The sequence below is a fragment of the Amblyomma americanum genome, chromosome 3 (genome assembly GCF_052857255.1).
Source record: "Amblyomma americanum isolate KBUSLIRL-KWMA chromosome 3, ASM5285725v1, whole genome shotgun sequence".
Classification (NCBI taxonomy): domain Eukaryota; kingdom Metazoa; phylum Arthropoda; class Arachnida; order Ixodida; family Ixodidae; genus Amblyomma; species Amblyomma americanum.
Genome location: NC_135499.1, coordinates 123,262,079 through 123,334,167, shown reverse-complemented (window position 1 = coordinate 123,334,167; position 72,089 = coordinate 123,262,079). Strand labels below are relative to the sequence as shown.

Sequence of the window (72,089 nt, the reverse complement as noted above, 5' to 3'; positions counted from 1 at the left end):
ACATGAGTTAGTTTCTTCGAAATCGAAAAATCAAAATTATGATTTCTACTTCTCGCAACCCCCACCCGCCCCCTTTCGCAAGAGTTGTAAAGTTCTCTTTGAATCTTAAAAAATTTAATGCTTTTACAAGTAATCACGAAAAAAAACGATCGAATCAAACACTCCTTTGTCGACCAAAGGTGTTCGCGCTGCCAATCGTTCCTGGTAGCCTGCTGGGATACTGAACAAGACTCAGCGCGCAGCCCTGCTGAGATGCTGAACGATAACCTGAGCTCCCAAACGAACATGAACGAAAGACTAGAGGCGATTGAGGCAAAATTTCAAGAAGTCTTCGAATTTGGAACCAAATACCTAGGATACGAAACTAAGATTATCAGAATCGAAACACATTTACAAAGAAAACAGAGCTTGTGAACGGTGAAGACGTTCGGTTGCGAATATCTCGTTCGAGTATCTAACGAAACACCAGATTCGCCTGGCTATGATTTTACTGACGGCACGTCTCAAAATACGTTGCGTGCAACAGTGACTTTTGTTTAATATATGCGATGAGGGGCAAGCAACCAAAGAAACGCCGACCAGTCATGCCCAAGTAACAGACCACCGTGAAATGTCAGCGTGCTAATAGACTGAAATAGAGTAATATTTAAGGCTAGTAATGTCGGAAAAGTGAGCGGGCAAAAACGTGATTCTTGCTTTCCACTGAACATGAGGGAACGGGAAAGAAAAGGAAAGGGAGAGGTGGAATGCAAATGTTAGAGGATGATGAGGACAGCGATTACGCCCTAAGAAATTCCTCAAAGGCGAAGGGGAAAATCATTTAGTTCTAGAAAGGTTTAAGCGCCCACAACGCAGATCAGAAAATACCTTTGGAAACGTACTAGCGATGCAATATGAGCAGGCAGCACATGTAGTGAGGGTTGTTTACGACATAATTGGAATGGCTGAGGGTTCTATTCAATGGCAAGTACACAAAAATAAAAGGCGCTTTTATGACGCGTACGTGACAGTCCTGAACACTTTTAATGATGCAGCAGTTACACTTACCTTCGATGCCTGAACATGAAAGCTTGTAGCATAATGATCAAAGGAGCTTACCCGAAATCATGATAATAGCAGACAACCCCCATGTGCTGATAATATGCTGAAACCTCCGTAAACATTGTTTTAGCGATTAGAAAAAAATCGTCCTCGGTTTCCATGTTTTTGCGTGTCGCCTCTATGGAAAAACAGCCACGGCTGTTGGTTTCAAACCCGCGACCTTGGGGTCAACAATTGAACGCCAAAACCACAAATAAGACAAAACCGTAAGGATATTACGCGAGGGCTGCAAATACTGTATCTCTGTGGAATTGGGCGATAAAATCACTGTGGAGAAATGAAGCAACCATTTTCTTGCAATACACTCCATATTTATTTCCAAGCATTTCAAACTGGCTCCTGTGCTGCCCAATGCCGACATGAATGCTGGGACTTGCATTCCTGCAGGTACCAGTACCGTCGTCACGTGTTGGCCATCGCGGAAGCAGGACTGGCTGTCCTTCACCGGAGACTGGCAATGACCGCCAGCGGTGACCACCACGGCAAAGAAACGGAACCGGTTCACCTGTATATTGGGGTGTACCTGCTTGGCTGCGCGATGTCATGTGCGGCTCTCGCAGGAGAACTCTTCACGAAGTCACGTCTCAGCGAACGCCTTCTAATGCTGCGTCGGAAGCTGCTTAAAACACCGTAAAGAAATGATCGCTGCATGTGCTAAATGCGCAGCAAATAACATTGATGGCAAAGCATTGTTTTTCTAATGAACAACTCTGCAAGCCTGGGCTGTTAGCGTGATGATAGCTTCAGCAACTTGGAACCCCATCTTGGAGAGGTCATGTTATTAGTGCTGTTTGAAGCGCTTAGAGTGGTACTATTTATTATTTTAGGTTACAACACTTTCTGTTGTAACGCAATGCTAAACGCTTAAATGTTTTATTTTCGAGCGCAGTAGCAACGCAACATCTTAAGGCAATTGCCATTTCACACTGGACTCAGAGACAATCCGCAAGTTAACGCTTTTGTTTGAATGCGCAAAGATTGTTTATTTAATGCTGATTGAAAGTCGAGTAAACCTATCTGAGGTGGAAGTGCCAGCACAATTTCCAATGTGTGTAGATGCAAAACAATATGCTTATGAAAAGAAAAGGACCCACGAAAACAAGAAAGACGAGGACAAAGGAACGAAGCGGACACGACCTCATCTCCTCCTCTCCTTCGGTGCAAACTTCAAAGGGCATGCCATTAGGCAGGTGTGTCAGCTTCTTCACGGGTATATTATTGAAACCGAGAGATTTTTGTGTCAACTTCTCGATACCTTTACTGTCCTTCTGAACATTATTTTCTTTCTGATAAATTATTTAGAATTTTTTTATTCAACGCGCACCGCTTTGTTTCCTCAATTTTCATCCCGATTTCCTCAAGTACTCTCAAAATTCATGATTTTTATTTTCTCAGATTCCTCTTTATCAGCCGCTTGAGATAAACCTGAATGAGTTTTTTTCCTGTCTGAATCGGCACCAAACCCTGGCCAATCCCCCCCGCGGGTATGTGCCATCGTTTTTGAGGCAACAACAACAACAGCGCTACAAACAACTCCAATTTTTATTGGAACAGCTCTGCTTTTACACGTTACCTGTTCTTAACAATAAAACGATGTCACTATGTGAGCTTACCGTAACGCCTTGGTTATCTCGTACACCTAAGGCATGAAATTGGGTGAATTAGTGTGCAATTGTGTCTAAGATACCTAATATCTTGCCGACACACGTGTTCCCGGAGCTTTCAATTTCGATGATAGAAATTATGCTCCTTCCAAGCTTGGTTGGACATGTTTTCAGAACTGTACTGCTTTCAATCGCTGGGCTGCAGTCACGCCGTTAACGAATATGCTCAATAATTATGCTCCCCGCCTTCGCTTCCACGTCTCTGGCACGCATCCTTCGCCTCTCATTACGGAGGCAGTGCAATACCGGGCCAACCGGTGGCGGATGTGAAGCAACCTTCAAGCACTCAGCCGCATTTCCAAAAGTAAGTCCAATTGGGACCCGCATCAGATGCTCATGCATTCGTTCCGCTATATATACTCCGACAAGAACGGGCACCCATCTGGGGACAGTTGTGTACCGTACTTGGTAGGCAAATAAAACCCTATGGACTGTGGTATAGAAATAAAACCACAATTAAATGATAGTTACACATTGTTTACATGCAATTACTAATTGAAGCATTACCATATCGCGTCGGAAGCCGAATGCTAGGCCCTCCTTGACCCCCAAACGAAGCAACCTCCGTTTGGGACGTATCTTGAGGGGTTGTAACTGGACAACGGGCGCGTTATTCTTCGCTTTCTTCGTCTAGTAAACCAAACAGCTAACGCTCGTTACATCATCGTTTTCCAGACGGTGGTGGCCTTTATTTAGTTACCTTGCCGAGAAATGCTCACAAACCTGCCTGACGAAACACTTAACCAGATTTCATAGGTTCCTAATACCCCTGTTACACGGGCACTTGCAACGGCCGTTAGCGCAAACGGCAGTTGAACGCCGTAACGGCCCTGGGAACGGAACGGTGGTGCCTGCGCTCACACGGCACTCATCATGTACGGTCGGTTCACTTCCGTTTCGACGATTTATCACGTACGTGGCTCTTGCAATTTTTTTACCTCGCCAACTCAAAAAAAAAAATGTTTCTCTAATTATTTTCTGCGCTTCATGCTTTAGAGTTTTTTTTTGAACTATTTGCAAGAGTTGTTTGCAAAACTACACAGCGTACCCACACTCCTCGCTTGCGAGTTGTCGAACAGCGCCGTCATCCTTGCGTACACGGGCGCATTGTGTTCCTGCGTTCGCAGTTCGGCAAGGTGGTCCTGCCTGAAGTTGATAAGTAAATGCGTCAGTGGCGCTGTCCAAGCAAATCGTTTTTGCGCCGGCGCGCTCGCCTGCAGCGGGGACACGTTGCTGCTGGGGGCTGCCATCTTGCCTATTTCACGACGAAACGGACGGAAACGGCGGCGGAACGGAAACCGGCGACCTCCGTTGATGTCAATCGCCGTTGGATTTCCAACGGCGCTCGCGCTGCCGTGTAACTCCGCCCAACGGCCGTTAAGGCCAACTGCCGTTTTCCTTAACGGCCGTTAAAGTGCCCGTGTAACAGGGGTATTACTCTCGAGTTTGTTTGTAGGGCAGGTCACCCAATTAATTTAGCGTTGACTACCTTCACCGACAAGATTAAAACTACTCTCGGCCCTGGCTATTATCCTGGAATGTATTTAGTGACTTTATTATTCGAAAAAATAACTTGAATGTGTTGCCATCGTGAGCCAGCGATTTCTATTTAATCAAATTTTTCATTTACACAGGCAACAAAGCTTGAGCATGTCTTGTGTAGCTTCAAAGAGTAGGCTTACTAACAAATGAGAACCATAAGGGTCAATGCTGGCCCTCTATTATTCTTTAATTGTAATAATAACCTTGTAACAGTCTGAAAATGCCTTCCCGTTTCTTTAATATAACAACTCAACTATACTTTGCACTGACATAATAAATAATGATCTAATTTTTACAACTGAGTGCTCACATAAACAGTACGTTAGTTGGGTAATTTGCAATTGGTTGAAATTATTTGAGGCTTTGATCGGGCATTAGGATGCTTTTGTATGTTACAGTAATTAGTTTATTTCAATGTACTATGCTTGCAAATAGTACAGAGATGGTGTCAATCTTGACATACATTGAAAATTTACTAAACACATTTTGCACTTAAAATGAAAACGCTCTTACAACATAAAAGTGCTCATTCGACACAATAAAAAAATCTATTTGAAAAATGACCTTATATTTGCACCTTAACAAATTTGGCTTAGAAGTAAATTCCAACTAAAAACACTCTGCACGAACTACGGCGAACACACGGCTACCTTTACAGCACTGACGCTGTGCAAAAGCTTTCCAACAGCCACTACAGTGGTTGTGTATATTAAGCGAAAGGATAAGAAATGCATGTCCTGAAGCTTGTCAAGGCTCGTCCGACAAAAGAATTCATTATAAAAGTTCCTGTGCTGCCTCTTGTTTTTCCCTTTTTTTATCCTACCGATAAGTACAGTTGCTATTGTAGTTTGCAATGAATGCTTTCTGGTTTATGTTTTGTGTTGATCTATGTACGCTATGGGTATAGATTATGCACAACATTTTAAACCGTATAACTCCTTTCTCACATCTCTCTCTATTTGTATGTTTATTCTTTTGTTTTGCACAAAATGTGATTCGGGCAATAAATAACCACTAACGCATATTACTGCTGTAGATATGTTCTTTCATTTGGTGTTCTGCAAGTCTTCATGAGCAGGAGGTCTGTTGCAGCCATCAGGTATGGAACCTCCTGTGACACTTTCCCTTGTCTTAACACGTTTCATTACAGTAATAAAAGCGTTGTTGTTTTGTGATTGATTCTGGTTCAGTTTTATGCAACAGTGAATATTATACAAACGGAACGAGAGCACGAGGTATAGGAGGTGGGGAATTAACAGTGGCCCTATCTATAGACGCTGTATAAGTTGAATGACGGAGGGGAGATTTTGCGAGAAAACTTCCCGCCCTATATACGCAATGCCTCACGACCTCGCGCGTACCAGAATCTTGGGAGAAAGCTGTACATTTTCTTTTCAGACAAAAAAGGGGACGCAAAGGATGACAAACTACAGACGTACCAGTTTACTCTCCGTTGCTTACAAAATATTCTCTGAGGTAATCAATGAAATAAATAGACCATTCTTGGACTTCAGAGTGCGAAAGGGTGGCGACAACCGCGTCGTCTTCTACGTCGTCTGACATATTTGTGCCCACTCTTCATCGCGCTTCGAGAGCGCGAACCAGGGCCGAACGCGCTTCCTTGAAAGTGAGCTGTTTTGCTCATGAAGCGACACGTATCAATATAAATAGAGAGTGGATTACTTAAATGATAAAATCTCATACTTTTGGCGAAGTGGGAAACTTCTGTCACTGCCTATTATAAGGCAGTTATTCTTCTGGAACATGTACTCACGCACACACAAAAACGATGTTACAGTGCGGTATTTGGAATGTAATTGCGACATCCAATACTATAGCATATTTTGCCTAACCTGTTCATTTAAAGTCGGCATTTGATCGGGCCTTAAAAATAAAAATTGTTGTTACACGACACGAAAGGCACAGGAGCTGTCGCTCTCTTTTAGGAGGACACCTCAGCCGCATCGTTGGCGAAGCAGTAGACTTCGGAGAGAGAGAAGTGCCGTAGTGAAGGACATAGAAATAGTTTCGACCAACTGAGGATATTTAACCCTGGCTGACATCGCACAGCACAAAGCAGCATTTTGCGTTTTGCCTTCATCGAAATATTGCCGCCGCAGTCGGGTTCAAAGCAGGGCACTCCGGTTTAATAGTCGAGCGCCTTAACCTCTGAGCCACTGCAACGGGACGGCTTTGAACAGCATTTTCTTAAGCTGCCAAAAAGTTTGGTGGAAGCGCAGCCGTTAAGAATTCGCAATCAAAGAATAATTGCAGCCTATTGAGCTTACTTGGGCAAAAAGTACGCGCCGCGTTAACTGAATATTTATTTTTTCAACGCAGCAAACCACTTATGTGAAAATCACTAAAAGAATGCGCAAAAATATACTGTAGTGAAAAAAAAAAAGGTTTGCGACGCCATTCCATCAATTTATTACAACCATGTGTGAAATATATGCAAATGCTCTAGAAAAAAGTAATAGAAAGTATACATAAGCTTTATGCCGCTAAAAAAGTTGTGGTGTCGCTGTAAGTTCACTCCAGCACAGGTTTTGCTTCCGCTCCCTGAAGTGTACGTTGGCTAAGCATTTTAAACACGATGCTCGATTCCACGATATGTGCTAGCATAAACGATCGTACCCTGTACCATGTGCGAAATACAAATGAATGCCTACAAAAACCTAACGCCCTTTTAAGCACACACGATGGGTATTAATTTAAAATAGTACACGTAACTATGAGGCAAGCAGCAAGGAAACGAAAAGAGGAATCTTGTACGTACACTGCATAGGCCTAAGGTGTTGGCCGGCAGCCATTTGTCACGTTTCACCTTTAGAGCCCGCAAGAGCCTTTTTTTTTTGATCTCTCGGAATTGAAAAATTCTCCAGCCATTTCGAGCAGGAGGAAAAGAAGGAGGAGAAAAGGCACGGAGGTTAACCAGACAAATAGCCGGTTTGCTACCCTGCACGGGGGGAAAGGGGTGAGGGGAGAAAAAAATGAAGAAGAAAAGACAGTTTCAGGAAATTAAAGTCACTATGCAAAGTCACAGCGTTCAGTAAAGTCAGCCTATCATGCATGCCAGAAGTCCTCAGAAAGCGGAGCAGTGCCTTGGAGGCCTTCACCGCCGACGACCGCCGCGGCCAGTGGCCGAGAATCTCCGTTTCCGTCAGTGGGCGGAGGTCTAGATGCTCCAGTGAGAGCGATTTGTGGACGCAGGCACGCAACACCCAGAGATGTCTTCCCCGTCTTGCGGCCAAGAAAATTTGTTATCGAGGGAAAGCAGGCCGCCGCATGTGCAAATGACGTAGGCGGGACAGGGAGTGGGCACAAACATGGCGCACGCCCTCGTCGAGGCGGCACACTGACCTTTTCAAAGATGTCTTCACCCTCCACGAAGCGGCAGTGGGGGGCGCGCGCGTCGATACTCCCCAATGGGTATCTCAGCGGTATATGCAAAGTTAAAGCATGCTCACTATGCGACCTCATCGTTCGGGGAGAAAGCTACGCAACTCTCGTCAGCGGTCAGCTGGACCACGAATTGCCGGCAATAATTTCCCCTCTCGCTTTGTCTCTCGTTCTTTCCTGCCCGCGCTTGTTTCGCGAATTAAACCGATCTGCTTTCAATCGCCGCGCTATCAGCAAGCGTGGTTGTCAGTTTTTCGTTCGGGCTGCTCCTAGCGGGTGCCTACAAATTGGTGATGCGGTCGTGAACTACACCTGCCTGCCACAACCTCACATTCCGTCCTGCCGGCCTCGCCATGGCACTGGATCCCAACAGTAGAACTTGCCAGCCCACGTTCGCTCTTTACCTGTTTAACGCAATGAAGCCAGCCTTGTTGTTCTACCAGGCCCTTCCGGCAGACGCGATTATTGTCGTTCAGCTACCACCTTCTGAGGAGCTTTCTACACCATCGTCAAAAGTGCTGTCCTCCGTCACTTTGACGGATCCCGGGCGCGGACCTTGTCTACATTTGCTACCGCCGCGCCTCTGGGTCCTCCAAACGTGCGCCAGCAACAGCGTTCATCAACACAACACCCTTCAAATGGGGTCCCGGACACAGGGGTTGAGCATTACGCGAAAGACACATTAACGGCTCATGCAGACGTTGAGGTCCAACTTAAGCGTGCTCAGACTTCTCCACTTCAGGATTGGGGGGGGGGGGGAGAGGGGGGCGGCAAGGCTCATGAAAGCCCTCCAAGCTGACCTACTGCACAGAGTGCCGAAATATAAAAGGCAATCCTAAAGAAATTGAGCAATTTATTTTAAATGTATTTTTCTTTCACATTACCCGATTTATATACAAAACATTCTTAAGCAAATCAACTATGTGCAGAAATCATCAATAACGGAAAGCATGTTATTTACATGCACCTATTTGTACAAGAAAAAATCTCCCGACATTTTTCGCGTAACACAGTAAGAGATAGGAGAAGAGAACAAAAAAAAAGTGTACACGACCCATGGTTCCATAATAAATAAAAACTGTGAGAAGATGCTCATCGAAGAGAAGGGTGAGCGCAGCCTTAGTTCCTGCGTAATACTACACAAAGCACCGAGGAAACAGCTGAAGAAAACGGGCTTATGCAAAGCATGCCCAACTAGCACGTGCGAAAAAAATCGCAAAACTGCAATCCACATGAGGGTTCTTCGAAACGATTCCCATGGCAGCTCGAAATCTATAGTAGCCAGCACAGAACAGGTACGCTGGTTGAAATCTTGCCTGGTTTCGTTTTTCTATGCAGACTGCTTAGAATTCCAGTCTGCGCTTATCGGACCTAAAATCTTCAGTTCTTGAATTAAATTCGGTTGGTGCTGCGATCTGCTGCTCACTAAAAGGCAAAAGCAGTCAGCGAAGTCATTCATAGGAATTGCTTGACCTTGATCTGCTTTTACGATTAAAGCTTTGAAAAAAGCTTGTCCCACTAGCTGCTGGTCACGTCAAAGGTAACAGAGCAAAACCCGTTCAAAAACGTAGAGTCCTTTGTACTCAGATTTGCCCAAGCCGCACTCTTGTAACCAGTCTTACCACTAATACTATAATCATGAGATTTCACTTGCTCTGCTGTTTGTTTCAACTGGGGCGGCTTACTTAGCAGATATGCTATCAGAATAAACGAAAATATATTGTTGTGCAGTTCAGAAGTCGCCGGAAACGTGACCAAGTTCTAGAAAAATCAAGGAAGAAACGCATCACTAATGAAAGTCTAGGATTGTTTGACAGCAGTGCTGACGGTACAGATAGCTCTGCAAGCGGCCATCCAGTGTTCGTCAACGAACACTTGTGTCCAAGCCTAAAAAAGCTGCTGTCATCGGCCATTGCACGTAAGAAAGCATGTGAATGGCGGTTCGTGTGGACACGCAATGGCAAAATATTGGCACGGAAAACTGAGGGTAGCGAGGTTGTTCACATTGAGTCTGTGGACGACCTTACTAAGATCTCCTGAATGGTTTTGTTAATGAAGCGGTGCGAATTGCAGCTACCATAAAATGTTCAGTCTTTCTGATGTCTTATACCAGCAGTTTGTTGAACCTAGAACAGCTAAACTGTGCTCATCTGCAAAATGCACAGTATCCTTTATTCACCTTGACATCCGTTCTCTGGCAAAAAAACACGATGAATTTGCTCTTTTCATTGATCAGTTTTCTTTCCGATTTGATGTTATCATGCTAACTGAAACTTGGTGCACAACGAGCAACTGTGCGCCTTTGTTACCCGGTTATAATAATTTTTTTATCAATCGAACCGACATGCGTGGTGGCGGCGTTGGCATGTACATTTCTGACAGTTTATCAAGTGAGAAGGTGTCCCAGTTTACCGATATCACCAAACATTATGAAGCACTTTGTTTGCAACAAGAGAGCACTCTTTTCGCTGTCGTATACCGACCTCCTTCAGGCGATGTTAAAAGATTCATGGACTTTGTGGATAACCTACTCGAATATGCATCCTTCGAACGATTGCGGCTAGTTCTTGGTGGAGATTTTAATATTAATGTTACTGCAGGTAATACCTCTTCTACTGAACTGAACAACAAACTTGCAGCCTGTGGGTTTCAAAACGTAATTAAAACACCAACGCGTGTCACATCAACAACTTCATCGGTTTTGGACCTATTGATTACGAACAGCAACACACCAGTAACCGCAGCCGGAACCGTCAATTGCAGCCTCAGTGATCATTGTCCTGTTTTTATGGCTTATTCAGACGTCGCTGTGCGTCGCAAACCTTCTCGTTCAAAGTTCATTTTTCAATCTATAAATGACACCAGTATCGATGATTTTAGGAATAAAATTATTAGCACTGACTGGTCTGAGGTTTTTGCAGAAAGTACTGCAGATAAAGCATACGACACTTTTATGACTATTTTTTCTGCCCATTACAAGGCATGCTTCAAACTTAAATCTGTTAAGCAGCGTCGATCGATAAGAAAACCTTGGATCGGCATCGAGCAGGTAAAAATGATTGAAGATAAAAATAAGCTTTTCGCCCTGTTCTTAAAAACGCGTAAGCCTTCCATATTAGCAGAGTTCAAGAAACTACGCAATCGAATCACATCAGAACTAAGGAAAGCCAAAGTGCAGTACTTTCAGCAGCTGATTCAGGATGCCTCGACATCTTGTCCTGATCGGATCTGGAAGATTGTGAACGACGCACTCGGCCTGCGTACAGCTGCGCCTAATCAGTTTCAGATGACTGTCCAAGGTCAACTGCTTACTGAGGGTGCTCTAGCAGAGCATTTCAACACCCACTACATAACTGTCATGACTAACAATGCTGCTCCTTCTGTAACGTCTTGCGTCCTTGACGACAACCTCTTGAACACTGTTTTTATGGTGCCAACTAATACAGCTGAGGTTTACAACATATTTATGTCACTAAAGAACAGTAAAAGCCTTGACATAGATAATATCCAGGTCCGACCGGTCAAATACGTCCTCGACGTCATCTGTCCAGCCCTCGTACACATTTATAACCTTGCTTTGGAGACTGTTTTTTTTCCACTAAACATGAAACGCGCAAAAGTTTCAGTTATATATAAAGGCGGCGACAAAAATGATGCTGCCAACTACCGACCAGTGTCAGTTCTCCCAGTGTTTTCAAAAGGTCTTGAAAAAGTTATTCTGTCTCGTCTCGACCCCTTTTTTACCAAGCATAAACTTCTTTCTGAATGTCAGCATGGGTTCAGAAAAGGGTGCTCTACCGAGTCCGCCCTTTTGATTCAAAAGGAATTGATACTCAAAAACATGGATGCGAATAAACTGACGCTTGGGGTGTTTGTAGATTATAGCAAAGCTTTCGACTGCCTCAACCATACTGTTCTCCTTAATAAACTGTATCACTATGGCATTCGGGGCGTACCCCACTCACTATTAAAGTCGTACCTTGCAACACGCATGCAATCTGTAGTTATCGATGGCAGTCTGTCGTCCTTTAAAGAAATACCATGCGGCGTCCCTCAAGGCAGCGTTTTGGGACCGTTTTTGTTCAATATCTATGTTAACGATGTGGTTCGTATTGATAAGCATGTCAAGTTTGTTTTGTATGCTGATGATACCAGCTTGTTTTTCACATCAGATAATAGTTCTCACCTACTGCATACCGCTAATGAAACTCTCTGCAAATTGCTTGATTGGTCGAGCAAAAACTGTTTAAGAATAAATCCTAAAAAATCAAAAGCCATTCTGTTTGCTTCAAAAAACAAACCAGTAAGTTTGATTGGCGAGCTCCGCTTGGGCAGCTCTACAATCGATATAGTCAAAGAGCACAAGGTTTTAGGAGTGGTACTAAAGCACCGTATGACTTGGGATGCGCATATACAGCAACTGGTGAAAAAACTCTCTTCCGCTGTTGGCTTAATACGTCGATCTCGAGATATTTTTCCAACTAACATTAAACTTCAAGTTTTTCACTCCGTCTTTCGGTCCCACATTAACTACTGCACGTTAATTTGGGCCACGACTACTAAAAAAAACATAACTATACTACATAGGCTCGAAAAGAAAGCTGTTCGTTGCATCGCTAATGTTTCATACTTTCACAACACTCATGACCTCTTTACTCAGTTCAAGTTGGTCAGTATACAACAGATTTACGATTACCGTCTACTATACCTGCTGTACTTCTCTAGTGTATCTTACCAGCAGTTCCTGAAGGAGCTGTGTACTCTTACTTTGCAAACTCGCACATATCGAACCAGGTCGTCGGAGGAATGGTTTGTACCGCGGCCACGCATTAATTATCTTCTGCAAACATTAACGTACAACGTACCATTTCTATTAAACAAGATTAAAACGCAATTTTCTGGTTCCATTGCCCTAACGCGCACCGCATTGCGCAGCATGTTTGTTTCTGGGCAATTTTCAAGACTGTTTTATGATTTTGAGTGGTAATTGTGAAATTGGGCATACAGAGTGAGTGTGTGTGTGTGTTTGCCTTCTCATCGGGATCTCACATGTCAAACCCTTTATGGTACTAATTTTTATTCGTTTGTTCCGTAGTTTGATTGTAGTGCACATTGTTCTTTTGTGGCGTAGTTAAGTTGATGAATGAAGTCTGTGTATTCCATTACAATATTCACTTGCATTTTAACTATTGTACTCAGTAAGTAGGACAATGTATGTAGTCTGTTGCACATTTCATTTGTATTTGAATTATTGAAGTGCATATGAAGTCGCTGCTGCCAAAATGGTTCCCTGACCTAGTCAAGCTGTCCTCACAGCTTTTTGTCACGGAAGCCATCAACATTGTATCAATGTTGAAAATAAATTTTTTGATTTGATTTGATTTGATTAATATGCAAACTTCTTTGTCGCTTGTAGAATGCTGCAGAATGCTATCTTAAGGCAAGGCTGCGGCCAATAGCCTTTTATCATAAACCCTGCTTAGATATTTGAACAACAAGTCAGGCATAGGATAAAATACAGTGTCGGCAAGCTATTCCTCAGTTGACAGAGCAAAACATTGGTTAGCGAAAGTGGAGTCCACGTCATTAACCAATTTCCTCTTTTCTACGTCAGGTATATCGACATCATGTGTCCGGCGTTTCGAGAGATGTCCTTAAACATCTTGAAAAAACAATTTCCTCCTCCCTTATTTTTTCGATCGGATCAAGCGGAGTTTTTATCTCCAGAAAAGCAAGTATGTGGTTTATTTCCGGGTCGTATGAGATTTTGCTGAGCTTAATGATGATCTATGAAAGAGGATATGCAATTATCAGGCACAATATTCTGGGTCGCGTCTCCGGGTCGTGCATGCTTTTCATAACCTCCGTTACGATTATCCTGTGGCAAGAGTAGATGTCTATGAAGGTTTCACAGCGTGTGCTCTGCAAGCCCGTTTGCCGACAGAACTGAGCGCTTTACATGCATTCCCAAAGCATTGGGAATTACTTATGAAGACTGCGTCGGTCACTGCACTAGACTCAATAAAGTTGTACGAAATCCACTGAGTGTCACAGAAGTTAAAGTGGACCCAGATTTCTGATCGAGAATAACAAGCAGCAAGAAGCACGAAGCTTTAGCAGTATGCACAGCGGACGCTTACTTGTCGTTAATCTTTCCCGTTTGTTTGCACAGCTCGAAAACGTTGACCGAGACATGGCGGCCGCACCGTCGAAGCAAGCAGAGCTTACTGACTCAAGGCTACTAAGCACAAGCTCCACGAGGAAAAATATTGAGCTGCTGTCAACAGCTATAAGTCTTTTGAGCGAATCGAGGACTTCTATTTGTTGTTCTTTTTTTCACGAGTGACAACAGTCAGCTGTTCGTAGTGACCGCAGTCATTCGTGTTTTAGGCGGAAAAGTCGCTAAGCAACGGTAACCTGGTTTATTGTATGCGGACGTTATAGTACTATTAGCGGATACCAAGGAAGGTTTGCAAACTGGTTAATTGGTGTGGAGGTGACGGAGACGCTCTAGGTTTCAGTTTTAGCACAACTGAGTAAGGTGTGATGACTTTCGATGATACAACTGCTCAGGTGCTTACAATACAAGACCATGAAATACCCAGAGTGGTCGAATACAAATACTCGGAGTATGGGTAAACGAAGGGCATATATACAAGGAAAAGCACGAACAGTTTATTATGGGAAAAGGGCGAAGAGATACCGGGATAATGAAACATATGCCATTATGGGGGTACAACAAATATGAAGAACTGAGAGGTATTTGGAAAGGAATGTTGGTGCCGAGGCTTACTGTCAGGAATGCGTTCTGTGCTTAAGGGCAGGAGTTCAGTCTGGATTAGAAGGAAGTCAGACAGCCGTCGTAAGGTAAGCACTAGGTCCGCACGGCAAAACCCCAAACGAGGATGTATAGAGGCATATGGGCTGGGTGTCGTTCGAAACACAGGAAGCTCAGAGTAAAATATGAAGGACGCCTGAGGAAATTGGATGATAACAGGTGGGCAGCTAAGGTATTTAAATACTTTTACAGAAAGAGCGTTGACTCACAACGGCAGAAAAGAACTAAGAAACTAAACTGTAAGTATGCCGGGCACTAGGACGGAGAAAGAATGAGTATTAAACGACAGGTTAAAAACGTGGAAGGTAAAAATTGGATTAATTCAATGGAAACGAAGCATAGCGTAGAACTGTATCGATACTGGAAATGGCAGATCAGGAAGGAAGCGTTTTATGATAACTAAAGAGGCCGTGCCCTCCTCTTTGAAGCTAGGTCAGGGTAACTTGGAACGCGCTGCTACAAACAGAAATTTAACGAAGATGACACATGTGCTGTGTGTGGTAAATCAGTAGAAACAATTGACCACTTCATACTAAACTGTGATGACATCCATCCGGATGTCGATGCAGGCACAGTACTCTTCCCGAGGCCCTAGGGCTTAGGCGTAACAATGGTCAGGTAAATAAATCTGGGGTGGAAGTTGGCAAAAAGCGACTGGAAGATTGGTGACTCAAAAGCAGAAAACTGACAGAAGGTTAGAAGTGTAGGCAACGTATTTAGAAAAACTGGCGAATCTAAATAAAATTTACAGCACAGTTAAACGTAAACAAAGAAAAATGCCGACCATGGCAAAAACTGCCACCACCCCGTATCAAAGGAGATAGTCGTACATACATACATACATACATACATACATACATACATACATACATACATACATACATACATACATACATACATACATACATACATACTTTCATACATACATACATACATACACACATACATACATACATACATACATACATACATACATACATACATACATACATACATACATACATACATACATACATACATACATACATACATACATACATACATACATACATACATACATACATACATGCATAGGCTACGTCCATCCATGCATCCATCCGTCCGTCCTTCCTTCCGTCCATCCGGCCCGCAACGAGGCACCCTGGGTCTTGTCTATTCGCCGAGCAGCGGCCGTCGTATTCAACTTTTGCCTTAAAAGGGCTCTGAAACATCTTCCGAGGAGAGGACATCAGCTTGCTCAATCACTGCCTTATGTTATCATGAACACCTGAGCCAAATAATACACCGCTACAAGCAGGAGAGGACCCACAATCACGCGCGAAAGTTGGCGAGCTCTTCTCGGCGACTTCTTCGTGCTCGCATTCTTTTCCGTCGCTCGCGTCTACGTATACAAGTTGAGCGATGGCTATTGGTCAGATTCTTTCAAACGTCAGGCAGCTACCATGGCCGCGGCCAATAAGCCGCGTAGCTCCGGCGGGTCAGGAAGCTCTCCCCCGAATGTGGGGCCGGCGGAAAAGCGCTGACCTTCCAGTGTGCAAAAAATGACGAAAGCAGACGGAAAGGCGTGAAGACGAAGCTGAAATTCAAATTTTGACTACAGATAACTCTGTTTCTAGAAAGTGCATTAAAAAATTCTTCCTGGGCAATATTCGAGAAGCAGCGTGCTTTAACATCCCAGGCATACCGCAACTTTATTAGAGCCCCTTTCAGAGCTGCTTTAATGCAGGTATTGCGGGATGGCCCGGTACCGCGGCGTGTGCGTGTGCTTTGTCAAGTGCGGCAAGGCATAGAAGGATTGAAACTGCTGTCGACACCGAATCCTTTTGGCTACTTCGTGTCTTACTTGCTGGGACTGCAAGAATGGACGCAACAGCTGCGAAGACGCGAAGCTGTGATCCTTCCGAGCTCGTTATCGGAATACATACATTGCAGGGCATTTTTCGTTTATCCGCACAAATGCGGACAGCATGGTTAACTATTACGCCTCTTCAAGATGAACTGTGGGCCTTAACGGGCGCGCTCCCACACTGAGACCAAAGAACCTACATACAAGCTTACATTCAAACGTCATTTGAGCAGTGTAATCAGCCAACGCAGTGGTCATGTGAGGCTCACCGTGCACACAGAACCTTCAACTCCGGCGACCAGGGTTATTTGGCGTGCAGGCGAAATTTCGTGCAGGCGAAATGCGGAAAAGCCCTGAACGAATACTACCTGCGAAGCCGGGAATCAGCCAGGTGCTTTCGTGCCCTGCCGCGGAACTTCGCCGCTAAACCCGTGAGCGGCGGAAGAGAAAGGAAACCATCAGTTCGACGCCTTTGTGGCGTCGTTTGCGGTGTTTTGAGTGGCTAGTGCAGTGGACGTTTAGCTATGCGACGCAAAAATGATTTGCGAAAATGGTCCTGAGGTTCCTCCCTTCAAGCTCATCATTTACGCCCACACAGACGATGCTTGCTGAGTTGCTGAAGGACTGCGGTACTTCTGCGATAGTAAATACGTTAATAATGTCCTGCTACAAAATGCTCCGCCCACTATTCGAAAGTCGTGCAAATTATGCACCTGAATATTTGTTATTGATGTTGACGACATATTTCCTGCCTTTCATATTGCCGCGTGTTGTGGCAACAAAACATAGCGGGTGAAAACTGCTGGAAACCATAAGGTCGCGGACCGAAATTATTTGCAGCGTCACCGTGCCGTCTCCCGTCTAGCGTGAACGTAGGAGGTTCTTCGGAAATTAAAGAGGTATACACATCGACTCCGGAGGGTCCAGACTGCCATTAGAAGCAGAAATTGTTTTGTTTGTTGACATCGTGACCTCCATACTTTTAAACCCCAGATACTTCAGTGCTCAGAGCGCTCGACTTCTGTGCCATAGGACACAGGTTCAATCCCTGCGACGGCGACCGCGTTTAGATGGAGTCGAAATGCAAAGGACGCCCGTGTGTGCTATGCGATGTCAGCGGTCATCAAGAATCCCAGGTGGTCTGAATTCATCCGGAGCCCTTCATCATGGACTCTGTCATATACGCCATGAGTGCTGCTTGTAGGGGCGCCACTGAAATCCCTCTCACGGCCGATTCCGAAAACAGCGGTGGGGTCCGCTGGTCGCGCTCCCCCGTGTGGGCCCGCGTTTGTCGGCCTCGTTGCCGGCTTGTCGTGGCCACAGTGGTTTAAGTGAGGGGCTCAAATTTCATCTCGGTGTTTTCTAGTGAAAGATATTTCTATAGCTGCTGAAACAGAGGTAGAGCTGGACCGGCTCTGATCCATGATGTGTTGCAGAACGATTATGACTATGAGTATTGACTTTAATAGGTGATAGTACATTACGTTTCATCATCCATGACATCCATGCTGGCTTACATGCGTTGTGACAGCGTACACCAGCGTTATGATATCATCCAAATTTCGTGCGATTGATGGCGGCGGAATGATTATGTGCTAATGGGACACATGCAATGCTTTAGCATTAAAATGAGGTCGTGTTGGTGTGCTACGCGTTACTTCGATCAGCTGTGGCTGTTTAATAGGCTCAAAAGTCTCATTCTAATCCTGTTTTCGTGCGTCGGCTACACGGGCAACAAAACTTCTCTATCTGGGGAACTGGTGCCGTGGTACCTTGGACACCTCACTTCTTTTGTACTGGTATTGATTAATTGGCGGCCTTGAACGACACTCGAAAACAGCCCACAGTTTCGATCCCCTGTGTTCGTGCTAGTGTAGCTTCTTGTTGCTATGGCGCTCACTGCTTCGCTAGGTTGATCGACAGAGTGCCTGGCAGCGAGCCTTTGAACAGATCCTGATCTTGTAAAATATGCACGCTGAAAAGTGAAATGGATTGCTGAGCGGAGCATGCAAAAATCTGGCCAACCATAGTGGCGTGTTTTGGGGATTCAGGTGCGGTTGGCCGCATATGGAGTTCATTCCATCAAAGTCTTCATTACCTGATCAAGAAGCTTTCAGAAACAGCATTTGTAGTGCGTGAGGAGTGGCTTCATTATAATAAGAGAAACGTATGCTGTTTCAGTAGAGGTAGCTGAACAGCTGAAGTTCTCTCGATTTGAAGTGTGCTGAAACTTATCGGCAGCGGTAAGAGCTTGTTTGAGAAGCGCAGCTACTTTTCAAGCACGAGAACGAAATGGCATTCCACAGTCCAAGATTGGATGCGGAAAGAAAAGTCTACCTTTCACTAGCTATGATTTTTTCCCTGTTTCGATGAGAAGGAGGCGGACGCTGGAACTCAAAATACCACATCCTTTGAATTGACCTCCGAAGGTCTCTCTCTCTCTCTCTCTCTCTCTCTCTCTCTCTCTCTCTCTCTCTCTCTCTCTCTCTCTCTCTCTCTCTCTCTCTCTCTCTCTCTCTCTCTCTCTTTCTCTTCTCTCTCTCTCTCTCTCTCTCTCACACACACACACACACACACACACACACACACACACGCACACACGCACACGCGCACACACACACACACACACACACACACACACACACACACACACACACACACACACACACACACACACACACACACACACACACACACACACACACACACACACACACACACACACACACACACACACACACACTGGCACTCGCATCGCGGAGAGTAGACGCACGTGAAATTCATGTCTTGAACACACACATTGGTACACGCATATTGAAGTAGGGGCTGCATGGAAACACAAATGTGCGCTCTTACGCATGTCAGACCGTAAACCGTGTAAACCGTGTAGGCAGTTCACAGGCGGTCACAAACGGGCATCCAGGCCTGTTTCACATAAAAAAACTTGAGCACGGCTTTCGTCACAGACCACCAATCAACACGTTTCACCCTGGCGCCTAGAAGAGTTTCTTCAGAGAGAGGGCGAGAGTCCAGTTGCCTCATGGTCGCTTCCAGCGTTCTCCTCTGATCAGAGTAGTTCGGGCACTCGCAAAGAATGTGTCTAATAGTCTCAGGAGTGTGTCACTGTACACGATTTGGGCTAGTTTCTATTTTGAGCTTGTGAAGGTATTGTTTGGTGTAGGCGAAGCCAAGCCGTAACCGGTGGAATAAAGTTCCTTGTCGACGTATTGCAGTGTACGGCAAGTGAAGGTGAAATCGTGAGCCGGCCTCAAGGTTTGAGATGCGGTCTTGTTGATGGCTCACATCATTCCAGTGCAACTGCATTGCGGCTTGCATTAAATCAGCCAGCAAGGCTCCAATGTCCGATCTGGAAAAGGCTATTTAAACGAAAGCGCCATCATCATGTGCTAGCCGAGCCTCGGCATCAGCACGCCCATTTCCCGCTATGATTGCTCGGTATCTACTGAAGCTTTGTGATATGGCCGCGGTTAAAAGCCTCAGCTAACAAAAGCACAATCTGCTGAACCAGCTGCTCGCCTGTACTCGGTTTACCGTAAGTTTGTATGACCTGTAATGCCGATCTGAAGTCGCAGAATATAGGTGCGCTGACTTGTCACCAATATAACGGACGGCCCCTCGTATGGCTGCCAATTCGGTTGCCGCAGATGACGTTTTATGCATTAGCCTGAAACGGTGACACAAGGCATTTCCTGGAACTATCGCCACTGCAGCTGAAGAGGTGGTTGTCACGGATCCGTCCACACACACAAAAAAAAAACGCTTGGAGTCACCATATGTAGATGCAATGTGAGACAGCGCCAGCGGTTTCAGATCTACTGTTGGGATGTGCGTCTTCTTTGTTATCCCTGGAATGGATGTACGTATATACGGTTTCAGTACAGCCCATAGTGGCACCTTCACAATCTGGCGTGGCTTGTAGTTTTTAGGCGCCGCATTGCGCTGCATCCAGAGGGCTTTGGAAAAGGCTGAATCTGGACGCACATCACTAATATTATTCAGGGGGTGATAACGATGCCTGGACAGATGTCGCAAATGCACACGAAGTGGCTGCTTTTGAAAATAAATTCGTGCTGGGCAGGTGCGGGCCTCGTAAAATGTGCCCCATGTCGAAATTTCAGGTGCCTTCAGCGTGGCGGCGCCGTGGCGGTGGCGGCGCCGCCACTAGGGTGCCTCGATGCCAGCGCCGACGGGGTGGAGACAACTTCAGCGGCGCCGCCATATTGAATCACACGGGATCAGCGGCACTAGCGTTTGTAACGGCGCCGTTCATGTCGTCGCCGCGCTTCAAAGTGCTTTAATTTGAACGGCCTTTTGCAGCGAGAGCTACACTGGGCCACCAGTCGAGCATTTCGCGGTACATGGGAAAGGCCAGTTGTGATTCAATATGGCGGCGTCGCTTAAGTTGTCTCCACCCGGCGCTGGCATCGAGGCACTCTAGCCTCCACCCTGTTGCTGCGCCGCCACGCTGTCACGTGGTTGGTCATGTGGTGCGGAGCAGCTGACGCCGGTGTGTCGCCGTGGCTGATCACGTGGTTGGCCACCTGTTTGGTCACGTGACCAGACACATGGTGCGGACCAGCTGCTGCTGCCGGCGGCGCCGCGAGATGGCGAAACCGAGCTGCCACAGCTGTGCACATGCGCCGTGTCAAGTGGGACGAAAATGAAGAAAGAACGCCCAGCAAAACGGAGCGGCGAAAGACTGACTTTGCAATTCAACTGAGCGAGTTCCACTCGGCCAGCTGTAGCTATCGCGTCACTCCAGGTTTAACCAGAGCTGAACCAGCGCCAATTTTTTAGTTTCTTTTTCTTTTGTTTTTTTCTTTTCGGCCTCTACATGATATTATCTTGTTATGTTCTGTTTGGTAATCATTTGACGTTGGTGAAATTCCTTTTTTCCCTGCTGTTAATGTGTAAGTAGATGTCTTTTTTATGTGAGGTAGGGCCTGTCAAGCCACAAAACCATGGCTTTTTCTCGGCTTCCTCTCAGAGTTAGTTGTACAGCGTTTATTCTCGCATATGTTTTTCGCATGTGAAATTTTGCGACTATGCTGGAATAAAGAAACTCACGCTCAACGCAAACTCCAATTGTACAGTGCCAGTCGGGTGCAGCGTGCAGGCAGGCAATTAAGTTTACGTCCACGTTGGTGACGGCCCACCTAGTGTGGCGAGGCCACGCATACGCAGACGGCACTGCTAGGTTACAGCCTTCAAGTTACAGCAACCGTAAGGATGCAAACATCGGACATAGATACAAGGCTGGGCGCTCCAAGACCGAAAAATCTAGATTTCCTCGATGCCCGCTTTGTAGTTGGAGAAACCCTTTTTACCATCCTGCACAGCCGCTTTCCCGTTGCAACGGCACGTTGGGTCCCAGTCACCGGTCACGTAATGAGCGCTACGCGTGTGGTGTGGTTTCTTTGCGGTGCACTGGTGTCTCGAATAATGTGACTGAATTGGAAAGAGGCAACAGATGCTTTGTTTTCCGTGGAAGTAATGTTCTGGCTTTTTCGAGTGTGTTTTATGTCTTATGCAGTTGCTGCGACTACATGGCGATCGAAGGTCCTAAGCGGCGCAGGTCGACTCCCGACCACCGGCTGTTCAGTGGCTCCTGGTAGGCAGCCGACTAGAGCGGCAAAACAAGCAAGTCAGCTGATCGGGCCGTGAGCACATGGCAGGCTGCTTGGGTTCAGCAGCATATATAATTCAGTATATCACTTCCGGAACACGTTAGGAAGGTTGTCAGGACGACATAATGATTCATTTTTTAAATTTGCCAGCACAGCGACTATGTATACTCCAGGGTATGCAATAAAATTCACATTGGAGGGATGAAATACCGCGTCATTGAATCGAGAAATAACAGAATTAGAAAACAATTGCAAATGTACTGAATGAAATGGCGCAATGCAACCATGATCGGTTACTGAAGAACCATCGACATAAATTTTAGGCACTGGTTTGTTTTTTACCGCTTACTTAATTCCAAATCTTTATTGGTTCTGTCACATATAATAGGGAGTCTAAAACAAAATTATGAAGAAAAGAGGTGTGAAGAAGATGACGTGAAATAACCGAAGGCTAAAGAAGATGAAGAACAAGCATTTGGTGAGGTGGAGAGAGATGATTGGCGGGGAAGAGAAGAAGGAGAAGACGATAACAAGGCTTACTTGAACTAACGCCAAGGCTATAAAAAGGCGAGGGAGAGCCAGGCACGGGGAGAAAGAACAGAGAAGCGGACGGGTCAGGGACGCTTCGGCTGGAAGAGAGCGACGCCGGCTACTGTTCCGGTGATCTCGCGTTCTACGGCTTCGCTTAGTGGACTTCCTGCCGTTCCTGAGCCCGTTCCGGGGAGTTAACTGAGGACGCTGCCGCCTGCTACGGCCAGGGGTGTCTCCAGCGCTGTTGTAATCCATCCGGGTGGTGCCCCCAACGCCAACAACACCGGCATCACCTCCACGGGCGCGTGGACCGGAGCTTGTACGACGCAGCCAGCGACGCCGCCAGCGACGCCAGCCGCAGCACGTCGAACGCCATCTCGACGCTGGCTACTGGACCCAAAGAACGCCGCAGCCGCACCGAACCAACCGTGAGCACGAACGCCGACCGCTAAGAGTAGAACGGTAGTAGTAGACGCTGGTAGCAGTGTTCTCGGGTCTTGTGTATTTATAGTCTTTGACTTTCGTGTTAGTTCGTTTTGTGTAGTAGTGTGTGTGTCACGTAGGGTGCATTAAATGTGCGTCTGTGTGGGTACACCTGTCGCCGGGTCCATTCTTTCGGTCCGAGTGTTCTCCGGGGAGATCCATGACAGGTTCCTTTACAATTAAGCTTGGCATCACAGTGTTAAAGTAATGCTCTTTCAAAGTGTGTACTGCACATGCAAGGTTTTCTTTCAAATCCCTTAGATGATTAGATGAGAGGATTGGAAGCCTCGTTTCTTTAACCTTTTCATCTTTTGCTTCAGCTGTATTATTTCACGCGCCATCCACGGCGTCTATGAACTAGTTAACACTTGCTCGGAACAAATTTGCCTACGCAATAGAGGCACATACCTCTAAAACGGCTCAAAAATGTGTTCACATACTTATCTGTAATATTAGTAAGCATGTTTCCAAATGTTCTGTTATGGATGCATCGTCTTCACGTGATCGAGTAGTCTTTGAAAGAACGCTTCACAGGGTAATCAGATCGGATGAAAGCGACAATGGGTAAGCAAACAGTGACAATCAGATGATCAGAGATGCCTTTCACAACTTCAGCAGTACATCCACGTAAAACTCCAGGCAAAAATACCAAATACAACACAGATTTGCATGTTCTCTGCACTCGTATTGGTTCCAAAAAACTTGCATTAGGTCATGTGTTAACATGATGTAAAGTATGCTGTTTAAATGATTGCTGCTTTAGGGAAGTTCGACCAAGATACCTCACAATGTTTGCTGCTGTAGCGGATGTCTCCACGTAATAAATTTTTTTGCATGTGATACCATTTCAAGCCCACTAATCTCTGCAATGCTTCGGCGATTGAGTGTATCTTAAAAATAAATAAATAAATAAACAAATAAATAAATAAATAGCGCTCCCAGTTAACACCTGGCAAATTAAGGTCACATGTAGAAGTTTTGTTTCTCTCAAATTGAGACGAGTGTTTTTCGAGCTTTGCTATACGCTGAGGTGCGGCATCAGGAGGTCTGTAAATGTTTATAGCCCCAGCACGAGACATTTATGCATAAACATTCTAGGACAGTAATGACTTCGAGGAGAACAGCCTCTGTGTTGCCTTTAAGAGGGACGACCGCGCCACTTCCTCTGGAAGGCCGATCCTTGCGGAAAACCTTAAAAGTTGGAAAACATCCACATCACCTATTTTATACAGCAGTCAGGTCTCAGTTATGACGGCTAAGTGTGCGTCTTGCTCTAGGAAGAATGTCTCAGGCGGTTCTGTTTTGTTGATTACGCTACCAGCGTTTATGTTGATAATAAGCAACTGCTTGTTGCGTTCTTTAGGACGCTCAGGCTCCTGGGGGTGTTGGTTCACTATCTTGATGGGCGTGTTTTTGTTTCATCCCAGAAGAACAACTTTTAGTTTATCATGCAGCAGGAATACTTTCTGACCAAGCCGTTTCTAGTTTTTCCCGCTTTCCCACAAAAGCTTCTATTTCTTTACCCTCGCTTGCGAGCGGTCATTTTGAACAGACATGCCGGTTCTGTTAAGCTTGCTTCAGTTTTCAAATATCAACTTCTTTTCGCTAAAATTTTTTAAGAAAGATGGTGACCAGTCGTTCGCAGCCTTGTCGGCCAAGCCTGTGAATACGGCCAATAGATTCGCATAGTACATTCAGCTTATCCCTCATTACCTCTCTAAGAACTTCTTCCTTGAGGAGCTCTTCAATCTCTGCGGGGTGCTCAGAAACACCATGGATAATAATGTTTGACCATCTGTTTCTGTCCTCCAGGCCAGTTAGTTTCTGTGTCTGGAAGCCAATAACATGTTCTATATGCTTTCTGTAGTTTGCACCTGATCATCTTGAGCCGAAGAAGGTTCAGAGGCCATTGTCAATGTCAGTGAACATCTGTAGGAGGCTAGTTATCATTTTTTGACGTTAGAGAGTTGAATTCTCATTTCTGCCATGTCGTTTTTGATTGCCTTTGACCATCAAGCAACTGTCCAAAAATTTATTTCTGCGAGGTACCTGGATTCGTATTAATCTCTCCGCAGAGAAGCAACTTGCAGAAAAGAAGCCATTCATTAGCAAGGTCAAGACACTTCCAAGGTCCAGAGACTTCCAGGCACGAAAATAATGACACGACAGCCGCTTCGTAATGAACTGCTTTGAGAACTGACCTGCAGAACACAGAACAGAGTCGTGGTTAGCGTCATGGCCCAGCGGCGTCCGCCGGGCCCACAGAAGGCGAATCAGTGAGGTGTTTCTTTTATAGCGGTCTCTCTGGTGTAGTCACACCGCGAGTGCCGTTTGGGGTCGCTAAGATATGACCACGCTAGAATCTTGCTGACGGAATAATCTGGAAGAAGCTGATAACGCGGCGACGATACCGTTCTTTTCCCAGCACGTGCGGTCTTGCGTTGCTGTAGGTGCGCCAAACTGGAAAATTGGCCAGCAGAACGCAGAAGAGAGTCCTGGTTATTGTCATGGCCAAGCCTCGTGCGACATGCTCCTAAAGTTTCATGAACATAAAGCGGTATTGATGTACTCCGGTATTGTTAACAGTGTAGCTTCCTGGCTGAATGTGAAATGAAGAGTTTCACCTAAGCTCATGACGTCGCCCTGTTTTGTTCTGACAAAATAGAACATGCTTGAGGCTTTACATGTGACTGGACAGTTATGCGAGATAGCAGGCGCGGCTTTTAATTGAGATAAGTCCAAATAATTTTGGGGGCGTCATAGGGGTACGAGGCGAATATTTTTTGGTGGCATAAGCTGGGACTGTGGCACCCTTCAATATCTAGGGGTTCCTCTGCTCCAGTCCTGGAACAGCGCGGCCCACTGGGATACACAAACCTTGCATGTCTATGAAATAGCAAACACGGACTTGGACGGGTCAGGAACTCCCAGTATTTGCTCGAGCACAAGTCTGCCAAATCTCATGGCTAGAAAAGCTTGCTAACTGCCTGTTATTCCTGCATTGTGTAACGAAGAAGGTGCATGTATAATGCACGATTATTCGCAACCTTCGTGTGGCGCTTTCAATGAGGGCCCATGCGTCCGGACAATTTGTTTCTTCCTTTCGAATCTGCTGGAGTAAGTCTTGTTCATTTGTTAGGGCGTAAATTCGTTTCGAGTTTTTTCTTTTTAAAATCAACAAACCACTCTTTTTTAGTAGCTGTGCTGCTTAGCCATCCCAGAGCTAATTTGCCTTACCTATTCACACCGACTGGATAAGCTCGTGAAGGGACTATGCGGGGGTTGGTTAAGCAAGTTGTCAACTTTTCAATTTCCTCGCTAAGCGCTTTTTAACGCGATCTTTAACTGCCACCTTCGCAGGTGGCAGTTAAAGACTGGTCGCCCGGGAAGAGCAACCTGGGTCGCAGAAGGCCCAAAACTGGTAACCCTTGCCGCCACAGTGCAGTGGCACGTCGCTTAACGCCTGCACCACTGCACCAAGAGGGGTATGAGGACTCCCAAGGGTCTATGAATGTGAAGTAGAAAATGACCTTCTGCATATATGGAACTTAACGCTTTACGTCATGCCCTTAAGGTGAAGCTTGCGAGTACCCTCCAATTTTTAGATTACCTGTATATCCTCTCCAGAAGGCAGATGACTCAGGTTCTTGCTGAGTGGCTGTTACCTATACATTTGTATCCGAAGCCTTACGTTGGGTTTCCTGACTCCACTGTTTTAAAGCCTGTTAAGGGAATGCGCATTCAGTCTGCTGCAAAAATGTTATTTTTTAAATTGCCCACGTCAGCTTTGCCTGTCAGGACATGGCTTCGCGCTAATGATATGGTTCTGCCATGGACGGTAAACAGCCGCCTATAAAATCCGCCTAATATCATTGATTGTTGCTTTTGTTCTGAACCATGATGCTTTGTTTTGGGACGTATTGCAACAAAGGCTTAAGGAGAACAGAAATTGCACCGTACAGTACTGAACTTTTTTTCCTGCTGAGGAAAGGAGTGTTGTGCCTTGTGATTTCTTGGTGTGCAGATCGACATGCCGAATCACCATGAACATCGAAGTTTCTTCTCCGAGAGCAGTTATTTATTTAGGACGCTCAATGTGCCGCACGGCATAAAACGTGATGCCATGAATTAACGTTATTACGTTAATAGGTTACAAAAAGGCATGGAGTCCAGTAAGGTGTAAAAAGTCACATAATCCTCGGGCATAAATGTTTTTCGTTATCCACAAGTTGAAATTGGACTCATTGTTTGAGGACAGACCTGTCTCTTGCAGAACGCGAGCGCGCACCAGCGAAGTTCCTGGGCAAGTCCACAATAGGTGGTGAACAGTTGTGTCAGAAGCGGGTGTGTCGGAGTGAGGGCATTTTTCTGGCGCAGGAATCTTCTCACTTTGCCACTGGTGGCGAACTGCAGGCGTAACGGCCACTCCGACATGCAGCCGCCTCAGAGAGACCTCCTCCATCCGTGATAGGTTGGGTGGAAGGGGGTGAGTACACGGGGGAATAAGAACACGTGTACGCCGCCTGAGGGAGGCTGTAGATGTTAAATGTGTCAGAAGTCGATCTGGTGGCAAAAAAGCAGGAGGTGTTTGCGGTACGTCCGCTAAACGAGATGACATGTCAGATGCGATGCTATCGACATCTGTGCGTGCTTGAAGCCAGTGCATGAGTATAGGGACCGGGTAAGATTTGCAAGCAGCATGTATGTGAGCAGTTGGCTTTTGTGTGCGGTGTGTGTGGTGTTTTGAAGAACTTCCCAGCAAGTTGCAATATCTAGTTGCATGCGTGCGCGGCTCCGAATTTCGACGTTTGTGTTGGTAATGAAGTGCGGGGGCATGGCAGGATCGCGTTCTGCAGCGCGGCAATTTGAGACACGATGATGCTGGGATATTTAATTTCTCGGGGGATTTTCCACGCAAAACAAGAAAAAGATGGGGTGATGGCGGAGTGGTCTGAAGCAGCGGAAAGCGGGTCGGTTCTGTTAGCGCCAAAGCAGTTCCGAATGCAGCTCGGGGTCATAAGTAATTTTTTTTTATCGTAGGTTGTACGCCGACAGACGGACGGCGCGATTTCATTTGTATGAGTGTTCTACATATTAAAACATTAAAAATTCGGTAGATTCATTTTAGATTATGTGTCAGAATGAGAGAGCATTAAAGTGCTAGGTTATGCTACGTTGCAGAATGAATATAGAGACGTTTACATGAAGGGGTTGAGTTGAGGAGTTGAGTTGAGAACCGGTTACTGGGTTCGTGTAAAAACCGCGGAGTCGGGTCCGGGACTCTAGGGAGCGAGTCCAGTCAACTGCGCTGCAGGGGGCGGGTTGACTAGCTGGACCACAACGGCAGATAGCGTGTAAACCGGATCGAGTCGAAGAGTCGGGGTAGTGTGAGGGGAGATGATTAAGGCGAACCTTTTCTTCGCTCGCGCCGTCACTCCTCCGAGAGAGCGGTGCCGTGCTGCGATCTTGGGGGCTGCCACTACCCTCTCCCGCTGCGCTGCTCGGCGCTTGGTGTCGCTGCATTTGAACCGGCCTCGACTCGCTGAAACAGAGTTCATGCAAACACGCAGTCGTAGAGTTGAGATGATCTTGCTCAGCTCGATCCCCTGACTCGACTCCCGCTTTCGGGTTCATAAAAAAACGAGGCTTATGAGTAACGAGTCACGACTAGTACTGCAATGCATTACTATGGCGATTTTAACAGACTGTATACAATTAATTACTCCAATTACTTTACCTGTAAACTCCTGAGGCGTAACTGTAGTTACTTTTTACAGATTATGTACACCTTCAGTTACGGTACTTGTAAATTTCTGAATCAAGATACGTTGCAGTATTACTAGGAGTAATGAGTTATGAGTGTGACTACGAAGCATGACTTTCATTGGCCATAGTACATTACGTTTAATCATTCATGACTATACGTTTAATCATTCATGACTATACTTATTTTACATGTGTTGTGACATCGTACACCGGCGTAATGACATTGTCGGAGCTAAGGCGAGGAAGAACCAGCTCCGACAGCATCGAGGTTCGAAATGTTTTATTTCTTCGCTTGCGCTGCAGCGGCCTAGCCCAACTTCCTCTTTCATGTCCGGCGCCGCATATGCCATGGCCCGCGAGCCAAACGCGGCGCGAGGGGCGCTACAGGGCTACCCCCCGTAGAGCGGAAGCCACAGGATGCGCCCACCGGATGCGCTTGGAGGAAGTTGCGGACAGTGGTGGCACAGTCGAAGCGAGAGCGAGTGGAGAGCCGATGGGCAGAGGAGTGGTAATGTAGGCTGGTTTGAAGCAGTCAGAAGCCACGGCGTCTTCACGGCCGTTGACGTTAACGTGAAGGTCACTTGTGAACGACGGAGGACGTGGAACGGTCCATCGTAGGCCGGCGTGAGAAGTGGACGGACGTGGTCGCGGCGGATGAAGGCATGGGTGCAGTGAAGGCAGGTTCGCGCCCAGTTGTGGACGTCGGCATCAATGCTTGGCCAAAGGAAACGAGATGTGACCAGCTTCTACGCCGCACGAATACCAGGGTGGCTCATGCGGTGCAGTTTGCCAAAAACGGTGCGACGGAAAGCCAAAGGTACGGAGGGGCACGAGACGCCAGTGGATGTCTCGCACGTAATGAATTCAGAGGAAAACGGCAGTGGACATTCGGCGAAGGACAGGGACGTGGATGAGGAGCGAAGACGATGTAGCTCTGGATCGTTGCGCTGTGCAGCCGCTAGCTCCTACATGTCCAGAGTTGATTCGGACGCCATGGCTCTAACACGGGTAAGCGCATCAGCAACAGCAGCATTCTCTGGGCCATGGACGTGACAGAGATCCACTATAAACTCGGAGATAAAACACAGGTGGCGGATCTCACGTGCTGTGTAGGTGCTGCGGTTCTTTTCGGGCAAACATCAAGGGCTTATAGTCCGTTATGACGTGAAAGTTCCGGCCCTCCAGGAAGTGGCGAAAATGCTTGGTGGCGAGGTACACAGCGAGCAGTTCTCGACCGAAGGGGCTGTATTTAGTGTCAGATGACTTCAGCTTTTGTGAGAAAAAACTGAGAGGCTGCCAACTAGAGACGTGCTGCCCGAGAACTGCGCCGACGGCAGTGCTCGAGGCATCGGTGGCGAGGCGCAGGGGAGCGTCAGGGACGGAATGTATGAGCAAAGTGGTATCTGCGATCGCCTTCTTGGTAGCAAGAAATGCAGATGCAGCGTCATCAGTTCATTCAAACGGCGCAGCAGAATCTTTTTTGGTAGCAAAAAGATCGGTCAGAGCGTTCAGGAAACAGGTGCACTTTGTGAGGAAGCGGCGATGAAAGTTCAGGAGGCCCAAGAATTCTGTTAGCTTTTTAAGTGACGCGGGGGCTGCTAGATCTTGAATGTCTTTGACTTTGCTGTCGAGAGGCCGAATACCTTGTGGAGTGACAATGTGGCCTAGGAACTCTATTGTAGCTAGGCCAAAAGGCAGGTGTTCGGGTTGATGACAAGCCCATAGTCATCAAGCCGATGGAAGAGGGCGTGCAGATAAGCTTCATGCTCAGAACGGGATGAACTTGCGACGAGGAGATCATCGATGTAAGCGAACACGAAGTCGAGGCCTCGCGTAACCTCGTTGATAGTTCGCTGAAAAGTCTGTGCGACGTTGCGCAAGAAAAAAGGCACCCGCACCTACTCAAAGACGCCGAGCGGTGTGGTAATGACCGTCTTCGGAATATCAGTGGGCACCACGGGAATGTGATGTTAAGCCTTCACTACGTCAATTTAGAGAAGATAGGTGCACCCAGTCAGATTTGATGAGAAGTCCTGTATTTGAGGAAGTAGATAGCGGTCTGGTAAAGTGTGAGCATTAAGGGCGCGGTAATATCCATATGGTCTCCAGTCGCCCGGATCATTCTTTGCAACTATGTGAAGTGGCGACGCCAGTTGCTGGAGGAAGGGCGTACTATGCTGAGTTCAAGTATGTGTTGGAACTCACTGCGAATGATAGCGAGGCGTTCTCCAGACACGCAGCGAGGGCGAGCAAACACCGGAGGTCCCGAAATCACGATGTGGTGGGTGATCGAGTGCTTCACCGGTGACTCTCTGGTGTGCGCTTTTGTGAGGTTGGGAAAATAAGCGAGAACTTTCGCATACGACGAAACAGGGACGAGAGCGCGAAACCCCGTCGTCGCAGCGGTGGAGAGTACGCCGTTGACGAAGAGGTGCTTGCTGAGATCAACGAGGCGATGACCTTGCATGTCGACTGCTAGATTGAAGAAACTGAGGAAGTCCGCGCCGAGAACAGCTTGCGAGACATCAGCCATAATGAAGATCCAGCGAAACGTGCGGCGAAATCCCAGGTTAATCGTAAGGGACCGTTGGGCGTGAGTGCGAATGGAGGAGTTGGAGTGGGGAGATCTTGTTGTTGCGACCGCGATCTGCCCAAGAGGCCGCTATGACTCTGACCTTTGCTCCCGTGTCGACCAGGAAGCGAGCGCCAGTGATCTTGTCCGAAACATAAAACAAGCGGCATGCCCGTCCACCTGCACCACTTGGCGCCGTCAGTGGCCGGTCGCAGCGTTTCCCGACCAGGAGCACGGGTGGGTGCACTTGCGAGCAGAGCTGCCGAGGGTACGGTGGTACCAGCATACATGTGTCGGGCCGCACGTCAGATGGTTGGGGCTCTGAACAACGCGAAGGTGGCGGTGAGCAGTGGCGTGACCGGAAATTCGGCGACGAACGGCGTGTTAAGGGCGCGAGCACATCGAGCCACCTGACAAGAGCATCAAGTCAACATTCGATGCTGGCATACTGGGAGTGTGCGGTAGTAGTTGGAGGCGGTCTGGTCACAGAGCTGACGTTGGGGAGCCGTGAGTACTGCAACACGGTCTGGAGTTCAGCGAGCTTGTCGAATGAAACATCACCCGCAGCTGCGAGGATGGGGACCATGTGTTGCGGAAGACGCTGAAGGAACAACTCACGCAGACGGGGGTCGTGCTGAGCACCAGAGTCTCCAAGAAGCTGGCGCATGCGACGGAGGAGCTGCGAAGGGCGGTTGTCACCAAGTTCTGTAGCGCTGAGGAGCTGCTGGAGTTTTCTGCGCTAGGGGGTCGATGATAGCCGCCTTCAACGTGTCGAAGGGTCTAGCCGTGTACGGCGAGTTGATGACGTCCACTAACTCTCCAGCGACGTAAGGAGGCAGGGAGGACACGAGGTGGAGGGTCGCCTGGCTGGTTATACGTCGCAGCTGGAAATGCGTCTCAACCTACAGGGCCCGGGCGCAGGGGCTTTTGGGCCAATATAGCGGTAGGCTGACAGGCTGGAACGCGGTCACCAAAGCCCCGAGAGACTCAGCGTTCTGGGGCGTGTCGCCGCCGGTAGGAAGGGCGGAAGAGCCAGCGGAATCCATGGAGGAGGAAGGGGTTGCGTGTTCGAAGCTGGATCACCAAATCTGTCGGAGCTAAGGTGAGGAAGAACCTGTCGGAGCTAAGGCGAGGAAGAACCAGCTCCGACAGCGCTGAGGTTCAAACTGCCTTTTTTTTTATTGCGCTGCTCGCGCTGCAGCGGCCTAGCCCAACTTCCTCTTTCTTGCCCGGTGCCGCTTGCCATGGCCTGCGAGCTCAGCTCGGCGCGAGGGGCGCTGCAACATCATCCGAATTTCGCGCATTGGAAGGCGGTGGACGGATTTTGTGCTAATGGGACACTTAATGTTTTCGCATGAAAATGAGGTCATGCTCGAGCGCTATCCGGTTAATTTTGATCAGCTCGTGCTCTTTAATGCGTACTAAAATATCATTTCGATGCTATTTTTCAATTCCGGCTCATTTAAAATCAGGACGCCATGCCCTGAAGTGAAAATGCTGTATTGTGCTTGCCAACCAAAAAAAAAAAGCACTCATGGGGCCGCAGCAGTGGTCAACAAAGAAAACTTCTATATTCGTGGAAGTGATATCGTGTACCTTCGTTACATTGTCCTTTTTGTATTCGCTGTGATTGATTCGTGGCCTCGAGCGACAATGGAAAAAAGCCCACCGTTTCCATACCCTATGTTCGTTTTAATGTGGCTCGTGGTTGCTATGGCGCGCACTGCGTCGCTAGGTTGATCGATAGCGTGCCTGACACCGAACACTGCAACAGATCCCAAGCTTGTGAAATATGCGTGCCAGAAACGAAAAATGGATTGCGGAGCTGAAAATGCACAAAGCTGGCAGAACATAGTAGCATGTTTCGGGGAGTCGGGAAGTAGGTTGGAAGTGGTATTCATTCCGGCAAAGTCTTCTTCCTTAACGGATCAAGTAGTCTTCAGAAACAGCACTTGCAGTTCATGAGGAGTGCCGTGATTATGACGGGAAGATTACCGTATGCCTTTTCTAGCAGAGGTAGCTGCACAGCTGAACTTATCTCGGCTTGAAGTGTACTAAATCTTATCAGCAGCAGTAAGAACCGGTTTCAGAAGAGCAGCCATTTTTAAAGCAGGAGCACAAACTAACATTTCATAGTCCAGGATTGAATGAAGGAACAATATTCTACCTTTCAGTAGGCAAAATTTTTCCTTGTTTCGAAAGAAAGTAGGATGAAACAGTAGGACGCTGAAAGCTACAGTAAGTTATCCTGTGAATCCGTCTTCCCAAAAGCGCTCGTTAGGACATTATAAAATCTGCCGCAAATATCCCATAGACGACACCCTAGGTGAAATAATAACATTAAGGAGAAACAAGACTTCTGAAGCCGCCAAGAAGAGGGCGACTTTCTGTCATGGAACGCAGGTGCAGAAACCGGTGAGTGAAAAGTAGCTGTTAGGACTAATAGGTCCAACTCAAACACTACTAGAGCTCAGATCTGACAGCTTGCAATCCCTCAGGGAATATACGGTGCTGTTCATCGAACGCCGGTCACCAGTTTAGCCAAAAATGCATCTGAGTAGCAAAAACAGGCTAAGTTTCTTAACATTGCAACCATATGTCCTCTTCTATGCTGCTGTTGTGACCGGGGTGAAAACGCAGGACTCCATGTTGTCCATAATGGCAGCGTCAAAATCGTATAGTTCACGACCAGTAATGTTGTACTCATCGCTCGACACCAATCAGCTTCGCCAAAGCGTAAAAAAGCTTCCCATTGCACTGAAATTTGTCTCTACTTCCGTAGATCAGATGCAGTGCGAGTTTTTAGGCTACACACGAGGAAGGAGCTGCGGTACGTCCCGCGAAAACATACCTGAATTTTCTGCTATGGAAAGAGCAGTATTTATGCCCCTTTCGTGGCGTAGGCTGCCATTTACCATTAGGTCTGTACTTGAACGCTTAGTAGAAAGCCAAGCGCGCCACTTTTTGTTCGTTCCAGCAGAGTCGCATGGAGACGCGTTGAGTGAGTTTCCCCTAGGACTCTGCCAAGTGGTCAGTGTGGGCGCCGATGACGTCAACGCACCTCAGGACCGCTTTCGCCAATGTGAGACTCGTAAAACGGTCCTTCCGTCGCAAGTGTTCGTTCGCGAGAAATCGGAGGGAACATTCCCCAGAGGGCACAAGTACACAGTAATGACGTCCACTACTGATGGCGCGTACGCTGACATTAAGACAAAGCCAGAAGCTTTGGCATTGATAGACGCTTACAGGACATTGAACAACACCATTGACACGGCTGAAGGCGGAGGCTGGAGAGAAGTAAGCAGAAAGCTCGTTGACTTCATTGCTCTTCCAGTCGGAGTCGATTACCTGCAGAGAGGGGAATTATTCTTATATGCGCACTATGCTCCTGCTCCACTGTGCTTTTACACTTCTCTTCGTAGGGCTGACAGGTTCACCTTCATGGACTCTTGGACTTCGCTCCTCTATTTCACACTTTCCCTGACAGCAGTCGGATTCTTGTTTGCGCTGTATTTGAAAATTCGCTCGCGTTTGCTATTCAGTAATCTGCATAGCCCCAGTAGTTTGGGCCTTTTAGTATTTTTCACCTACACATTTCTTAAGCAAGGCTTACCTACATCATTAAATAGCAGTCCCTGTTTTCAAGGTCTAGCTCCCGCTGCCTGGGTTCTTGGAATGATGGTACTGGGAAATTATGTCCAGTCCAGTATAACCGCCGTACGCAGCACACAAACAACATTTAAAAACATTAACTCTTTCTCAGAAATGAATCATCAGATTGAAAGTGGTACATTATGCCCGTGTCTTAGCAAAGAATGGCGTAACTTCTATTCAAATTATCTCAGGCCAGGCGCTTTGAGGAATCTGGCCTTGATCCACAAATGGCAGGGATTCTGCGGCAAAGGATACATTGTCCAGATTGACATCTCCCAGTGCTATCAGAAAACCAGTGAAGGTAGGCACGTGGCCCTCTCAGTATGCACTGACAACGAAGTGGCAGTCGCTTCGCAGTGGGGCCTCGTCCCCGGTGAGCACCACTTGACGATGTTGCAAGCAACTGCAATGCACAGTCTCAACCCACTTAGGTAAGTAAAGTTATCTTTGCTGCGACATTCATTGTTTCACTTTTAAAATGTATTGCCGCCTAGCTTTTAACAATTTTCGACTCCTTCTAGAGCAAAACTAAGAACAAATATTAGCCGAAGCAAAAAACTGCTTTGGGGAGATATTTCCGAGAAATACAAGCGTTTTTTTCCGCGGAAAAGAATTTTGTTACCTAGAATGTTATAAGGTTCTCTTTTCCTCCCCTCTGCCCCACTCCAGCCTCAACGCATAGAATGTTGCATCTTCTTTTTTGCGTATGAATTCCACACTTCTCTCGTAAAATAGAGGGAAACGAAAAATAAAAAGTTTGACTCGCCTTTAATTGCGTTTCACGTTTCACCGACAGTTGATTGCAGTATTTTATTAAATACATATGTTCCCACAATACTATTACAATAAAGGAGTAGAGCTATGTAAAACTAAGCTACGAAAACAGAGAGGTTAAACTGGGCTCCCAAAAACGGTTCGCACAAGAGCCTGGTGACACTTTGGAGCTGTCATTACGGCCAGCACTTTTTTTTTTGTAAGAACCGTTGGAAACCATTATGCTGACTCACTGAATTAACCAGCTGACGTTTCGCCGGTAAAGACCGCCCTATCGATGTCATAACTTTCGCACTGTTATGAAGCCTTGAGATTGACGCTGTGCTTTTATTGCTTTCGCTGCTGAAGTTGCTGCGCACGACAGCTTCTCTCAGGTCATATCTCCACCTAACGAAGACAGATACACTTCCTATTCTCGTATCTCAAAAGCACTCGCAATGCTTCACAGCACTGCGTACGCGCTGTGGCCGCACTATATGGTTCGCTTCGATAGAAACAGTACTGAGCGTGAAAATGAAACAGCAATAGAAACCGGTAAAGAATTAACTTGAAGGGGTGCAGTTACCGGCGTGAGCGCCATTAGTAGCTGCATGTCAGTGTTTTTGTAATTTTTGGGTTAGCCCCGCATTTTTTCAGGTAAAGACGAAACACTTGCGATCTCAAGGCAGTTATATTTAAATTTAACTTGGCTAGACATTCACCTTCAATGTCGTGTTAACAATACGAAAGTTTTAGTAAAGCCCTTCTAATTTGCATCTGAGAGCGACACGCTGCCAGTGAAGATAGAAAACTTTTTCTAAGACATCTTGTTTGAACAACTAAAGGAATTTTACAAACCCCAAAGGTTGAGTATTTCTAAAACAACAGTTGCGTGTAGCGCCACCACATGGACTCAACCGCCTGCCTTCTTCGTTTCCTGGTGGTGCCGCGAGTTTCCTTTTCGTGAGGCCGTTGCACGTTCGTGAAGTTTTGGCCAGGGTTCGGTGTAGCTTTGCTAACTCTGGTGATGAAAGGTTGCCGTCGCGATATTTGTAGTCATGTCTTTCACCTCTCTGGGAGGAGGCTCGGCAGCTTGGTTCGCCAGCCTGCCGGTCGAAAACTTGCCTTTGATTTCATTTCAAAACAATGGTGGCGCTTCAATTCCGGTGGCGCTTGTACCGATAGGAGATGGAATGATGAAAATGAAGAATCCGAAAACAATACAGGAGCAAATTAAAAGTTTAACGAGTCACTATCTCGACATTTCTGTGGTGTGACCTCTCGGGAGGCGTGGCATTGTTTGTAAATATGCAAACATTGAGTGTGTGTAGAATCTCCTCCAGTGTAATACCTTCACTTCCCTGCCGGTTAAAGCCTTCATTACTGAGCAGCTCGCGTACACTAAAGGCATTGCACGTGGGGTGGACCCGTCATCTTCCACCCAAGAAATTTTGGAGGTATTCCACGATAGCGGATCGAGAGTTATCTTTGTATACCGCTGCTCTCGCGAAGTAGCTGAAGTTCGTGTTGCTACGGAGTCCGTTATAACAACTTTTGCTGGTCGCACATGCCCCTCGGTGTTGAAAATTTAGCCAATTGTCTATCGTGTGGACCCGCTAGATCCTCTTCCCTTGCAATGTAGCAACCGTTGGCGATTTGGACACACTGGTAGAGCGTGTAAGTCGGCGACCAGATGCCGGGTGTGTGGTGAAGGCCAATCTTCCGACAGCTGCACCGCTGAACAACCAAGGTGTTGTTCATGCAGTAACGTCCATAGCGACGATGTTGGCGCTTGTGAAAAACGGTCACAGGGGCAAAGTTTATTGTAAATAATTGAGCAGAATCGCTGCTCCCGAGCAGACGCTTAGGCACTCCTTAACCGCAAAAGCACCCTTACGCCAGCCTTGAGTGTTCCTCTGCTCCTGACTTTGAGGCCACATTGTCTGCCTGAATAGTGTCCACTGTCGAAAAAGCACTCTCAGTTGTGGTCGAGCGCATGCTCAGCAGCTTCGCGCAGGCGTTGCCTGATATTGTTTCAAACCAGAATGTTTGTCAACCTCAGCCTGTTGTTCCAAGACCATGAACATCACTTCAAGCCTGTGCTGAAATTTTCATTGGCACGTCATCACCCAAAGTGCCGTCTCACGTGCTACCTCACGATAGCGTCCCTGTCAGTCTTTCTCGCAACAGTATTTGCCTTAATGATGTGGAAATGGCTTCTCCTACGCAGAAGGGTCGTGCTTCCAGTTCTCCCTTTAAGTACTTTGTTCCCCAGGTCAAGACTAAAAAAGGGCCTTCTAAAGTGTCTTCCTAGTCAGATATGCTACAAGAGGCTCTTACAGCCTCTAGTCTCGAATAGTTGTCATGGCGGGTGTAAAGGTTCTCCAATATAGTTGCCGCTCTGTTGCACCTTCTCTTCCTGATTTAAAGATTCTTTTATCTTCTCAAAATCCAGATATTGTGCTCTTGCGTGAAACTTAGCTCATCTCTGTAAAGTCATTTGCATTAAATAGGCTTCGTGTTTTCCGAGTGGACCGCATAAATGGTAGGAGCGGCGGGTTAGTGACCCTGATTTCTTCAAAATCGTGTCACCGGGCAGTAATAACTGAAAAAGTGATGCTTTCTGATTGCGAACTTCCAGCTGTAGATCCCACTTTGCCGCAATGCGCTACTGTCACATTCACTAACGTCTATTTTCCAGAAGGAGTATGCAGAACAGACTATCTAGATAGCTTATTTGCCAACGCTAGCAGGGTCATCATTGCCGGGGACTTCAACTCACATCACGTCGTCTGGGGTTCCTACACTGACTTTCATGGAAGGATGTTATGGACATGGAAGTCGGCAAATTATGTGCGCTGCTGCAATTTTCGGGCCATAACCTTCATTCGCAGACGTTCGCGTTCAGATCTCGATTTGTTCTTGGCAGCAAGAGGGGTAGGTGTAGGGGCACGGTCCATAGTTGACTTCGGTACATCTAGTGGCCACTTGCCAATTACTATCACCATCCTGGTCAGCCGCCTCCGAGATCCTGGGTTTGCTCGAAAATTAGTTAATCTTGCAGGCTACAAATCTTCTTTACGCGCTTCCCTTACATCCGATCCTTGTTCATGTAGGACCGGCAGGTCTCAGCGAGTGTTTTCTTCCTTTTTAAAAGCCACGGAGAGCTCCCAGTTCACTGCTTGGTCTGCTGTTTGTAATAAATAACCATCCCCATCGTGGAATGACGCGTCTGAGACAGCCTTCCGCGGCAGGAAAGCAGCGTGGAGAAGCCTTTCGCGTAATCAGAGCCCGGCAATTTGTATCAAGTACAAATTTTTCTCAGCCTCATTTCAACGAACTATAGCAAAGGATGACTACAAAAATTTGAATACGTATTTGTAAAACCCAAACAATAAGAAGGCTTTGTGTCGGTTAATGGAACGAAATGTGAACTCCTCAACCATGCAGTTAACAAACTCAGTTGTGCTCTCTCCACACGAGGCGAAAGATGAGTTAGAGCGAATCGCACAAGGGCTGGCGAAAAAATATTGCTCCTAAAAGATTGGAATTAAGGATTCCATATTGATAATATTCGGTCGACAGCTCTAACATCCCATTGGGTAAAGCTCATAGAAAGAATTGTGCACAGCCGCCTATCAGAGCATATTTCAGAAATCAACGCAGTGCACTCTGCCCAGATTGGCTTTCGCGCGGATGCTCCATAATGTCTGCCCGTGTCGTTTGAGAGAGCGGAGTCCGCCTTGCTATGAGCAAGAACGAAGTATCAGCGTTGGTGAAGCTTGACATTGCTAAAGCATATGACAGCGTTGAATATTCGATCCTTCTCATCAAATTGTAACTACTGCACCCGCCGTTCTACATTTATGCATGGATCCGTGAGTTTTTGGAATACCTCCAAAATTTCTTGAGTGGAAGATGACGGGCCCACCCCACGTACAATGCCTTTAGTGCACGCAAGCTGCTCAGTAATGAAGGCTTTAACCGGTAGAGAACTGAAGGCAATTACACTTGCAGAGATTCGACACACACCCAATGTTTGCTGATTTACAAACAATGCCACGCCTCCCGAAAGGTCGCACCACAGATGTGTTGAGATACTGAATCGTTAGAATTTTCAGTTGTTGCTGTATTGTTTTCGGATTCTTCATTTTCATCAATCCATCTGCTATCGGTACAAGCGCCACCGGAATTCATCATTCCATCTCCTATCGGTACAAACGCCACCGGAATTGAAGCCACACCATTCTTTTGAAATGAAACCAAAGGCAAGCTGTCGACCGGCAGGCTGGCGAACCAAGCTGCCGAGCCTCCTCCCAGAGAGGTGAAAGACATGGCTGCAAACAGCGTGACGGAAACCTTACATCACCCGAGTCAGCAAAGCTACGCCGAACCCTGGCCAAAACTTCACGAACGTGCAACGGCCTCACGAAAAGGAAACTCCCGGTACCACCAGGAAACGAAGAAGGCAGGCGGTGATGAAGCGGGTTGAGTCCATGTGGCGGCGCTGCACGCAACTGCTGTTTTAGAAATATTCAACCTTTGGGGTTTGTAAAATTTCTTTAATTGTCCTAACACGATGTCTTAGAAAAAGTTTTCTATCTTTACTGGCAGCGTGTCGCTCTCAGGGGCAAATTAGAAGCGTGGAAGAAGTAATTTACTAAAACTTCCGTGTTGTTAACACGACATTGAAGGTGAGTGTCTAGCCAAGTTAAATTTAAAGGTAACTGTCTTGAGATCTCAAGTGTTTCGTCTTTACCTGGAACAACGCGGGGCTAACCCAAAAATTACAAAAACACTGACATGCAGCTACTTATGGCGCCCACGCCGGTAACTGCACCTCTTCAAGTTAATTCTTCACCGGTTTCTATTGCTGTTTGATTTTCACGCTCAGTACTGTTTCTATCGAAGCGAACCATGCAGTGAGTCCACAATGGGAATGCTGTGCTGTGTAGCATTTCGAGTGCTTTTGAGATAAGAGAATAGGAAGCGTTTCTGTCTTCGTTTGGTGGAGACATAACCTGAGAGAAGCTGTCGTGCGCAGCAACTTCATCAGCGAAAGCTATAAAAGAACAGTGTCTATCTCAAGGCTTCATAACAGTGCGACAGTATGCATGGATCCCTGAACGGCGTACTCGGATGAAATCTTTGAGGTATCTAGGTGTTATTTATGATGCCAGTATGAATTGGCGGTCCCACATCAAGACTAACGTTGAGAAAAGTGACCGTGCACTAGGTAGGCTACTACAAATAAGTAATAGGAAGTTTGGAATGCGTCGGGACACGATTTTACTTCTTTTTAAAGCCTAGGTCCGACCCATTTGGAAGTCGGCTGCGAACTCTTTTTTGGCTCCTCTAAATATAAGCTTCATCCGTTGCTGCTGCTAGAAAGACGTGGACTGTGCCTCTGCCTAGGTCTCTCTCAATAAGTTCCCACCGCATTTCTGTACCTGGAGGCTCGTATTCCCGACCTTTTCCACCTTTTAACTCTCAGGAATTTTTGGGGGGCATTTGAATCTGCTCCTGGTTTGGCTATATCTATATTTGTCACCCACACAGCCCTCTCTCTCTCACTCCTCATTGGCCAAGGTTCCGCCTCCCTCAAGTTGTTCTGCCTCCTTCAAGCGGCCTGTCTTTTTTAGTGTAATTCAGCGGATTACACCCCCAATTACCCTATTAGGGAAGACATGTACGGCCGTGGTTCATTAAGGCACCGTTACCTTTTTAATTACATTAGCTTGATGTCGTTGTACACGCCCGGTAGCGCGCAGAGTTCTAAGAGGTCCTGTCCCGCACGTCCCCGCAAGCATGCACTAAAGCGCGGATGTCATTGTCGGCTTGATAGCATTGCTACGACGGCCGACGACTCCTAACACTTTTAAGCGTGCGCATCCGCCTATGCACCAAGAAAGCAAGCGTGGAGCGTGAAGAGCGTAGTAGGCAGCAGGCGGTCAGCAGGCGGTGCCGCTCGATCCGGTGTGGCGTTCCCAAGGCAGCGGGTCCCCATACCACTTCCGCGGAAACATGCGAACCTGCGAAGAGGTTCGCGGGGGGCCCTTTCGTTTGCAGGTATTCATGCTAGCACCGAAGCGTCGCGAGGCTCGTTTCCTGCCTCCGCCATTCCACACTGCCGCGATAAGCCAGCAAATTACTCGCCCTGTCAGTTAGCTAGAAGAACTCGTCATCCTTGAGAAGCGACACGCTGGTGCTGCGGCGAAATGGGATAGGAAAAGAGCATTGCGTGATAAGGGTAAGGAGTCCCGCGTTTAGAGGATGTTCGGAATGCTTTCTTGATGTGTTTCTTTTTTGTTTTATCCAAGCCTTCGGCATAAGGCTGTGCTCAACCTTCAGGGGCTGCGGCTACTTTGTATCAGAACTTCATTGGTTAGCGAAGTCTATGGCGGGCCTCGGAACATGCCTTCCTAACATCTTTATTTTCGAGACTAATAAAATGCAAAAAAAGCATTAAACATGTGTCTACTGAGAGGTTCCGTGCTTAGCACGTACCTCAAGAATGCCTAGGCTTTAACCGACACCTTGTGTCGATAAGTAAGGTGTTCGACTACAAGTTCTCTGTGTGAGACCAGTTCGTTTATTTTACATTTGGCTCTGTTGGTTTCTGTGACTGTGATTATGTAACTTGCAGTTTTCGCTGTCGTATATTCAGGTAAATATATTTCCTCCTTTTTATCATCTCAATCACCGAACGTTTCCTCCTTCATCACCGCCGAATCATCTACGTTTGGAAGGGTCTAAATTGTTCTGAAGAATCCAACGGACCATCATTTAAATTTACTACCGTCTTTTGTCTATTACCACAATTGCGCCCTTCTTAACGCGTTGTAAAGAATTTCAGCGTCATCCTGTCTACTCCTTTTTGTGAATTGTCCTTTTCTGCTGGTTTTTCGTGCAGCGTTTGTGGGTTGTGCCAAGAGCATTATATAATAAAAATGAATAAATAAATATTCGCGACTGGGACTCGATCCCGTGGCGGCGCGAACAGATCAGCTTGGCTGGTCCCCACGCAAGAACCCTAAGCTATAGCCGCAGCGAAACACGCCTCATGTTAAACTGCAACACACAGGAAGGAAGGAAGGAAGGAAGGCCTCAGACGTTGCTGGCACATACCCACTACGGGGGAGTGGCCAAGACACAGGCGGTTAATTACTGGATACAGGAAATTTTTGACGGGAAAAGCAGTGGAAATAGTATGTAGTCTGATAGATTGGAAGAGGGAAGGAAAGGGGTCCAGTTAACTTGGAGATCGAAGACGGGACAATTGCTTAATGTGCATAATAGTACACAATGCCTGTAATGTTGCAATGTCTTACTGACAGAGATCAGGAAAAAGAAATTAGAATGGGAGTCGCTGCGTTTCTTGAAGAAAATTTTGCACAGCAGAGCGCACACTCCTGTCGCTTCGTCCAAGCAAAGAAGCGCCAATGGAAAGAACAACCGCGGAAGACACAGGCAAGCCCAGTTGATGAAATGGAATTTGCAAAAGACGCTTCCTCAAATGAGAAAAGCGGCGGCAGAACAGCAGGAAGTGATCTATTGTCTCAGGTTCGGCACAAAAAGGGCACAGTGGGGAAGCTGCCAGGCCAGATCTGTGAAGGTAGAAATTTAGAAGGGGAACCCGGCAACGCAAGCGCGTGAAAGAGACCTCTAGTCTGCGTGAGCGCCAGTCTTTGCTACTCCAAGGATGCAGAAGATGCTGATATTCGGGAGACGATGTAAGAGCCGAGGCAGCAAATTCCTGAAATATTGTGTAGCTGCGAAACCTCACCGCAGCTGTATATGCACACGATGGTAGGACAGCAACAATTGGGCCGCTGAGAGAGGCTCTTGCTAAGGAATCTGCAACCTCATTTAAGTGAAAGCCCATGTGACCTGGTACCCAAAGCAACCTTACCGAATTTAGATGCAGCGGAATCAGGAACTTAAAGAGGCGTAATGGCCGAGAGTCAGTGGGCGAGGATAAGGAAGAGCAAATGGACAGAGAGTCTGTCATAACCACGACCTGGGAAACGGTAGATTCTAATTTTCGTAAGGCTAAGATTACTGCTAATAATTCAGCCAGAAAAATTGGAGTGAAGTCAGGAAGACGGAGAGAAAAAGACCAATCCAGTGAAGGTGAAAAAATTCCCACACCTGCCTTTTCGCGATCCTGCGAGGCATCGGTAGCAATAAGAACATGAGAGGGAAAGGACCTTAGGTGGTCCTGCAATAGACCCTGAAGAAGCGGGAAGGGCTGCAGCTTTGCATTCGATGGGAAAATGTCATCGAATTCAATCTGGACAGATGAGGAGTTGTTATATATTTGGCGGACATCAGTGAAATGGATATTTATGCGATCAAGGAGGGACTGCACGTAACATATCTGCGGGGTATGAAATCGAGACCAGGCAGCACTAAAAAAGGCGGAAGGTTGACTAAGAAATATTATACTGGAAGCGTGAAGAGGGGAGTCGCACAATTTTAAAAATGTTTGAACTGTTAAAAGGCGAAACCTAGCTGATAACGAAGGCATTCGCGCCTCAAGGTGCAGAACAGCATTGGCGACATATTTTGGAAGCCCCAGACAAAGGCGCAACGCCTCACGCTCCAAAAGCACAAGAGGGCGAAGTTTATAGGCAGGAGCTCCTGAGAATAAAACACACCCGAACTCCAAAATTGGGCGGACGTACATTTTATAAATCATCAGAAGCGTATGCCTTCTCATGCCTGACCTAGCACTACAAAGCCTGCGCAGGATGCCAATGGCCCGAACTCCTTTTGCAGAAACTTGCTCAATGTGTGGCCGCCAGGAGAGAGTAGAGTCGTATATTACACCGAGATACTTCACCGTCTGGACTTGAGGTATTATGTTATTTCCATAGACCAGGCAGATGTTTACAGGAACAGAAACTGGAAATACTAACAATGCGCATTTCTTCACATTAAGGGACAGATGAATTCTTCCTAGCCAGTTGTCAAGAAGATTGAGGTAATTTTGCAGGGTGCGATAAAGAGTGTGAATGTCACCTGCTGATGCAAAAAATGCAATATCGTCGGCGTACACATAAGTTTTCACATTTTGAATGCATGGAATTGAGCTTAGAAAAATTTTAAAAAGAACAGGGGAGAGAACTGATCCTTGCGGAACACCTCTTGTCTGTGGAAATCTCCTCGAGGAAATACCATTTTGGCAGCAGTAAAATTCTCTATTTTCTAAAAAGACAGAAATCCAGGCTACAAAATAGCTTGGGAAGTTGAGTTCCTGTAATCTTAGTAATAGAGTCGAGTGCTCCACGCTGTCGTATGCTTTACTGATATCCAAGGTGACAAGCGCAGCAAACTGTTTTCTATTGCGAGCTAATTTAATACGACTCTCAAGATCAGTATGAGCACACCAAATTGAACAACCCGGCCTGAAACCAATTTGACATGGATTCAATACAGCATTTTCTGAAATGAATGACATGACATGGCCGAGAAGGACCCTTTCCACCAATTTCACTAGGTTCGATGTTAACGAAATAGGGCGTATATTGTCTAAAGTTAAGCCCTCCCCTTGCTTTTTAAGCAATGGAACTATTTCAGCAAGACGCCACTCATGCGGTATCCAAGGACCTTTAATAGAATGGTTAATTAGAGCCAACAGGTCTGCAGGAGATTCATTGAACAAAATTTTGATCATAGATGAAGTGACCTTATCGGGGCCAGGAGCCGCTGGGGATAAGCGCAGAACAATTTGCGACAGCTCAGGCATAGAGACCTCAGTGAAATCACTTGAGGTGCATGTGAATATAGTAGGAGAAGGTAAAGCAGATGTAAAGCGAAGCTCTAGGCCACACGCAATATCTTCTAAGGCCTTTGCGATGTCAGCAGGGGACTGAACGAGGGATTCAATGTTGGCAGTCGGAGGAATCACCTTGTTGCGCCTCATGAAACTAAACAAGGCTCGTTTACTGCCCGATTGGGAAAGGAAATCATAATGATTTGTATTATACTCCTCCTTTGCACGGGCGACAGTGCGCTTAAATGTTGCTGCAACATACTTATAATCCAGCCAATTTTTTGGGCATTGATTGATGAGAAGTTTCTTCCAAGCTGCTTTCCGTCGTCTATATGCACGCGTGCACTCAGAATTCCACCAACTGTTCGCGATTGCACCCTTTGTTCTCTTAACCAAAAATTCAGACTTTTGCCTTGCATGGTCCAGTACTGAACATAGATGTGCAGCCTTGCTTTCGGCACTTATCTGAGCGCGAGTGTCTGAAGTGATTTGGAGGGCTGATTTAAGAGTGTCTCTAAAGCAAGTGTAATTTATTAACGTGCGCTGATGTCGCTCAGGAAGAGTTAATTTACACGCAAACTTGAAACTAATCGGTAGATGATCACTGTTTGTTGCACAGTCAACAGGCGCCCAAGACATAATGGAGACTCCTGGGGAGGAAAAAGTTAAATCCAGGGCAGAGCGGCATTGACTGCGAACAAACGTAGGCAATCCTGAATTGTTGCAGATCAAGTTGTTGCCAGAAGCCCAATCAAATAGCCTAGAACCAAAGCTGTCTGTATTAAACCCCCAAGTCACATGGTGCGAATTGAAGTCGCCAAGTAATAGAACCTGAGATCGGCTACTAGACATGAGTGAGTCAAGGGGCCGAGTGTCACGCACACCAGACGGGAAATATGCATTAGCTACCGTAAAGGGCTGTTGACCTGGGACACTGAGGTCAACCGCAAGGATTTCACATTCATTGTCCGCATATTGAAAAGAAATGTATGCCCTGTGGCAAAACTTTTTAGATATGAGCAATAACAACCCTCCCCCTCGTGATGACCGGTCAAGCCGGAACGGATGGTAATCCTTGAGATGATAATTGAAATTTGGAGTTAGCCATGTTTCCTGTAAAGCAACTAAATCTGGTAGAAGCTGATTGCATAGGCAGTTTAAATCTATTGAAGCTGAGAATATTGATCGACAATTCCACTGGAGGACACTTAAGAACCCTATCTTGGCGGAAGTGCCGCAGCCGCGACTGCCTTTTCTAGAATACTGGTCTTAGCGTTTTGACTTGCTTTTCTTTGTCTTTGACTGGGGGCAAGATGGACCTGCAATATTCAGAGGAGACCCACTTCGTTTCTGGACGCGGAGATCACACTCCATATCAATACAATCCATAGAGGATGCGTCCATAACGCTATTCGAAGGAGAGGGCTGAGAGGTATTTTGTTGCTCACATTGTTTTTGGCCCTGTGGAGCGGAATCGATTACTACAGAAGGAGGGGTAGCTTCCGAAGCCAAAGAAGACAAGAGCGGAGTGGTGGACGCCTGCAGAAGATTGGTCATCTGAGCAGCTATGACCTGCGAAATGCACGTGGACACGGTTTCCATAATGCGATCCATTGCATTTGCCACAGCTTTCTCAACTGCCGCTGTAATAGTCTGGGACAAACTAGAATCCATTATGGGTGGGCATTTGGCGGCCACACTAGAGTAGGCTGAGGCTCTCTCGTTGACTGCGGCAAAAGCCTCTCTCCGCGTGCATCTGCGCTTGTCTATAAGCTCGAGCACCTGAACTTCTTGTGCTCGGGCAGGACAGTCAGGCGAATCAGCAGGATGAGCACCGCTACACAAACAACACTTTTGTTGCTGTTCAGGACATTCCTCTCTGCAATGACGTTCCCCACAGGCACAGCAGCGTAAGGCCTATTTGCAGGCTTTGCCGCTGTGGCCAAATCGCCAGCAGTTTTGACATTGAAGGGGCCGAGAGTTAAAGGCATCTACTCGAAAAACCAATGGCCACACCTTAATCTCTGAAGGGCAAAATAATCCTGCAAATGTGGCAATGACGGACTCCGTAGGAATTTTTACTCCGTCAACCAGCCTGCTGCATCGATGGACAGCAATCACTCCCGCAGGCGAGAGGTTCTCAAGCGTTTCCGCAGGGCTCAATCGAGAGTCGACCCCTCGGACCAAGCCCTTGGAACATGCGAGATGAGGCGGAATGAATGCGCTCACCGGGTGGCTGGCGAAGGTCGTGCACTTTAGAAGATCTTCAATACAGTCTTTATCCGACGACCGGCACAAAACACCACCCCTGCCGAACTGCCGGACATCGGTAATGTGCATAAAGTGCTTCGATGTGGACTGAAGGGCCGCCTGCACTGCCTCCGGGTTGTTCAGTCGGATAGCGCCTCCATCGGAAGGCACTAATGCGACTGGAATGCTTGAAACACCGCTGCGGAAAAAGAGATCAAGTGGGAGCTGGTCTTTAGGAAGAGATGCCGACCAAGGGGAAAACCCCTGGCCAGGAGAAGAAGTCGACATGAAGCTCTCGTCCCGCACCCAATCACCCCAGAACAGGAGCAAACAGGCACAGACAAAAAGAAGGAGAAATTTAGCAAGCTAACGCAACACCGCCAGGTACTTAGCCACTGCCCCGCAGCCTGGGTAGCTGAGCCACGTCAACCAAAAAAAAAACACACTCTAGCGTTATTCTTCTTCTTCTTCTTCTTCTTAGTACACATGGCACATACCCACGCAGGGGGATTGGCCAATCTTCAGTAGATAATCCCAATGAGGTATTTGCGCGGGGAAAAATAGGCGTGAGAAGACTTAATCAATATAAAAATTGAAAAAGTCAAGTGAATCGCACATCGTCTTCTTCATCAACTAATAATACAATCATTAATATTCTCGCTTTGGTCTAGGTGGCAGTAGTGACAGAGAGATGTGCGCTGAAAGAGTTGGCGTGGTCAAGGTTGTGGCGGAAACACGGATGGAGCAAGGCCGCCGGCGTACATTGGGCAAATTGGCATTGACGATGCAAAATTTGAAGGCAGGCGTAACTCTCACCCTGAGCCAGTGACACCTAAGTCTTGCTTTCTGGTACGTGGCACTGGTTCTCACATGCAAAACACTGGGCTTTCTCGGAATATATTTATGGCCGCCGCGGTGGCTGAGTGGTTACGGTGCTAGGCTGCTGGCCTGAAAAACGCGGGTTCGATCCCGGCCGCGGCGGCCGAATTTCGATGGAGGCAAAATTCTAGAGGCCCGTGTGCTGTTTGATATCAGTGCACGTTAATGAACCCCAGGTGATCGAAGTTTCCGGGGGCCTTCAATACAGCGTCTCTCATAGCCTGAGTCACTTTCGGACGTTAAAACCCCATAAACAAGAATATATTTATGGCCTAGAAATGCTGAACCGCCAGTTAATATTTCCGTGCACACATTTTCATATTTGTTAGAGGCTTGTGTTTGTGGAGGCCATTCACACGAAATAAAAAAAGCTGAATTGAACTAAAGGAAACAAAGGGAGTGCCAAATACATGGCGATTTCGTAACAGAAAAATAACTAATGCCTATGTGTCTTTCATTGGCAGCGAGTTTTATGCACATATGCCTTTTTTGGAGCACTGGTGTTAAGCAGTAGCAAAGTTTACAAAGAGTCTATCTCCTACCTTCTTAAGAGACTCCCGCATTGCGCCTGCTCACGTAAACGCTGTCCCATTTCCTTATCAAATTAATGGACAAAGATTTGCAGTTATTATCGAGCAAGTCATGCGTGGGCATTGACCCAAGAGCATGCTTTCTTTCCTTTTCTCATTACGCCTAATGCAAAACATCTCGATTAAAAAAGAAAAGCTGCGGGAAGGGAAAATGTTCTGGTCGCGTTACCGTGGGTCCGAATGCCGCTCGATGACATAAGGGTGAGAAGTTTTTTTTTTCTATTTTCTCCGGAGACTGCTTACGTGTCATAATGCGAAAATATTAAAGTGCTGAGTTATGCTGCGTTGAAGAATCACTGTGGGTCATGAGTCATGACTATGACTACGAGAAATGACTGTGCATACTTTGTACAAGCTGTATACCTAACATTACGTAGCTTGTAAAGTGATGATTCATGGTACTTTGCAGAAATAAGTGATTAATCATGCTACTCTTCAGGATGATTATGAGCCATAAGTGATGTCTATGACAACACTTCATGACTAAATACAGTTTGTAGAAACTCTATACACCTTTCGTCATGTTATTTGTAAAGTGCTGATTCATGACGTGTTGGAGAACGATTCTGACCACGAGTATAGGTGATAGTACGTTACGTTTCATTACCAATGACTATATATGATAGCTTACATATGTTCTTACATCCTACACCAGCGTTATTGCATCATCCAAATTTGCTGCCGTGGATGGCGGCGGACCGATTATGTGCTAGTGGGACATATGTAATGCTTTCGCATTAAAACCAGATTGTTTTGGAGTGCTACGAGTTACATCGATCAGCTGGGGCTCTTTAATATGCTATAAAATCTCATCATAATGCTGTTTTCGTATTTGTGCTCCCTGAAATGAGAATTGAGTGAATGCGGCTACCCCAAGCACTTCGTGGATTCTGTTCTTCAACGGTCTTCACGCCCATCAGAACCAGTTGGTCCTCCTTGCCGAGCCCGAGCCGCTATCCCATATGTGCCGGGCGTGAGCGAGTCTTTGGCTCGCATTCTGCGCACTTACGGTGTGCACGTCGCTCACGTTCCTGCGTGCAAGCTGAGGCATGAGCTGGTGGCCGCCAAAGACAAGATAAAGAAAGACAAGTTTCCTGGCGTCATCTATAAGATTCCCTGCGCAGACTGCGACTACTGCTATATCGGCGAGAGCGGGAATTTCGAAAGGCGATTGAGGGACCACAAGAACGACGTCAGGAACAAAAAGATTGCATCTCATGCACTTGCGGAACACGTGGAAGCCGCGACGCACAATATAGCGTGGGAAGAAGCATCAGTCATCGCAAGAGAAAAGAATTGGCTGTCACGTCGATATATGGAATCCCTGATAATCCAAACAACAGACAAAACCCTTAACCACAACGCAGGCAATCTCCCGCCTACGTACGCAAGATGCTTGGGGCGATTACTGCGTCGCACTTAAGCTTTGTGCTTTGGGCTTTCCGCCCAGTGATCAAGGCTTCCGTATGGAAGCCGAAACGTCTTCGTTTTAAACAACAACCTTTTGGTCGGCGTTCCTTTTTCTTCATACATGAATCTTCTACCCAACCAGACGAGTTTTCGTCAGACTTTAGATTTCAAATGAGAACGAAACGCTCTGATTGATCGTGATAAACTGTTTTTGCCAGCCGGAAAAAAATTACTCATAGGGCCGCAACACGGGCAACAAAACTTCTCTATCTGGGGAAATGGCGCCGTGGTAACTTTTTTATCTCACTTGTTTTGTACTGGCATTGATTAATTGGCGGCCTCGAACAACACTCGAGGACAGCCCACAGTTTAGATCCTCTCTGTACGTAAGAAAAGTGGCTCCTTGTTGCTAAGGCGTTCACTGCTTCGCTGGGTTGATCGACAGAGTGCCTGGCAGCGAGCCTTATAACAGGTCCTTATCTTGTGAAATATGCACGCTGAAAAGTGAAATGAATTGCTGAGCGAAGCATGCAAAAAGCTGGCCAACAATAGTGGCGTGTTTTGGGGAGTCAGGTGCGGTTGGCCAGAAATGGAGTTCATTCCGGCAAAGTCTTCATTACCTGATCAAGAAGTCTTCAGAGACAGCATTTGTAGTGCGTGAGGAGTGGCTTGATTAAGATAAGAGAAACGCATGCGGTTTCCGGTAGAGGTAGCTGAACAGCCGAAGTTCTCTCGATTTGAAGTGTGCTGAAAATTATCGGCAGCGGTAAGAGCTTGTTTGAGAAGACGAGCTACTTTTAAAGCAGGAGAAGGAAATGACATTCCACAGTCCAAGATCGATGGAGCAAGAAAATTCTACCTTTCACTAGCCATAGTTTTTTCCTTGTTTCGATAAGAAAGAGGCGGACGCTGGTACTCAAAATACCACATCCGTTGAATCGGCCTCCGAAGGATGCGTGCAACGAAACTATATACCCTGCCGGAAATATGCCGGAGCCGACACCCAACGTGAAATAATATTAACGTTAAAAAGAAACGCGACTTCTTTAGCAGCCAAGGAGTGGGCGACTTTCTGTCATGGCGCGCAGTGGCGGAAAGCAGTGAGTGGAGCAGGGCTTAGGCTTAGTATGTCGCACGGAATTAAACCATCTTAATCCTCATATTTCATGGTCTGCAATTCTTGCCCTAGTGTGCTGTGCTGTTTATCGAATCTATGTCGCTAGTTTTGCAAATATGCACCCGAACAGCAAGAACTGGGTGTCTTAACATACCAAGTATATATCCTCTTGGCTCCTCTTGTTGTGAACGGGCTGGAAACCCAGGACCTCATGTTGGCCATAATAGCCGCGTCAAAATCAGATACTCCACGGCCAGTAGTGCTGTACTCATTGCTGGACACGAGCATCCATTGGCAAAGAGCTGAACAGTTTCCCGTTGTGGTGAAATTTTTCACTGCTTCTGATGATAAGATACAGCGTGAATTTATAGGCTTCGTACATGGAAGGCACTGCGGAAACTTCCGAGAAATTATACCGGAATTTGTGCTTGAAAAAAGAATTGTATTTTTTTCCCCTTCATGTCGTAAGCTGCCACTAACCACCAGATTTCTGTTTGAAAGCTTGGTAGCAAACGAAGCACGCCACTTTTTGTTCGTTCCGGCGGAGTCGCATGAGGACGCGTTGAGTGACTTTCCGCGAGGACTCTGCCAAGTGGTCAGTGTGGGTTCCGATGACATCAACGTTCCTGAGGACCGCTTTCGGCAATGTGAGGCTCGCGAAACGGTACTTCCGTCGCAAGTGTTCGTTCACGAGAAATCGGAGGGAACATTCTCCAGAGGGCACAAGTACAGAGTAAAGGCGTCCACTACTGATGCCGCGTACGCTGACATTAAGACAAAGCCAGAAGCTTTGACATTGATAGACGCTTACAGGACACTCAACAACACCATTTACACGACAGAAGGCGGAGACTGGAGAGAAGTAAGCAGCAAACTCCTTGACTTCATTGCTCTTCCAGTCGGAGCCGATTCCCTGCCGAGAGGGGAATTATTCTTATATGCGCACTATGTTCCTGCCCCGATGTGTTTTTACACGTATCTTCATATGGCTGACAAGTTCACCTTCATCGACTCGGACTTCGCTCCTCTATTTCGCGCTTTCTCTGACAGCAGTCGGATTCTTGTTTGCGTTGTATTTGAATATTCGCTCGCGTTTTCTATTCAGTAATCTCCATAGCCCACGTAGTTTGGGCCTTTTCGTATTTGTCACCTACACATTTCTTAAGCAAGGCTTACCTATACATCATTAAATAGCAGTCCCTGTTTTCAAGGTCTAGCTCCCTATGCCTGGGTTCTTGGAATGATGTTGCTGAGAAATTATGTCCAGTCCAGTATAACCGCTGTACGCAGCACACAAACCACATTTAAAAACATTAACTCTTTCTCAGAAATGAATCATCAGATTAAAAGTGATACATTATGCCATTATGATACATTAGCAACCGGTTTAAGAGAGCGTTTTTGGGCGAGTCGGTGAGACATTTCAACAAAGGGGACCAAACTCTCGCGGAGCCTGTCGTAACTTTGAGCTCGGTTGGATCACTGCACTTGCTCGCCAAATTCTTCGTAACAATACTCGCGACTGCGATCCCTCTCATCGCTTAATCATATGGGTCCCTAGCCACGAAGGCATGCCAGGTAACGAAGCCGCCCATGAGGCAGCCCGCGCATTCACTTAACGGGCACCAGGCGTTCTTTGGGAGGACCTTAACGCAGATCACAGCCCTCTTCTTTCTTTACCGATATTACTGAGCACCATCGTGCCGAACACCGGCGCTACCAGGCTCCTATGAAGGGACTGGGTAAAGCTGGCGAACGAACTCTCCTGGGGCTGTTTACAAACACCCTGGTGTGCCCGGCGGTTCTCAAGCACTTTGATTCTTCTCTTGATGACCGCTGTTCATTCTGTGGGGAGGTGGCCGACACCTTTCACATGGTTTGGGCATGCAGGCCATATCCTTCCCTTCCCCCCATCACCCCTTCCTCTACCCGAGAGGACTGGGAGGCGCCTCTGCTTGGCTGCCAGGAACTATCGGCCCAACAGGCCCTGGTTCAGCGGGCCTGCGCAGCGGTCAGGACCAACCGGGTCTCGGAATGAGGGGCTCCGCCTTGTATTGTAAGAGGCGAGACCCACTAGGGGCCTCTCCCCGAGCACCTCTCTGTACATATAGATGAATAAATGCTTTCCACCGCCACCACCACCACCCACACAAACAAGGACGGGAAGGTTAACATTGCAAGCGCAAAACGTTGTTTTCCGCAGAATTGGCGACTAAAATATAGCCGCGGTGTATTTTCTGTGAATTATTCTGTTTGTTGCTGCTCAAGGATCTCCGGCATGCGTCTGTTCACTTTGTGGCGTGAGAGGGGACCAGGCTTAACTCGAATGACCACAACAAAGGCAGCTTAAGTGGTATGTTCCACACGGCTGCCCGGGAGGAGTTTCGCACAGCCGTGTTATCTTGTTCGCAGCCTCACCTTGCGTCGCTTACGCACGCAGTTCGGAGAAGTTCGCTAGGCCTTAGGCGTCCCTCAAGCGAGCAGCCAAAGTAAGAGGTTCTGTCATGATCTGAAGTACCGGCCGGCCGGCCATGCTTTTGCCTACCATGTTTAACTTCTTTCTACTGCCCAGTGTTTCAAAATCAGAATATATTTTTTTTGAAAATACCCTCTTTTTCGGAAGTTTGTTTACGCATACCGGATTATTATTATGAAAAACCACAGAGTTAGAATATTTATGATCGGCTTATTTAAAGACCGAATTATTGCTTCTAAACGGACTTAATAGCAGAAAAATACGCGTTCACAAGTATGTGTGGACACGACGACTCTGAGAATGCATAGAAATATATGAAACTGTACAGGAGCCACACGCGAGCCGCCAATAGGAGTAGCCTGCTTCCTTAAATACCTGCGGTCTTCCTGCTTAAACGAGCACGGATGGTAGATAACACGTTAAAGGTTGCGGATATGCGTCGACAGTCAGGAAGGAACTGTTCTAGAAAGAAACCGTATCTCGGCTTTCTATTAAGTCGCGCACAGGTTTGAACAGCCTCTGTTGTGGTACTGAGCACAACGAGTCCTCGATGACCAGAGAAATGAAATAAATGGCACTCATGTAGGTGCTGGTTAAGAAGTCTACAACGCTCACCCAGGTCCGGACGCCCAAGGGCTCGTTGAGCACCAAGAGGTCCAGTGAACGTTTATGAACTGACCGACCGCATTTTGCCACGAGCCGTTCTCGGTAAAAATGGCCCTAAGGGGAGAAGGCCTCCCCTTCCAGGGTACGAAGTCCGCGAGCCATGGTCCCGCCCGACGAGTGACACACCAACACCCCGCATAACAGGCACCGGTTTATCCAGAACAAGGTAACGCTTTCACAGAGGGTACACATGGAACGCAAAGGTGGTGCAGAGCATGCGGTCAAGGCTCTCGTGGGATTAATGCTATGGCTACAACACAACGTGCGCTAACACTTGAGTTCGACAAAACGAAGACACACTGAAACGCAAATGTAACGAAGCGGCAAAGATAAGAGCCGTAAGCGTTCCAAGAAACCCGGCGGCTCGGAGAGCTGCCACTCAAGCCAAACGGCTATTCCTTCTTCAGGGATGCCGCTTCCATCTTCTGTCTTCATCCTGGTAAGGTTCCGACCCGTAATCCGCGCCAACAGCGACAGCTCGTGCTATTCGCCCATAGCGTGACCGCACTCCAGTAGCGCTGCCGCCGGAATCCCCCGCGTGCTATTTTGGCCGCCCTATACCATTAATCGCCCCAGCGAATACATGCCACATCTCGCCAGAAAGTGTTCCGTCATGCGCAGTTGCGCTGCAGGCGTAGGCACCTGGATGACGGGAACACAGCGCGCGCAGTTTATATGTGTAAAAAGGGGTCGTAGAACCCCAGAGGGAACAAGTTTTGTATTCTTTTGTGGGAAACGACAGTTTTGTGCGCTTTTGTGGGTAGGTACATGTCTTCTCTTTTCCGTTCACGTCTTCGAGCAAAGCGCCGAGATTTATGTTCTTAAAATGCTGTAGATCGTGACTTTTTATATTTGATGATAAAGTGTTCACAGGCTTCAATTTCCTATTGATAGCCTCTTGAGCTATTGTCGGCAACAGGATTTTGGGTATTATCAAGAAAGTCGCCTTCCTTACCGGGTTTTAGAAGTTTCCAGCATCGTCCTGTCTACCCCTTCGTTTTGTGAATGCGTCATTTTGTGCTCTTTTCTTCCAGGACCGCCGCCGCGGTGGCTGAGTGGTTATGGCGCTCGCATGCCGGCCCGAAAGACGCGGGTACGATCCCGGCCGCGGAGGTCGAAATTCGATCGAGGCGAAATTCTAGAGGCCCGTGTGCTGTGCGATGTCAGTGCACGTAAAAGAACCCCAGGTGGTCGAAATTTCCGGAGCCCTTCACTACGGTGTCCCTCATAGCCTGAGTCGCTTTGGGAGGTTAAACCCCATAAACCAAACCTTTTCTTCCAGGAACATATTTTGGTCTTTATAACAAGCTTGCGTTTCTGGAGGTCTTTCAAAGGAAATAAAATTGTTCAAATGAACAAAAGAGATCAAAACTAATGCCGAATACACGGTAGATTTGTAAATGAAAAATGAAGAACTAATGCCTGCGTGTGTTTTACTGGCAGTGAGTTTTATGCAGCTATTCCTTTTTTAGAGCACTGGCCTTTGGCAGTAGCAAAATTCACAGACAGACGATACTCTTATCTTTTCAGGGTCTCTCGCATTACTCCTGCTGTCGTAAACGCTGTCCCATTCTATCAAAGGAGTGGGCAAGGATTTGGAGTTTATATCCAGCAGGTCGTGTGCGGGAGGGACCCAAGGGCATGCATTGCTGCGTCTGTTGGAACCACCGCACTTCTTTCGGGCTCTAACCTACAGGTTTAGCGTCGCGCATAAACTGCGTTTAGATGCCTTTGGACTGTTTTTATGACCACGCGTCCGCCCGGATGATGGTAAGGATTTCACGACGCGAGAAGGGGGATGAATGCAAGCTGTGGTCGCACACCCTTCCCCCCCCCCCAGCTGTTCTATAGTTTTCTCTTGAAGGATATTGGTAAACTGTCATTGTGCATCCTAAAAAAAAAAAGACTTGTATGTGCAGTTGAACGAAAAAAAGGTTTCTAGAGTAAAGAATTACTGTAAAAGTTATTCATTCTTTCATTCATAGCAAGCAGGAGAGAAAATTCGAAGGAAAAGAAAAGCCGGTGTATTTGTGCAATACATTCCAGCTTCATTTGAAAGCTTTAAAACTATCGTGTTTTCCTGCCACCAAAGCGATATGAATGCTGTGTTTCTTGTTTCCGCAGGTACCAGCACCGTCGTCTCGTTCTGGCCGTTGCGGAAGCTGGGCTCGCCATCCCTCAGCGAGGAATGGCCGTGAATAGGCGAGGGAGCCACGACGGTGGACAGAAGGAGCCACTTGTCTTGTACTGTGGAGTTTACATCCTGGGCTGCACGCTGTCATGTGGGGCTTTCGTCGGCGAGCTCTTCATGCAATCACGTCTCAGGCGCCTCATAGCAATGCTTCATCGGAGGTTGCTTCACAGAACCTAAAAGATGATCTGTGCGTGTTCTAACTACGCTAGAAATGAGGACCACGGAAAAGCGTGTGTTTAAGCTACAACTCTCCAAGATCCAGCTATTAATGTGATGACAGTTATGATGACATTGGACGCCAACTTGAAATGGTGATGTTGATAGTGTGGATATAAGCGCTGGGAGGTATACTGCCGCTTTCAATTGCGTGCCGTGCTGTTGTAACTCAATACTAAAACGATATGCGTCTGTGTGTAGACGTGAGTATTTCAGTAAGCATCTTCGGAATGCATCATCCGAGGCTATTGGCATGACACAGAAGGCGCCGCGACTGTGCTGATTGTGCGCTTGTTTATATTGTTACATGCCAGCAGCTTATTCGCGGAGCGTCTAACCGATGAAGTTGAACGGAGCTCAGCTGCACGGCGCTACTCAAGCTGAGAAGGCAGGCTCCGAAAGTCGTTTTTATTCTCTAGAGCTGCCCGCCTAACTACGTCTTCAGGGATGGTACATTTTTCCCCTTGATATCTGAAGCCCTCTGGCCGAGGTAGTCAGTCGTCCCCACGGGCGTGGCATAGGAGGACATGAGTGACTTCGGTCATGGCTGAAAGGCGACCACGGTGGTAAGGCGTGCTATCCGGTAGTTCAGATCGCTGACCCGGTAAGTGGCAACATACCGCACGATGTAATGCGCCAACATCTTCTGCGTTAAGCCGCGCTTCCGCACGGGCCGTCAAATCCTGACTGTCACCAGGAGCGTAGAAAACATGGCAATTCCGGCTGCTACAGCGAGCTTTGGATCGTGTTTGCGACGCAAAAGTCCGCAAGCACGCGAGGCGGAGAGCTTCCTCGGCTAGACAAAGGGTTTTGCTTATGCATGGTTTGTCATCAACGAAAGATGGAAAGATGGGGTCGAGAGCATACCGAGGGGAACGCGCGTAAAGAAGAATGGGCTATAGCCGATAGACTCATGTGTCATAGTTTTGAAGGCGAACTTAATAAAAGGCAAAATGGTGCCGCAGTTCTTGTGGTCGAATGCGATGTACACGGAGATTATGTTGCAAAGTTCGCGGTTTGTGCGATCTGTCCAGCCGTTTGTCTGAGGGGTATATGACGTGGAGTACCAGAAATGCGACGCGCATAAACGGAACAGTTCTTCGAAGACATCTGTCGTAAAATGGCGAGCGTGGTTGCAGATTATAACTTGTGGTGGTCCATGTCGCAGGATGACAGAGGAAAGCAAGGCCAGCGACACGTGGTGCGCAGTGGCCGAAGGAAGAGCGGCCGTTTAGCTGTAGCGGGTGAGATGGTCAGCACTAACTATGATGCAACAATTGCCGTTGGGTGACTTCGGAAAAAGGACATATAAGATCAATTCCGACCTTCTGAAAAGGGCGTCGTGAGGGATTCACGGGATAGAGAAGGCCCTGTGGTGCGGACGTGGGGCGTTTTTGCTGCTGACACTCCGTGCAGCTGGCCACATACCTCTGAATCGCATTACGCATCTTTGGCCAGTAAAAGCAGTCACGGACGCGTTTGACGGTTCGGGCAGAGCACAGATGGCCAGAGGTGAGGTCGTGCATGGCCCGCAGAACGCACAAGCGATGGCTCTAGGGAACTACGAGGTGGAAATGCGTGCCGGTCTTCGATTAGGCCTTTCTGTGTTGGAGGCTCTCCCGGACACAAAAAGGGGTGGGCACACCAGAATCTAACGCAGTAGCATGTAGTGGCCTGAGACTTTTGTCATTCTGTTTCGCGGTGCAGAGAGCCGAGAGCTCCGTAAGCTCAGACACTACGGAGCCGATATATTGGTCGAAGCTCTCAGAGTCGCGTCAATCGTACAAGGGGGAGGCGCGAAATATTCTGCGTCCGCGTGTTTACGGTCACCTTCGTGCGACTCAGTAACGTTGTACTCTTGCAGGCGAAGAGCCCAGTGTGGCAGACAGCAAGACGGGTTACGCAGGCTGACGAGCCAGCAGAGGGCGTGAAGGTCGGTTAGAACCGTTAAATCGCGTTCATACGGATAACACCGAAACCGTTGCCCAGTGACCACAACAACACATTCTTGCTCCGTAAGGGTATAGTTGCGCTCAGGCTTACTGAGGGAGCAGTTTGCGTGAGCAATTACATGCGCTCCGTCTTAAGAACGTTAGACAAGCACAGTACCTACGCCAAAACCACTTGCATCAGTGTGGGCTTGCGTCGCGCAGAGGGTTTGAAGTGCCGGAGAATCAGGTGGAAAGGAAGCAGGAACTTGAGCTGGTGGAATGACGAGTCACAGTCTGAAGTCAATTCGAAAGGGACGTCTTTTTGGAGCAGCGACGTTACAGGGTGAGCGACGTCAGCAAATCTTGGGATGAAAATACGGAAGAATGAGCACAATTCCTCAAAAGCATTTTAGAGTTCCTTTTGATTTTGGGATTGTTGTAACGAGGCAAGGGACGTAGCCTTTTTGTGAATCGGGCCGAACTCCTTCGCGGTCGACGATATTATCGAGTATCAGGGCTTGGCATTCTCCAAGGTGGTATCCGTTTTGGAATTGAAGACAGGTCGAGCTTTTTGCAGGCAGTATAAAACAACAGTAAACCACAGCTTATGTTCACTGAAGGTCCGTCCGAAAATAACAACATAGTCTAATTAGCGCATACAGATTTCGCACTTGAGGCCACGAAGCATGGTATTCTTAAAGCTATCGAATGTTGCTAGTGCATTATTAGGCCAAAGGGCATCGCGTTAAATTCGAATAGGGCATCAGGCGTCATAAATGCTTCTTTCTCCTGGTCAGCAAGATCTGTCGGAATTTGCCAGTATCCCGTACGCAAATCAACAGAAGAGAAGTACGATGCGGAGAAAAGGCAGCCGAGAACATCTTTGATGCGCGGCATCGGTTGCACATCTTTTTAGTGACAGAACTGAGGCGAAGATAGTCGATGCAAAATCACCAGGTTCCATCTTTCTTTTTCACCAGAATCACGGGAGCAGCCCAGGGACTCGAGGACACCTGAATTTCTCCCCGCTTCAACATGTCATTGACTTGGTCGGTGATGACCTTGCACTCGGACAGCGACTCGCGGTACTGCTTTCGGCGGATCTGGAGGGCAGGTCCAGTGTCGATACGTTTTTTTTTCGTGCACTGCGAATAAAGAGGAGCCGCAGCACCGTCAAATGACTCGTGAGTGGGACGGGAACAGGAAACATGGACGTAGACTGTGCATCGTGGCAGTACGACGGCGTCAGCACGCGCACAAAGAACGTCTTCATAAATCGCCGACCCTTCGAAAAGTTCGCGTGGAAGACAACTGGTAACGCTCAACTCTCCCGTGCCACAATCAACAGTAGCACAACATATACGCAGAAAATCAATGCCCAGAATTATATCGTGGTGGACCAAGAAAGTACCGCGAATTCCGCCTGAAATATCGTGCCACCCAAAGAAACCTTAACGCTACACACTCCTACCGGAAACAACAACTCCTCACTCACTGCAGAAAAGGTAGCAGTTTTGTCCTAAATAAACATAACTTTGTTCCCTAAATGGTTTTTACAAGATAAACTCATGACTGAAACGGTAGCCCCAACATCTACCAACGGCACCGTTGAGACACCTTTCACAAGCACATGACCTTCGTTCTTTAATATGCACACAGGTGGAGGAATATCAGGTTGCAGCACATCAGCCGCGCTGGCTAGTCAACCTTCAAGGGTGGAGGGGAGCGACACCGTGATGACGGTTAACGCCGCACACAAACAAAGGTCGTGGTGTCACACTCTGGTCGGAGGAATGAGAATGGCCACGGATGCCGTCCTTGCGCGAATTAGCCTCCTGGGCAGGATTCTCTCGCCACTAAGCGTCGGCGTGAGATCGGACCAAGGGGCGATCGGACGGCGCCGGACGATGGTCCCGGGATCACGAGTGGCGACTGCAGTAGCGGGAAATGTGACCCGCGACGCCACACCGGTAGCACACGGGGACGGGCTGATCCAAAGGGAGCGCTTCGATGGACTCCATCATGGTAGGACGCTATGAATATCCAGATGGTAGATCCTGTGAACCGTAGGTCTCAGACGGTCGCCGTGATGAACGGTCGGAGTAAAATCGAGGAGACCTGCGGTGGTGGTCCGAAAACTGTGAGAAAGGTGGGTCAGGTCTTGAATACGGTATGTTGACGCCATCGCGGCAACGGTAGTCGGTGGCGTTGACTGATGGAGGCGTGGAAAGTGGGGGCCATGCAGGCACAGGGGCTCGAAAAGAATGGCTGTGGTCAGCGAAGCCGGAGGACCGGGTGAGCTGCTCGCGTCCTACCAGCTCGTCTCGAACTATTGCACGCATGGTGTTCACAAGAGTCTGCGATGGAGGCTCTTCGATACTACCCACGGTCGCAACAGTGACCAGCCATCCAGAATTCGGTGTGATATGGCGAGTCTTGAGTGTCTCGCATGTACGGTAGTGCTGGATGATATCTGACACCGAATTTAGGTTGTGATTGGCGATGGGAAGCTTCCGTAATATCCTTGAGGAGCTGTCCCACTTTGTCTTCTTCAGAAATCCTACCGTTTATCGTCTTGCACAGTTTGAGAACAGCCTCGATGTATGTGGCGCGAGTGTCGCCCACAGCGGGGGCCCTTTTGGCAAGGGTATGCTCAGGCTATTTCTTCTTCGTAGTACAGTCTCCGAAACCTTGCGTGAGAGCGCCGACAAACAGTACCCATGTGAACAATGAATCTCTGTGGTTCTCATACGACTTGGGCCAAGAAAAAAACTACATTCGCAAGTTTTGCGACTAAGTCCCAGAGGTTGTGGCGCCTCACGCTTTCGTTGTGCGTGAGCCACTCGTCAACGTATTCACCGGCTTGGTCAGCAGAGGGAAGGGTCTCACGAAACGGCTGCGCCGCTGGGCTGGTAATGGTGGACAGCCCATCACCAGTCTGCGACGAATGGTCCCGCGTTGATGTTCGCGCAGGGGGCCGCTGCCTCCTGCATCGTGAATGGCACGGGCGGGAGACAAGCAAGACGATGGCTCCGGCGAAGCTGCAGAGCCTGAGGCTGCATCTTGTGGGAGACGACGTACGCAGCATCTGCACCAAATTTTACGCGCCAGCAGTTTATCGGCACAGCGTCTAACCTATAGAGTTAAACAGACTTCAGCTAGACGACTTAACTCAAGCTGAGACGGCTGGCCCTTGAACGTCGTTTTTCTTCTCTCCAGCTGCCCGCCTAACTTTATCTTCAGGGCTGGTACAATATGCACAGTATTTTTTTCCTCTATATCCTTTTCTATAGTCAACTGAATCCATCTAACCTTCAGCAGTGCCGCCTAACTCTGTAATTTACGTTTATTATTTACCATAACATTGCTAGTAAGAAAAAACAAGAAAGAGAAAGGCTTATGCTTTTGTTAATATTGGTGCTCTAGTTGTGGAAATGCTTGCGTTTCTCGAACTGAATGCGTGGGTTGTGCCTTTAAATCTTTAGTCTGCTCCACGCGAGAATTTGCCGCGCTGAGGCGTTTCGTGTTTCTAGTTGACGCGTATATATGCTTCAGTAGCACACAGACATGAGCACTGCGTGCGGTACTAAATTTGTTAGTACAGTGTTTGTCAAAAGTAAATAGCACAACTGGTTCTTCTATGCTGTGTAGTGACATCTTCTTGCACTTATGGATGTCTTAACCTTCGGAGAAGTGAGATGAAAGTCCTCACACCTTCCCCAGATTTAGAAAGCTGCTGATGCATGACGGTACTACGCCAGCACAACCCAGAAACCAACCTCCTGGTTATATCACTTGCGACAATGTGTGCAACACGAAGTGTACAGGCGTCTAGAATGCTTCTACACTGCGATCCCCAGCACAAGTGGGTGTGAGCCTCCTGCGTGTCAGTAAGCACTCTACAAACCTTCTGCACCTACCTCCACTGTTGCATCTTTATAATAAAATTAAACTCACTCTGTGTCCTACTAAAGTTGAATATCGTTACGGATTTCAGTTACAGAATACCGTTAGAGTGCATTAAAAGAGTCAAGGAAGGCATATTACGTATACGAAGCTCTTCAAGCTGGATGAAATTTTAAGCAGGAAATACAACATTCATGTCATCCCTAAAAAGGAAAGGGGTACAGTAAGGTAATGAAAACCTATTATATCCATTTACAAGGATTCCAAGTACCAACAGTGCCACAAAATACGGCAATGCAGCCTTTTTTTATGGCACCGATATTCTGAAACAGCTTACCACCGAAACTTACACGCTGTTCATGGATGGAGGTATTGAGCGACAGAATAACGTTTGCGAAACTTGAAGCTTGCTTTGGGTCCCCTTAGCCTGATTCAGAAATTACATTGTACTCGCGTATTTCTTTTCTTACTATTTATATGATTCGTACAGATGCTGTTAATGTAATCAGTAGACGTTGTATGTTTTATTTTGATATGCTTGGCTAAGTTATTTCTTTATTTCAATTAGTTAATGCATTGTATATCGGATAACTGTATTCTTACACTGATAAATTTTGGTTAGTATATCCATTAGTTTTATATAAATTATTATTTAGAGCATTATTCAAGAGTCCCGGCATTGTAAGTGGCCGTTTATTTAATCGTTTACCCTCTTTTTTTGAGGAGAAGGTCCCCGTGCAGCCGCGACCTATGGGTCATTTTTCCGCACTTCTTATTATGTAATGCACTTCCATACAGAAATAAAATTGTTTTTGATTTGGTTTGATTCTGAATCAGTTTCGATCAGATATCAATATTATACAAATAGGTCGAGACCAGACGCCATTAAATCTGAAAGATTAATAGCGACTTTCTGTGGCCCCCACGCATACAAATCTCTACTGTGTGCCCAGGGTGTCGTCACGCCAGCTGCACGGCCAAATTCCTATGAACCGAGGTCGGGCGTTGTTATCAACTGCCACTTTCCAAGCCTGAGCAATGAACACGAGGTGGTGCATGGTCGGGGTCTTCGCATGACCGACCGAAACCCAAGCAGCTGATCGCTAGGGATGCTTCAGGGGAACCGTCGCTTTCGTGGTCTGCTTTGCATGGAGACAGCGCAGCAGACGGGACCAAGAATGGAAGACACAAACACGGGCGCTGCTGTATCTGCTGCGCTGTTTCCGTGCGAAGAATGTGCCAACTAGCCCGGTTTACTACCTTGGTGGTCTGCTTGTTGTGCCGTTTGGCGGTGACTCTTCCCTTCTTGTTCGACGATAAGTAGAGAGCTTAGGTGAGGATGTGAACATGTTCGCAACTATCTTGGGATGGTGAATGGTTTTTTGCATAGCGCGTGCAACCACGGACTGGCAAAATGAGCAATACTTCGGTACGCAGGCTTGATACGCGTTGCTCGTACTGCGGTATCTCACTCTTCTGCCGCAACCAACGCTCCATTCGCCGGCGTGGTCGTTGTGATATTCGCGCCAGTTGACATAAACAGGCTAAAATGAAGGTCCAAAGAGACATACACCAAAACTAGCGCGTTGGGTCCATCTTCCATCCTGAGGCACTAACACACAAGAACAGCGTAACCTCGATGACAGCCTAACCTTAATCTGATATCGCCGCCAGACGTGCCGATGACCCAGCAAATCAGGCCATGATGGATAGCGAGTCGGGTCCGTCTAACATATCGTAATAGAAGTCGCGCCTACTACACCGCATTGATGAAAAAACAGAAAGAAGACGACAGCACCGTAAGTTTGCAGATGCCTAAAGACGTGGCTAAACGCAGTGCAGAACTTGCCAATAAGCGACGGAAGCGTCAGGCCGCGTTAGCAGTCGAAACTCTGGAACAGAGAGCCATTCGCCTTGACAAACAGTGAAATCTAAAATGGGCTAGACAAGAGCTACAGCGAGTACTGTTCTATTAACGTCTCACCACTGAACTGATTGAGTGCCAGGTAAACTAAAAAAATGGTTGACCATTCACGCTCCCGCAACCGCCAAGTTTCAGCGAGCGTTCGTGATAACTCCGTTGGGCTCTCCAAGCCAAACCATGCTCTCGCACGCCTAGCACGGCTGAACTGCAGTCGAAACCCTGCAATTTTTTTTTCTAAAACCCAAGATGACGGAGCCATTTAGAGCTCCAGCAGTCGTATACCCAATCCTCCACCCTCTATGAATGGAACAACGAAAAGTATATATGGAGAGAGAAAGAGGGTGTTATTCCTGTCGTATACAGCAAAATAAAGGCATAAAAAGAAATTTGTCGCGAAAGTTTTCTTGGTGCCATGCCCTAGAGTTTTTTTTTTGCGCATCGCTAGTTGACAGGAGCGGGGATAACGCTTATAACCACGACCGAGGACTTGTGAGGTTTAGGCGACTAGCTTCTCTGGACGACCGGGGGAAATGGTTAAGCAGAAACGAGGCAGGCGACCTTTGTTCATGCGACTACACTTAGATGTTTTAGCTTAGCTTGCTTGCAGATCCCGCACGGATGTAATAATGGGCAGCCGGGGCTGACTTGCTGTTACACCGAACTCCGCTGTTCCGCCGCCCAAAGAGGGGTCCTCGTCACAGCCCGTACCAGTTTTGCATTCATGCGTTCTAAGGCTTCTGTACGACCAAATGGCTGAGCACCCTCCTTTACCACGATTTTGTGCGCTCCTAGCGTGCATTTGCCGGGCCTACTGCTTAAAAAATTGCCATTCTCTTCGATCAGTGCCTCTAGTTCTCGGGGCTGCGCTTCGTTCAAATGTTCGAGATCACCCGGCGGCAGCGTGTCGCCCGGCTCTGAGCGCATGGGGAACGTGGGCACGTCGCCGAACTCCGCGTCTCCCTCGAATATCACCACCACTACATTCACCCGTGCGTGGTCTGCTCTGAGCTTGTTTGCGTGGACAGTGCGACATGCGCCATTGTCGAGTTTGATCAGATAACTGTACAGGCGACACCTTCCCCTCTTCCCCCAGATCCGTTCCTGTCCCATGTTTCCGATTCCGAAGTTGTGCGCCAGCGAACACGCGCTCTAATTCCTCCGTGTTCGCACCCTCTCCCCCGTAGTCTTACTCGGCAGGAGGAGGTATCCGTGCGCCGGATTCGGGCAGGGGCGGCTCTGACACCATCTGTCCGTCATCGGCGGCGTGCCAAAGATCTGCCAGCACCTGACAGGTGCCCTCACTGTAGCGCTGCACCGGACATTTGTGATGTGCGGCACTTGTTATGGACGTGCCCAGCGACGGCTGCTATCAGAAATCGGCTCCTAGGGGAGGTGGGCCTGCGGTGGAACCGCGAAAGTGACTACGTGAAGTGGACTATGGACAACCGTTTCATTAGCAACCTGTGCGACTACCTCAGCGCAACGGTTCTTCACTCCTTCAACTTTCAATCCCGTGCATTCCCCCCCCCCCCCTTCCTTTTTCAACTTATGCCTCATGGCACACTTCTCGAATAAAAAAAAAACTGTACGGGCGCGTCTTCCGCATTACTGTCACAGGCCCCGTCCACTTCGACATTAACTTTCCCTCGCCATCCCTTTCAAGCAACAACACCTGCTTCCGATCTGTGAAATGTTAATCGACAGCGCGCAAGTCCAGAGCAAGAATGGCACAAGCCTATCCCACTCACGCCCGTGCTCCTGAATAATCTGAAAGAGCATGGGCTTGAATGTTACATTCCAGAGCTCGACCAGTCCGTTGCTTTGAGGGTGGTCAGGCGTGGAGAACCTCGGAGAGGCGCCCAATTTCCTGAGAAGCTCTTGCGTAAGCTTTGCGGTAAAATTCGTGCCCTGGTCAGAGCACACTGTTTCAGGGACTCCCAGGCGCGCGAACATTTGCAAAAGAGCGTCGCACGCGGCCTTAGCGGTCAGCGCTTTTAAACACACGACTTCGGGCCAACGCGTGTTCATGTCCACCACACAAAGTGCGTAGCGGTGCCCTCGAGCTGACGGTGGCTCTATCGGTCCTATGCAGTCGATGTTCACCACTTGGAAGGCGGCCTTTGGTCTAGCGATCGGCGTGATCGGCCCTCGGTCTGCTGTACGTGCACGCGACTTCACTTGACACGAGTAGCATGAGCGGCAGTACTGCTTCACGTCGCGTGTGACCCCGGGAGAGAAGAATGAAGCCTTTATCCGCTGAAGCGTTTTCCGCCCGCCGAGATGACCTGCCCACACTGTGTCGTGCGCCATTTTCAACGCTTCTGCGCGTCGTTCGGTTTGGGAGCACAAGCTGGGTACACGCCCAACAACAGGCTCCTGGTGGAGCAGAAGCTCGTCCCGGCCCGCCATGCCGTGTGTTCCCTCTCTAGCCTGAGCCCACGCTTCCTGGATTGATTCGTCTCCAATCTGCGACTCGCGAAACAGTTGCCGCGTCGTCTGTGCCAAATCGGTTTCCCCTTCGCTGCAATCTGCTGCTACCGCGCCCACTAGAACCTCGTCTACCCGCTTCTCTCTCTCTTCGATTTCTTCGTCAGAAACCTCAGCTTCTCCCTGTTCTTGCGTCTGGACGCGATCGTTCAGAAGCTGCTCATAATCTTCGGAAGTGATTAACGCGTTTATCCCAGTTATCTGCTCGTCTGTGACTGCACACAGTATGCCCCGCTCCGACAGGTCAAATGACACTCGCGGTGCTCCCTGAGTTGTTACTAGGGGAACGTGCGCTAGCTCAGCGACAACCTGCTTTCCGAAAGCCCCGGTGAGTTTTATTGTTGCCCCCGTGCATTCATATCGCCGCACGAGCGACCTGCGGATGGCAGTGATGTCGCCCCTGAGTCAATGCGCGCACTTATAGCGTTCCCACTACTCAACAATGACACCTCTCCGGCGCTGACCTTCTCCGCGGGTTGCATTTCTACTGATCCGTGCACTGCCTCCCTGTCATGCAAGGGGACCGATATTCGGCGATTACCGGTTTCTGGCTTTTCCGCGGTTTGCCTTTTCGGGCAAAATCTTGCGATGTGCCCATGTACAGGTCAATGGAAACACTGTCCCCGTCCCCGGGGCCGCGTGTTCTTTGGTCGGGACTGTGTTCCGTCGCGCTGTGTTACCTCGACTGCCTCGTTCGTCGCCATCGACGCGCTTGCTGCTTTTTCGTTCTTAGGCCTTCAGCTTTCGTCGTAGATTTCTGCCAGCATGACGATCTCGCTAGGTTTTAGGAAGCCTGGATTATCATTTAGAGCAACGTGCGCTCTCGCCTCTGCACTGAGGGCTTCCCTTAGTCGGTCCATGACAGCTAGCAGTTTGAACTCCTCTAGCGAAGTTACCTCACAGCTGTTTAAATAGTATTCCAGGTAGTTCTGCAGGCGTACCGCAAACTGCTCCCACGTCTCCTTTGGGCTTTTGCTCGCGTATGAGTAAAGACGCTTGTATTCGGCGGCAATGAGCCTCAAGCCGTCTAACACTTTAGCTTTCAGGAGTGCGTACTCGCTCCTTTCCTCGGCGGACAACCGCGTGAGTAGCGTGCGTGCCGTCTCGCTTAGGTGTGGCAAAACTAGCCCGGCCCACCACCATGGGTTGGAGCTTCGTATGACCCCAACGTGGCCTCTACGTCCTCGAGCCATCCCGGCACCAGGGCTTCTTGAAGCGGCATTGACGTGAGGACACCTTTCATAAGGTTACCTTCTGTCCTCGTCCATTCTCCCGCTCGCTCCCGCGCTCTCACCAAGCCCACCCGCTGTTGCGCTTTGCTGAAGATTCAACCTTGTATTCTCCAAAGACAACCACGCCCTTTCCACCGCTAGTTCAGCAATTCGTAACTGCACTTGCAACTCTGTCATTTGTTGCACCGGCGCGCTAACCGTCAGAGGGTGCGTCGGAACCTCATTTGCCTGACTCGCGGCTGCCAACTCTCCGTTTCCTGCCCCGTTCTCCATATTTTTCTGTTTAACACTGTCACTCCTCAAAACCCAAAGCTTTGACATAAGCACAAGCCCGACAGAAACATAAATGTACTCGCCTGGCTACCGAAGCTCCGCTTTACGAGGCTGCCGGTGTCCCAGCATGGAAGACTGGCCCAGAAGTTGGTCGCTGCGCCGCACGGTCCCGGTTGGAACTCGTCTCCTTGATCCGCGTTGTCATCGACTCCTCCTGATTAGCAGCGCCCTCCTCGACTCTGGTCACCTGGTTCCTTCAGCTGCCCGCTGACTTGAACCTTCAGCGTCACGTCGGCGTTGACCACTCGTCACTCTTGAAGTCTTCTCCTCTGGACGTGCCACGCTATAGCTCGTCCACCGCCTTGTACTTCCGCCCTCCTTCAGTTGTCTCTAGTAGGAAGACGTCGCAATCCTGTCGGCTGCGCCAGTTGGGTTCCTTTTACCCCTTTCTTTTCTTTGATGTCAGCCCGAAAGGGAAAGGTAGAAGAAGTTGTTCGATGCTGACGTCCAGAAGTTCCTCGAGTAATGTGACTGAGCAAGTTTAGAACCTCAAGACGTCAGCATCCAACAACTTCTTCTACCTTTCCCCTTCGGGCTGACATCAAAGAAAAGAAAGGGGTAAATGTAACGCAACTGGGTCCGTGAAAACGGTTTTGGAGGCTGTCTATAAAATGCTTGCATTATGCAGAGTACAGGCCAACGAGCGTTCATGCCGCGTACAATACCTCAAGAGTGAGCCGATAATTTACAATAGAATTTTTATAACTCCCGCTTCCGCGCCTAGCGGCGACCTGCGGTGCTGCGCTTTCGCCCGAATCCGCGCTCGTTACGTCACGTAGCGCTCATTACGTCAGCAGCGGACTGCTAGCATTAGATCGCGCGCGTCGGCAGCCGGCGCAGGGGGCGAGTGCAGCGCCTACCCATTCCTTCCCCCTTATTCGTGGCCCCAAGTCGACGCCTCTTAAAACTAAAGGTGGATATTCCACACTTTTGATATTCTGCCCACATCACCATGCGGCTGAACTTTCTAACTTCGCCTGTGATCTTGGCTAGCCTCATCTGCGCACTGCTCTTCAGTGAGCGCCGTCAGACATAACAACTGTTTTGATAAGTGCAATGGTCGTCGGTGGCAATATATCAGTATTTTTGTGTTTTAAGTGACTTAGAAGTTCTTTACACTTCACAGCCGTTGTTTGGTTTTTAAATCCGAAACAGCAACAACATCAAATTCACTTATGCATTATTTCACTTCCTTTGGAAGAATACCACGGGATATGGTCTCTCTGTGCAAATGTCTAACCCGTCATTTGAAAGAAGAAAAGTCGCAGCAATCTTTAACCGGCTTTCCTGGCATAATTTGAGTGCCACAAGCGCAATTCACCACAACAAAAATTTTTTCGCAATGTTTCTCTATTCCATTAAAGGTGTTGTGGCTGAATAAAACGCAGCGTAGTTTTCGCCAAAACGTTTTTATAAAGCGGATCCCAGAGAAAATTACCTTAAAATAACCTGCCATTGAAGAATGGAATTCATTATTGGAATGCATTGTAATCGAAGACGATCCATGTAAGTTCCGCCAATTGCTGCTATCATGCTTAAGAACCTGATGTTGATTGTTCTTTCCTTTTCGTTTTATCCTTACTGCCATTCTATATATGTCTGGCCAACCTCTCTGATGGGTTTATGTAAATCGCCCTTTGTATCCTGCCAGTATATGTATATGGCACTAAATATGACCTATTGTATTCTTACGATGTAACGCCCCCCCCCCCCTTTTTGTAACGCCCAGCCACCCAGGGGTCTTTAAGAGTGAATAAATGATGATGATGAAATGCGACAAAGTTGAACACCCATTAAGCACATCTTCCGAACGACGGCGAAGAAACAAACTTACCCATGCCTTGATAACTAAAAAGGCTAACAAAAGGAAATATGTTTGGCTTGTTTTGTCTTGGCTTATGGGGTTTAACGTCAAAAAGCCACTTAGCCTATGAGGGAGGCCGTAGGGAAGGACTCCAGAAATGTCGACCGCCTGGGGTTCTTTAACGTGCACGTACATCGCACAGTACATGGACCTCTATAATTTCGCCTTTATCGAAATTCGATCGCCGCGGCCGGGATCGAACCCGCGTCTTTCGGGTCAGCAGCTGGGCGCCATAACTAATGAAATATCGCGGCGGTGAACAATGGTTCCAAGTTATTTTCTGGGATTCTGCCATTGTGCTAACAGAACAATGCAATAATGTGCACTCAGTTCGAACTCGAATTCGTGACCTTAGCTCTGTTCAACGGACAGTTACCTAGGACATTGCTCGTTAATGTTAGTTTTATTTTAATTAAGAGTACTGTAGTCGTGCACAGACCGCACCACCGTATCTCTGACACCTTTTAAAATAAAAGCCTGCGAACGGTTAAAAAAAACACGTATTCTGGTACATTTTGCTGCAATGCAAGTTGCCACATCTGGGGCCTGCCGGCTTTTCCACTTCGAAGCGTTTTGCAGGTTTCCGGTAAGCACCATCTCACGGAGCATCCTCAGTGCCCTCCCATCCCATTTTGTGTCATCACCGCACTCCCACTTTTCACTTTATGATATATGCAAAGATGTAGATCATTCAATCTCTGTTTGAAGGTGCATAAAGTTGCGTGAGTTGCTATATATTCATGATTGACAAGAATAATAATAATTGGTTTTTGGGGAAAGGAAATGGCGCAGTATCTGTCTCATATATCGTTGGACACCTGAACCGCGCCGTATGGGAAGGGATAAGGGAGGGAGTGAAAGAAGAAAGGAAGAAATAGGTGCCGTAGTGGAGGGCTCCGGAATAATTTCGACCACCTGGGGATCTTTAACGTGCACTGACATCGCACAGCACACGGGCGCCTTAGCGTTTTTATTGACAAGAATGCAGAAAACACGCACAGAACGTAGACTTAAAACAAGCGCTGTCTTCAACTGT

At 47.6% G+C, this 72,089-nt stretch overlaps 1 protein-coding gene across 1 annotated transcript; it reads left to right on the top strand.

Moving 5' to 3' along the window:
* The first annotated feature begins 31,561 nt into the window (after positions 1-31,561).
* Positions 31,562-57,366, top strand: LOC144124084 (uncharacterized). Its single transcript, XM_077656749.1, has 4 exons — positions 31,562-31,735; positions 34,997-35,180; positions 35,298-35,478; positions 57,091-57,366. The coding sequence occupies exons 1-4, from the start codon at positions 31,562-31,564 to the stop codon at positions 57,335-57,337; spliced, it is 786 nt and encodes a 261-aa protein (XP_077512875.1). The 3' UTR covers positions 57,338-57,366.
* The last annotated feature ends 14,723 nt before the right edge of the window (positions 57,367-72,089 follow it).

Bases quoted from the DNA above. Each gene is read 5' to 3' on its own strand.
- LOC144124084 (XM_077656749.1), top strand. From the start codon at position 31,562: ATGCCCGTCCACCTGCACCACTTGGCGCCGTCAGTGGCCGGTCGCAGC. The intron at 31,736-34,996 runs GTGAGCAGTGGC...ACATTTCTTAAG, and splicing joins TGAACAACGCGAAGGTGGCG to CAAGGCTTACCTACATCATT. The intron at 35,181-35,297 runs GTACATTATGCC...TCTGCGGCAAAG, and splicing joins GAATCATCAGATTGAAAGTG to GATACATTGTCCAGATTGAC.